Genomic DNA, 72,089 nt, shown 5'->3' with positions numbered 1-72,089 from the left:
AGTATCAGAAAATTATTAGAGCTAATCAGTGAGTTTAGCAAAGTTGCAGGATACAAAATCAATACACAAATCACTTGCATTTTTTGCATAACAAAAAATCAGAAAGAGAAATTAAGGAATCGATCCCATTCACCATTGCAACAAAAAGAATAAAAGATCTAGGAATAAACTTACCTAAGGAGACAAAAGAACTGTATACAGAAAATTATAAGACACTAATGAAAGAAATCAAAGATGACATAAACAGATGGAGAGATATTCCATGTTCCTGGGTAGGAAGAATCAATATTGCAAAAATGACTATACAACCAAACACAATCTACTGATTCAATGAGATCCCTATCAAATTACCAATGGCATTTTTCACAGAACTAGAACAAAAACTTTCACAACTCTTATGGAAACACAAAAGATGCCGAATAGCCAAAGCAGTTTTGAGAAAGAAGAATGGAACTGGAGGAATCAACCTTCCTGACTTCAGATTATACTACAAAGCTACAGTCATCAAGACAGCATGGTATGGCACAAAAACAGAAATATAGACCAAAGGAAAAAGACAGAAAGCCAAGAAATAAACTGATGTACCTATGTGTACCTTATTTTTGACAAAGGAGGCAAGAATATACAATGGGGCAAAGACAGCCTCTTCAATAAATGGTGCTGGGAAACCTGGACAGCTTCATGTAAAAGAATGAAATTAGAACACTTCCTAACACCATACACAAAGACAAACTCAAAATGTATTAAAGACTTAAATGTGAGACCAGAAACTATAAAACTCTTAGAGGAAAACACAGGCAGAACACTCGATGACATAAATCAAAGCAAGATCCTCTATGACCCACCTCCTAGAGTAACAGAAATAAAAACAAAAGTAAACAAGTGGGACCTTATTAAACATAAAAGCTTTTGCACAGCAAAGGAAACTATAAGCAAGGTGAAGACAACCCTCAGAATGGGAGATAATAATAGCAAATGAAGCAACTGACAAAGGATTAATTTCCAAAATATACAAGCAGCTCATACAACTCTATACCAGAAAAACAAACAACCCAATCAAAAAGTTGGAAAATGACCTAAACAGACATTTCTCCAAAGAAGACATACAGATGGCTAACAAACACATGAAAAGATGCTCAACATCACTCATTATTAGAGAAATGGAAATCAAAACTACAATGAGATATCACCTCACACCAGTCAGAATGGCCATCATCAAAAAGTCTACAAGCAATAAATGCTGGAGAGGGTGTGGAGAAAAGGGAACGCTCTTGCATTGTTGGTGGGAATGTAAACTGATACAACTACTATGGAAGATGGTATGGAGATTCCTTAAAAAACGAGGAATAAAACCACCATATGACCCAGTAATCCCACTCCTAGGTATATACCCTGAGGAAGTCAGGGTTGAAAAAAATACATGTATCCCATTGTTCATTGCAGCACTATTTACAACAGCTAGAACATGGAAGCAACCTAGATGTCCTTTGACAGATGAATGGATAAAGAAGTTGTGGTCCATATACACAATGGACTATTACTCAGCCATAAAAAGGAATGCATTTGAGTCAGTTCTAATGAGGTGGATGAACCTAGAATCTATTATACAGAGTCAAGTAAGTCAGAAAGAGAAAGATAAATATCATATTCTAACATATATATATGGAATCTAGAAAAATGGTACTGAAGCATTTGTTTACAGGGCAACAATGGAGAAACAGACATAGAGAATAGACTTGTGGACATGGGGAGAGGGGAAGAGAGGGTGAGATGTATGGCAAGAGTAAAACATGGAAATTTACATTACTGTATGTAAAATAGACAGCCAACGGGAATTTGTTGTATGGCTCAGGAAACTCAAACAGGGGCTCTGTATTAACCTGGAGGGGTGGGATGGGGCGAGAGATGGGAGGGAGGTTCAAAAGGGAGGGAATATATGTATATCTATGGCTGATTCATGTTGAGGCTTGACAGAAAACAACAAAATTCTGTAAAGTAATTATCCTTCAGGAAAAATAAATAATTTTTTTTTAAAAACATAGGTCAACTTTTACTAAAAATAAAATTTACCCTGCTTTAAAAAAGTTTTTTTGAAACAGTTTTGATCTAGAAAAAAATAGAGTAACATAACATGTATCTATGTACTGTCTATCCTGGCATTTTTACCTTTCCAAACTACATATTGAATAAGAAATAAACATATTTGCAGGGTTTATAGTATGGAGAGTTATAAGGCAAGAAGAACATCTTATTACAACCCTAAGGAAAATCTAGTGAAATGTCTAGACACTTGAATGTGGTTGAGAAGCACTCTCTCAGTAGAGTCACTTCTGGTTCAGGAATGAGTTATTAGCTCTTGACCTCAATTCAAGCTTAAGTCTCTATCTTTGGAGTGATAGTGGTAAAAGAGTTAACTGTTATTTACAAAATTGTCTGGTAACTGTGTTTGGCAGTAGCTACAGTGAGTTCTGGCTCAGAGTCAAACAAGAAGCTGAGTAACTATTTTACATAGAAAATACCAATACTTTTTATTTTCCTTCATAATTCCTAAAAACTGCAACCTGGGAAATAACATTTCTTTTTCATGCAAGACCTGTGACCAGGCAATGTTGATCCTTCCTTTAAATAACATTGCGTGCTAAGTCATTTCAGTCATGTCTGACTTTTTGCAACTCTATGGACTGTAACCCACCAGGCTCCTCTGTCCATAGGATTCTCCAGGCAAGAATACTGGAGTGGGTTGCTATGCCCTCCTCCAGGGCATCTTTCCAACCCAGGGATTGAACCCTGGTCTATTGCATTGCAGGAGGTCTCCTGCATTGCAGGAGGATTCTTCACGGACTGAGCCCCCAGGGAAGCCCTTAAATAAGTAGTATGTGCATGCCAAGTCGCTTCAGTTATGTCTGACTCTTTGCGGCCCCATGGACTACAGTCCATGGGATTCTCCAGGCAAAGATACTGAAGTGGGTTGCCATTTCCTCTTCTGGGGCTCTTCCCAACCCAGGAATGGAACCCACGTCTCATGTCTCCTGCATTGGCAGGTGGGTTCTTTACAACTACTGCCACCTGGAGACATTAAATAAATAAAATGGAGATTAAATGACATTTTATTGTTGTTGTTCAGTCACTTAGTCATGTTCAACTCTGCTGCATGGACTACAGCATGCCAGGCTCCCCTTGCTTCATCGTCTCCCTGAACTTTGTCAAACTCATGTCTATTGAGTCGGTGATGCCATCCAACCATTTCATCCTCTGTCGTCCCTTTCGCCTGCCTTCAATCTTTCCCAGCATCAGAGTCTTTTCTAATGAGTTGGCTCTTTGCATCAGGTGGCCAGAGTATTGGAGCTTCAGCTTCAGCATCAGTCCTTCCAATGTATATACAGGATTGATTTCGTTTAGGATTGATTGGTTTGATCTCCTTGCAGTAATTTTGCAAGGAATTCTCAAGAGCTTTCTCCAGCACCACAGTTCAAAAGCATCCTCAGCCTTCTTTATGGTCCAACTCTCACTTCCATACATGACTGTTGGAAAAAGCATAGCTTTGTCTCCATGAACATTTTCAGCAAAGTGATGTCTCTGCATTTTAATATGCTGTCTACGTTGGCCATAGCGTTTCTTCCAAGGAGCAAGCGTCTTTTAATTTCATGGCTACAGTCGCCATCTGAGGTGATTTTGGAGCACATGAAAATAAAGTCTGTTGAAGGAGGAGCAAAGATGGTGGAGGAATAGGACAGGGAGACCACTTTCTCCCCTACAAATTCATTGGAAGAACAATTGAACACAGAGCAAACTTCAGAAAACAACTTCTGATTGCTAGCTGAGGACATCAGGAGCCCAGAAAAGCAGCCCATTGTCTTCAAAAGGAGGTAGGACAAAATATAAAAGATAAAAAGAGAGACAAAAGAGCTAGGGATGGAGATCCGTCCTGGGAAGGGAGTCTTAATAGAGGAAGTTTCCAAACACCAGGAAACCCTCTCACTGGCGGGTCTGGGGGAAGTTTTCAAATCTCGGAGGGCAACCTAACTGGGAGGAAAAATAAATAAAACCCACAGATTACGTGCCTAAAAGCAACTCCCAGCAGAAAAGTACCCCAGACACCCGCATCCGCCCCTACCAACGGATAGGAGCGGGCAGCATTGCTTAGGGTAAGGACCGGGCCTGAGTGCCCTGAGGGCAATCAGAGGGAGCTTTTGTGAGATTCCAACTTAAACTGTGGGATAGCAAGAGAGAGAGAGAAAATTAACCGGCCCGAATACACTGCCGGCCGTTCGCAGAACAAATGGTCTGAGCAAGCCCAGAGAAGAGCTAGCCTGTGGCAGACCGGCCCAGCCCCGCCGGAGGCAGGAGGCAGGGGGTAGGGGAAAGGGGCAAACTTGGCCCCAAAGACGGCATCCCCTACCACACTGCAAACAGGCCTCCAGTTTCTAACCAAAGACTTCCTGAGATTCTGGATGGTTGACATCCGCCAGGAGGGTCGCGGCTAAACTCAAGGCGCAGGCACCCAACCGGCGCTGGCGGGGACTGGGGCTGGGGCCGCAGAGGGGAGAAGGCGCGCCGCACCCGGGGAGAGCGCACCCGTCAAGCTCCTGGCTGCCTGAGCTGCTCAGGCCAGGGAAGGCACAAAATGCAGGCCCAACCGAGTCCGCGCGTTTGTGGAATACCCGAAAACTGGAACCGCACGCAACGCAGGGCATGCTCCATATAGAGCAGCCGGGAGCCTTAGCAGCGTAGACGGGGAAAGCAGTGCCCCTCCCTCCCCGCAGCGCAACGGAACTAGCGAACCTGAACAAGAGACCAGCTCCGCCCGCCTGTGTCAGGGCGGAAATTAGGCACTGAAGAGACCGGCAAACAGAAGCCAAATAAACAAAGGGAACCGCTTCAGAAAGGACCGGTGCAACAGATTAAAATCCCTGTAGATAACATCGACTACACCGGAAGAGGCCTGTAGATATCGGGAAGTGTAAGCTGGAACGAGGAGCTATCTGAAACTGAACCAAACCCACACTGACCGCAACAGCTCCAGAGAAATTCCTAGATATATTTTTACCTTTTTTTCCTTTTCTTTTCTTTTTTATTTTTTCTCTTTTATTTTCTTTTAAAATTCCCTATTACTCCCCCACTACTCCTTAACTATCATTTTCATATATTTTTACAATTTTTTTAATTAGGAAAAAAACTTTTTTTCTTGTTTTTTTTCCTTTTCTTTTCTTCTTTTTCTCTTATTTTCTTTTAAAGTCTATTACTCCTCTACCACTCCTTAATTTTCATTTTCGTTTCACTATAACCTTGCAAAAGAAAAAAGAGAGAAGCCCTATTTTTAAACCAAACTTCATATATATTTCTAAAATTTTTTGTGTTTTTGTTTTTAATATTGTATTTTTAAGAGTCTAACCTCTACTCTAGATTTTTAATCTTTGTTTTTCAGTATGTGATATAAATTTTGGACATTTAAGAATCCAATATTCAGTTCCCATTTTTATTCAGGAGTGTGTTGATTACTCTCTCACACTTTTGACTCTCCGTTTTCTACCTCAGAACACCTCTATTTCCTCCTTTCCCCTTCTCTTCCCAATCCAATTCTGTGAATCTTTTTGGGTGTCTGGGCTACAGAGAACACTCTGGGAACAGAGAACTGCATAGATCTGTCTCTCTCCTCCTGAGTCCCCCCTTTTCTCCTCCTGCTCATCTCTCTCTCCCTCCTCCCTCTCCTCTTTTTCATGTAACTCTGTGAACCTCTCTGGGTGTCCCTCACGGTGGAGAATCTTTTCACCATTAACTTAAAAGTTTTATTATCAGTGCTGTATAGTTGGAGATGTCTTGAGACTACTGGAAAAATAAAACTGAAATCCAGAGGCAGGAGACTTAAGCCCAAAACCTGAGAACACCAGAAAACTCCTGACTACATGGGACATTAAGTAATAAGAGACCATCCAAAAGCTTCCATACCTACACTGAAACCAACCACCACCCAAGAGCCAATAAGTTTTAGAGCAAGACATACCACGCAAATTCTCCAGCAACTCAGGCACATAGCCCTGAGCGTCAACATACACGCTGCCCAAAGTCACACCTAACACAAAGACCCATCTTAAAACTCATTGCTGGGTACTCCATTGCACTCCAAAGAGAAGAAATCCAGTTCCATGCACCAGAACACCGACGCAAGCTTCCCTAACCAGGAAACCTTGACAAGCCAATCATCCAACCCCACCCACTGGGTGAAACCTCCACAATAAAAAGGAACCACAGACCTCCAGAATACAGAAAGCCCACTCCAGACACAGCAATCTAAACAAGATGAAAAGGCAGAGAAATACCCAACAGGTAAAGGAACATGAAAAATGCCCACCAAGTCAAACAAAAGAGGAGGAGATGGGGAATCTACCTGAAAAAGAATTTAGAATAATGATAATAAAAATGATCCAAAATCTTGAAAACAAAATGGAGTTACAGATAAATAGCCTGGAGACAAAGATTGAGAAGATGCAAGAAATGTTTAATAAAGACCTAGAAGAAATAAAAGAGCCAATTAAAAATGAATAATGCAATAAATGAGATAAAAAACACTCTGGAGGGAACCAAAGAGTAGAATAACGGAGACAGAAGACAGGATAAGTGAGGTAGAAGATAAAATGGTGGAAATAAATGAAGCAGAGAGGAAAAAAGAAAAAAGAATCAAAAGAAATGAGGACAACCTCAGGGACCTCTGGAACAATGTGAAACACCCCAACATTCGAATCATAGGAGTCCCAGAAGAAGAAGACAAAAAGAAAGGCCATGAGAAAATACTCGAGGAGATAATAGTTGAAAACTTCCCTAAAATGGGGAAGGAAATAGCCACCCAAGCCCAAGAAACCCAGAGAGTCCCAAACAGGATAAACCCAAGGTGAAACACCCCAAGACACATATTAATCAAATTAACAAAGATCAAACACAAAGAACAAATATTAAAAGCAGTAAGGGAGAAACAACAAATAACACACAAAGGGATTCCCATAAAGATAACAGCTGATCTATCAATAGAAACCCTCCAGGCCAGAAAGGAATGGCAGGACGTACTGAAAGTAATGAAAGAGAATAACCTACAACCTAGATTACTGTACCCAGCAAGGATCTCATTCAGATGTGAAGGAGAATTCAAAAGCTTTACAGACAAGCAAAAGCTGAGAGAATTCAGCACCAAACCAGCTCTTCAACAAATGCTAAAGGATCTTCTCTAGACAGGAAACACAGAAAGGTTGTATAAATGTGAACCCAAAACAACAAAGTAAATGGCAATGGGACCATACCTATCAATAATTACCCTAAATGTAAATGGGTTGAATGCCCCAACCAAAAGACAAAGACTGGCTGAATGGATAAAAAAATAAGACCCCTACATATGCTGTATACAAGAGACCCACCTCAAAACAAGAGACACATACAGACTAAAAGTGAAGGGCTGGAAAAAAATATTTCATGCAAATGGAGAACAAAAGAAAGCAGGAGTTGCAATACTCATATCAGATAAAATAGACTTTCAAATAAAGGCTGTGAAAAGAGACAAAGAAGGACACTACATAATGATCAAAGGATCAATCCAAGAAGAAGATATAACTATTATAAATATATATGCACCCAACATAGGAGCACCGCAATATGTACAGCAAACGCTAAGGAGTATGAAAGAGGAAATTAATAGTAACACAATAATAGTGGGAGACTTTAATACCCCACTCACAACTATGGATAGATCAACTAAACAGAAAATTAACAAGGAAACACAAACCTTAAATGACACAATGGACCAGCTAGACCTAATTGATATCTATAGGACATTTCACCCCAAAACAATCAACTTCACCTTTTTCTCAAGTGCACACGGAACCTTCTCTAGAATAGATCACATCCTGGGCCATAAATCTAGTCTTGGTAAATTAAAAAAAATTGAAACCATTCCAGTCATCTTTTCTGACCACAGTGCAGTAGGATTAGATCTTAATTACAGGAAAAAAAATTGTTAAAAATTCAAACATATGGAGGCTAAATAACACGCTTCTGCATAACCAACAAATCATAGAAGAAATCAAAAAAGAAATCAAAATATGCATAGAAATGAATGAAAATGAAAACACAACAACCCAAAGCCTATGGGACACTGTAAAAGCAGTGCTAAGGGGACGGTTCATAGCATTACAGGCTTACCTCAAGAAACAAGAAAAAAGTCAAATAAATAACCTAACTCTACACCTAAAGCAACTAGAGAAGGAAGAAATGAAGAACCCCAGGGTTAGTAGAAGGAAAGAAATCTTAAAATTAGGGCAGAAATAAATGCAAAAGAAACTAAAGAGACCATAGCAAAAATCAACAAAGCTAAAAGCTGGTTTTTTGAAAAAGTAAACAAAATTGACAAACCATTAGCAAGACTCATTAAGAAACAAAGGGAGAAGAGCCAAATTAACAAAATTAGAAATGAAAATGGAGAGATCACAACAGACAACACTGAAATACAAAGGATCATAAGAGACTACTACCAGCAGCTCTATGCCAATAAAATGGAAAACTTGGAAGAAATGGACAAATTCTTAGGAAAGTATAACTTTCCAAAACTGAACCAGGAAGAAATAGAAGATCTTAACAGACCCATCATAAGCAAGGAAATCGAAACTGTAATCAGAAATCTTCCAGCAAACAAAAGCCCAGGACCAGATGGCTTCACAGCTGAATTCTACCAAAAATTTAGAGAAGAGCTAACACCTATCTTACTCAAACTCTTCCAGAAAATTGCAGAAGAAGGTAAACTTCCAAACTCATTCTATGAGGCCACCATCACCCTAATTCCAAAACCAGACAAAGATGCCACAAAAAAAGAAAACTACAGGCCAATATCACTGATGAACATAGATGCAAAAATCCTTAACAAAATTCTAGCAAACAGAATCCAAAAACATATTAAAAAAATCATACACCATGACCAAGTGGGCTTTATCCCAGGAATGCAAGGATTCTTTAATATCCACAAATCAATCAATGTAATACACCACATTAACAAATTGAAAGATAAAAACCATATGATTATCTCAATAGATGCAGAGAAAGCCTTTGACAAAATTCAACACCCATTTATGATTAAAACTCTCCAGAAAGCAGGAATAGAAGGAACATACCTCAACATAATAAAGGCTATATATGACAAACCCATACAAGCATTACCCTCAATGGTGAAAAATTGAAAGCATTTCCCCTAAAATCAGGAACAAGACAAGGGTGCCCACTCTCACCACTACTATTCAACATAGTTTTGGAAGTTTTGGCCACAGCAATCAGAGCAGAAAAAGAAGTAAAAGGAATCCAGATAGGAAAAGAAGAAGTGAAACTCGCTGTTTGCAGATGACATGATCCTCTACATAGAAAACCCTAAAGACTCTACCAGAAAATTACTAGAGCTAATCAATGAATATAGTAAAGTTGCAGGATATAAAATTAACACACAGAAATCCCTTGCATTCCTATACACTAACAATGAGAAAACAGAAAGAGAAATTAAGGAAACAATACCATTCACCATTGCAACAAAAAGAATAAAATACTTAGGAGTATATCTACCTAAAGAAACAAAAGACCTATACATAGAAAACTATAAAACACTGATGAAAGAAATCAATGAGGACACAAACAGATGGAGAAACATACCGTGTTCATGGATTGGAAGAATCAATATTGTCAAAATGGCTATACTACCCAAAGCAATCTATAGATTCAATGCAATGCCTATCAAGCTACCAACGGTATTTTTCACCGAACTAGAACAAATGATTTCACAATTTGTATGGAAATACAAAAAACCTCGAATAGCCAAAGTAATCTTGAGAAAAAAGAATGGAACTGGAGGAATCAACCTGCCTGACTTCAGACTCTACTACAAAGCCACAGTCATCAAGACAGTATGGTACTGGCACAAAGACAGAAATATAGATCAATAGAACAGAATAGAAAGCCCAGAGATAAATCCATGAACCTATGGACACCTTATCTTCAACAAAGGAGGCAAGGATATACAGTGGAAAAAAGACAACCTCTTTAACAAGTGGTGCTGGGAAAACTGGTCAACCACTTGTAAAAGAACAAAACTAGAACACTTTCTAACACCATACACAAAAATAAACTCAAAATGGATTAAAGATCTAAATGTAAGACCAGAAACTATAAAACTCCTAGAGGAGAACATAGGCAAAACACTGTCCAACATGAATCACAGCAGGATCCTCTATGACCCACCTCCCAGAATATTGGAAATAAAAGCAAAACTAAACAAATGGGACCTAATGAAACTTAAAAGCTTTTGCACAACAAAGGAAACTATAAGCAAGGTGAAAAGACAGCCCTCAGATTGGGAGAAAATAATAGCAAACGAAGCAACAGACAAAGGATTAATCTCAAAAATATACAAGCAACTCCTGAAGCTCAATTCCAGAAAAATAAATGACCCAATCAAAAAATGGGCCAAAGAACTAAACAGATATTTCTCCAAAGAAGACATACAGGTGGCTAACAAACATGTGAAAAGATGCTCAACATCACTCAATATCAGAGAAATGCAAATCAAAACCACAATGAGGTACCATTACACGCCAGTCAGGATGGCTGCTATCCAAAAGTCTACAAGCAATAAATGTGGAGAGGGTGTGGAGAAAAGGGAACCCTCTTACACTGTTGGTGGGAATGAAAACTAGTACAGCCGCTATGGAGAACAGTGTGGAGATTTCTTAAAAAACTGGAAATAGAACTGCCATATGACCCAGCAATCCCACTTCTGGGCATACACACTGAGGAAACCAGATCTGAAAGAGACACGTGCACCCCAGTGTTCATCACAGCACTGTTTATAATAGCCAGGACATGGAAGCAACCTAGATGCCCATCAGCAGATGAATGGATAAGGAAGCTGTGGTACATATACACCATGGAATATTACTCAGCCATTAAAAAGAATTCATTTGAATCAGTTCTAATGAGATGGATGAAACTGGAGCCCATTCTACAGAGTGAAGTAAGCCAGAAAGATAAAGACTATTACAGCATACTAACACATATATATGGGATTTAGAAAGATGGTAATGATAACCCTATATGCAAAACAGAAAAAGAGACACAGATGTACAGAACAGACTTTTGGACTCTGTGGGAGAAGACGAGGGTGGGATGTTTTGAGAGAACAGCATCGAAACATGTATATTATCAAGTGTGAAACAGATCACCAGCCCAGGTTGGATGCATGAGACAAGTGCTCAGGCCTGGTGCACTGGGAAGACCCAGAGGGAGCGGGTAGAGAGGGAGGTGGGAGTGGGGATCAGGATGGGGAATACATGTAAATCCATGGCTGATTCATGTCAATGTATGACAGAACCCACTACAATATTGTGGAGTAATTAGCCTCCAACTGATGAAAATAAATGAAAAAAAAAAAAACAAACAAATTAAAAAATCAAAAAACCAAAAAAAAAAAAAAAAAGAAAAGAAAAGAAAGTCTCTCATGGTTTCCATTGTTTCCCCACCTATTTGCCTTGAAGTGATGGACTGGATGCTATGATCTTGGTTTTTTGAATATTGAGTTTCAAGCCAGTTTTTTCACTCTCCTCTTTCACTTTCATCAAGAGGCTCTTTAGTTCCTCTTCGCTTTCTGCCATAAAGGTGGTGTCATCTGCATATCTGAGGTTATTGATATTTCTCCCTGCAATCTTGATTCTAGCTTGTGCTTCATCCAGCCTAGCATTTCGCATGATGTGCTCTGCATATAAGTTAAATAAGCAGGGTGACAATATATAGCCTTGATGTACTCCTTTCCCAATTTGGAACCAGTGTGTTGTTCCAGGTCTGGTTCTAACTGTTGCTTCTTGACCTGCATACAGGTTTCACAGCAGGCAAGTAAAGTGGTCTGGTATTCCCATCTCTTTAAGAATTTCCAGTTTGTTGTGTTCCACGCAGTCAAAAGCTTTAGCATAGTCAATGAAGCAGAAGTAGATGTTTTTTTCTGGAATTCTCTTGCTTTCTCTCTAATCCAATGGATGTTGGCAATTTGATAACATTAGTATCTGCTACTTACTCTATTTCCAAGGGCACATTCCCTTTCCCAGTCCTGATCACTGACCAGATATAATCTCATTATAGCTTTCTTGAATCCCCTTACTTGGATTTTTCCCAAATTAAATGGCATCTTATATTGATTTGCAATTGTGAAAAAACAGTGGTTTTGCCTACATGTAAAGAGGAGTGATCTACAGTGTTCTAACCAACTGGATATATCGTTTTTCTTTTTTTTTTTCTATTTTTTATTTAAATATTGAAAAAAAAATTTTACACTGTTGTGTTGGTTTCTGCCATGTAACAATGCAAATCAGCCATAATTATGCATGCACTCCCTTCCTCTGTAGCCTCCCTCCCCTGCCCCCAGCCCATCCCGCTGGGGATCCCATCATCACAGAGCACCAGACTGGACTTTCTGTGCAACTTCTCACCAGCTATCCATCTTATGTCTGATAGTGTATATATGTTGATGCTACTTCCTTCATTCATCCCACTCTCTCCCTCCCCTACTGTGTCCACAAGTCCATTCTCCACATCTATGTCTCCATCCTCTCCCTGCAAATAGATTCATCAATATCACTTCTCTAAATTCTGTACATATGTGTTACTATACTGTAATTGTTTTCCTCTTTCTGACATACTTCACTGTTTAACAGGAGCTAGGTCCATCCACTTCACTAGAGCTGACTCAAATTCATTCTTTTTTATGGCTAACATTCCACTGTCTGTATGTACCACATCTTCTTTATCCACTCATCTGTTGATGGACATTTAGGTTGCTTCCATGTCCTGGCTATTGTAAGCAATGCTGCTATGATCATTGAGGTACATGTGTCGTTCTATTATGGTTTTCTCAGAGTATATGCCCTCAATGGGACATATTATATATTTGTCTTTTTTACTGACTCCCTCAATCCTCTCAACCATTTCTTGACCCTTCTTTTTCTTTCTTTCTCTCCTCTATGTTCTTTGTTTTCTAGTACTTCTTTCTCATCCTACATGCAATAAAGACAAGAAAGAGAGAGAGGGAGGGATGGAAGGAGGGAGGAAGGAGGGAAGGAAGGGAAAAAGGAAGGTAGGAAGGAAAGAAGAAAAAAATTAACTTGGCATAATCAAGACTGAAGGATGAAGGAATTAGACTTGAAGAAAGACGTAGACATAATTGATTGAAATCTATAGGACGGTAGCAAATCTAATAGCTCATATTTTAAAAATAAGCCTGGGAAGTTTTCCCAAACTTTCTAATTTTATTCATAGCAAAGTTTTGGTTTAAATAGTCATTGTTATCCGGTAAGGTATCCTTATAACACTGAATTTGTCTATTTAAATTTTTTTCTTTATTGAGATAAAATCCACCATTTTAACCATTTTGAAGTATATGATTCAGTGTTTTGTATTGTTTTGTTTTTTAGCATATTCACAATGGTGTGCAACCAACTCTACTAATTCCAGAATGTTTTCATTACCCCCAAAAGAAACCCCATATATATTAAGCAGTTACTTCCCAATACCCCACCTCCAGTCACTCACAATCACTAATCTACTTTCTGTCTTTATGGAATTGTTTATTCTGAGTCCATATAGATGGACTCATACAATATGTGGCCTTTATATTTGACTTCATTCATTCACCATTAGATTTTCAATTTTCACCCATATTGTAGCATATATCAGTTCTTCTTTATTTTTATTGCTAAGTATGATTCCTTTTAATGAATATATCACATTTTATTAATCTACTCAATAGTGATAGACACTGGGTGGTATCTGCTTTGACTATTATGCATAATTATGTTACAAACATTTGTATTTATGTTTGGGTGTTTTCTGTTTTCTGTTCTTTTGGGTAACTATATAAGAATGGAATTACTGGGTATTTCCATTGGGTAACTATATAAGAATGGAATTACAGTAGCTCAATGATATGACATGACATGAGTTTGAGCAAACTCTGGGTGGTAAAGACAGGAAAACCGGGTGTGCTGCAGTCCACGGGGTCACAAAGAGTTGGGTGTGACTTAGCAACTGAACAACCACCACAAAGAGTAGCTTCATGTTTAAATATTAGAGGAACTGCCAAACTGTTTCCTACAGTGGCTACATTTTACATGCTCACCAGCAATGTATGAGACTTCCAGTTTCTCTATATCTTATTTTCCTTTTCCTTTAAAAAATTATAACCATCCTAATAGGAGTAAAGTGCTATCTCCTTGTGGTTTTGATTTGCATTTCCCTAAGAATAATGATATTGAACATTCTTTCATGTGCTTATTGGACATTTGTTTACCTTCTTTGGAGAAATATCTATTCAAATCTTTGGTCCGTCTGTAAATTGGGCTACTATCTTTTCATTGTTGAATTATAACAATTATTTAGATATTTTGGGTACTAGATCTTTATCAAGTAGTGATTTTTAAATGTTCTGTCATTCTATGTGTTTTCACTTTCTTGATAGTGTGTTCCTTGATGTACACATTTTAGCACAGTTCAATCCATCTTTTTTTGTTTGTTGCTGTGTTTTTGGTATTATATTTAAGAAATATCTGCTTAATCTAAGGTCATGAAGATTTACACTAAGATTTCCTTTTTAAGAATTGTACAGTTTTAGCTCTTATATTTAGGTCTCTGATCCATTTTGAGTTAATTTTTGTATATATTAAAAGTGTGAAGAAGAGCATCAAATTCAAAGCCCAGAAAGAGTCTGGGCAAGGAGCAAAATGTTTCTCAGAATCATTCAGCAATGAAAGAGAAAATTTCTTTTTCTTTTTTCCTATGAATGCTAAAAAAGACCTAAAGTTTCAGAATAAAAATATTAGATACCTTTTATTGAGTGCTTACTGTTCTAGTTACTGTCATAAAAAAGAACACACTTAGGTTCTTTTTCACGATATTTAATTCTTACATCTGTGCTATAGTGTGGTATCTTATGTCAGCAGAACACGAGTCAAGTAGTTATCTACAAATGTGATTTTTAAGAAACCATTTTGAGGAGAAACAAGGGATGGGGCAGGAGGACAGAGAAGCGGAAGAAGCCAAATAAGAACGTGTTTCCACAACCGAGATGTCCATCAACAGATGAATGGATAAGGAAGTTGTGGTACATATACACAATGGAATGTTACTCAACTATAAAAAGGAATGCATTTGAGTCAGTTCTAATGAGGTGGAGGAACATAGAGCCTATTATACAAAGTGAAGTTAAGTCAGAAAAAGACAAATATCATGTATTAGCACATGTATATGGAATCCAGATAGTACTGGCGATCCTACTTGTAGGGCAGGAAAGAAGACATGGACATTTTGGACACAGTGGGGGAAGGAGAGGGTGAGATGATATGAGAGAATAATATTGAAACATATACATTACCATATGCAAAAGAGAAGACAGTGGGAGTTCGATGGATGACGCAGGGAACCCAAAGCCAGTGCTCTATGACAACTTAGAGGGGTGGGATGGGGAGGAAGGTGGGAGGGGTTTCAAGAGGGAGGGGACATATGGATACCTAATGAGGATTCATGTTGAAGTTTGGCAAAAACCATCATCATAATATTGTAAACTGATTATCCTCTAATTTAAAAAGCTAATAAAATTAAAAAAGGACAAAAAGAAAAAAACAGGCTTCCAGAAATACTCCAGCAGATGATGCTTCAGCCTGATCCCACAGAGGAACTCTGGACTGTAAACTGCAACTCATATTTATCCACCAGGAGGTCAATGAGCTAGGCTTTTATTTTCCTTAATCGTCAGTCGTTGGCTAAGGGCTATCCGGGGGATGTATAAACACTGAGGTGCTGGGGCTCACTCTGCCTGTGGGCATAGGTGGTCTGGTAGCCAAGGGCAGCTCCTCCAAAGAAGAGTCAGGTGCTTTCAGGTGGTGAGTGGTAGAGCTGATTACTGGAAACAAAAGGAAGTTGAAGCTGGAGAAAGGGTGTTTCAAAAATATAAGGGGGACCCAAGAGGATCTGAGAAAGCACCCATGAGTCTGCTACAGATAGTTATATTTTTTCTAGTTTAGACAGAAAGAAACAGAAAGGTTAAGTGCCCAGAGTCACTAGGAGAACGAGTGCCAGTGTATCTGACTCCAAACTCCTTTCCCCTTTAATGTGGTACCTCCAGTCATGAAGATACTCTCATTTGGGAACTTCCAAGAATCTCCTTTCTCTTATATCGTTGGGCTGTTTTATTCAAACAGTAAACTTTTTCAGATATTCTTTGAGATCTGTAATGCATACAGAATTTTGTATGCGTGTGTATGTGAGTGTGTGCATGTGCTTTTTTCTTCTGGGAAGAGAATCTATGGCTTATGCAAATTTCTTAATGGGAATATTAAAAAAAATGTTTAGAAGCATTATTTTAAAAGATCATTTTCTATATTTACCTATTTCCTTGCCTAGATTTCTTTTTTTTTAATTGCTTACCACTCTTTTGTCTCTAAATCATTGTTCTTAGGAGCTCAAATTATGATCATCACAAATGGCAATTTAGGATGATAAAAGCTTTTTATTCCCTTCTCAGAGCACCACTCCTACTGCATCTGAGAGGGATTGGTATGAACTCTTTTTTAAACATTTGGTATAATTCAGCATTCAAGTCCTCTTGTCCTAGGCTTTTATTGTTGGAAATGTTTTTATTACTGATTCAATTTCTTTTCTAATAATAAGTCTTTCAGATTTTTATTTCTGACCAGTAGTACAAAGAACTTACATATTATTTTGTTAGGGGGAAAGAGTTTACTTAAAAATAAAGCAAAAAGTTCACTTGGGGCCTTAAATGGTTTGTGTTTTCGCTGATCAGTTCAACTGGATAATTGCCAGATATTCACTTAGTGTCTGTATGACATACACGCACACATACAACCTGGCCATCAAGTGATATTTTTAAAAAGCTATTTTTAAATCCTAGTAATTTTCTTGAATGTTTTTCTTATGATTATGCGATACAAGTGGACAGAGTCTTTCTGTGTACAGTTAACCACTAGGACTTCCTTTATAGAGTGAGTCTGAGGGTGTCTCTGTAAAGAAGGGACATTCTAAACTTTAGCACTGTAGGGCTGAGCCCCATGGACTGAGAAAACTCTGAGGCTTTGCAGAGATGGGGTACTGGGTAGAGGAGACTGATACTCAAGGTTGTAGGGAGTGGTGTTGGTATAGACTTAGAGCTTTGGGTGCCTGGATAGATGGATGGCCCCAACCTAGATCCAGGCTCTGGAGGTACCAGGGGAAAATCTCTGACAGAAGTGGTGACTTTCCCATAAGTTATGCTGAAAAATGGGTAAGGGTCAAATACACTCATAATCTTAGCCACTTTGGCAAAGTAATGCTCTTAGATTGTTTTACTCCCACCTATAATCCACCCTTCAGCCATCCACCACCTTGGGTCCCATTTTGCTTTTTCCATGTTATATTTGGATATAATATAGTTTAATATTGTTAAATTTCAGGAGTGATCTATCTTACTAATGCTCCAAATGAGGATGGCAGGCTGCAGGTTGTGGTGAAGAAGTGTGAATGAAAGCAAGATATCTGCTCTCTCTGGAGAGCGCCAAACAGAGAGAGAGTAAGCACAGGGCAATATCTGTCAAAAGAATAGAAGATGGAAGGAAGGAACGATTCTGTGTCAATGGGGCAACACAGAGCCCAAGTTTACTGATATCTTCTTAAAGAGAGAACAAGATATTTTCTCCCATACACGACTATCTCGGCATTTTAGATTGGAAATGAAATGTGGCAACTTCATTTTTTCATTTCCGCAAACGTCCACTGCACTACTACCAGGTATGAGGGGTGAGGAGTCGTCAGGGACGCGTTTACATTACAAAATATGTAGAGAGTGGATGCATCCTTTCCTCTAAGCTCAAAGCCAGAGTCCCAGAGGGCAGAGAGGCAGGCATTCTGCGCTGTGGAGCAAGGCGGCCTTCCCACTTGTGGGACGAGATGGCGTCTGTCCGGGTCACTGGGAAGACCCCTCACCACCCCCCACCCCCAACCGCCCAGGATTACTCTGGGAATAAATCTACCCAGACCATGTTATGCAAAGACTGAGCGGTGCTCTGGGGTCCCCCTCTTCTGGCCCGGGCGTGCAGATTCGGGGCTGTCCCCGGAAGCATCCTTGATGTCACCTGAGCGTTAAGGTGGAGAGAGTTGCTTCTCCCCTCCCTCGCCCACCCAACCCCACCCCGAGCTGACAGTGTCGCTTTCTTGGTTCTTTGGAGAGCTTTGGGTGTGGAAAAGTGTCCTCGGTCCCAGCTCAAGATGGGAGAAGAGGAAGCAGAGGGAAGGAGATGTGGGGAAAGGGACTTCCCTGCTCAGGCTTGACTCGCGCAGGTGAGGAAGTGAGTTCTGAGCAGAGCATCTGTCAGGATGGCAGACAGGTGGAGACGGGCAGTCCCGCCTCGGCCCACCCGGTTCCCTGGGCGGTCTGAGCTGTACCTGGGCCTGGCCTTTCTTCTCCGCGATGCCCGGGGGATCCCGAGCCGCGGCCTCCGCCTCCGCCCCAGCGGCCCCGGCTCCCCAGCCCCGCCCCGCCCCGCCCCGCCCCGGCCTCCCGGCTCCGCGGGGCGCCGGTCGAGCGGCGGGTGCCCAAGCCTCGGCGGCCAGGAGGATGGCCAAGGTCCCGGAGCTGGAAGACGCCTTCCTGCAGGCGCAGGCTTCTCCCCCGGTTTCCCCCGAAGTCCAGGAGGAGTGCTGTGTGCAGCTCCTGGGCAAGGGTTTGCTCGTTTACCCCGAAGAAAGGGTGTACCTGGCGGCCGGAGCGCAGCCGGGGCGCGCGCTGGGCAGCGGGGAGAAAGCGGACGACCCGGAGCTGCCCGGGGGAGTTAAAGCCGGTGAGTGCTCTGCCCTCCCGGGACGTGACTGGGACTCGGATATGGTTCTAAAAGGGCCTCCAATAGTAAAGATAAACACATCGCAAACGTACATGTGTTTCCCCTAGGAAAATGCTGGTCAAATAGAAATTAAGTCTAAGGGATTTTGTGTAACTCTCCTCCGAACACCCCCATAGACCACCCCGTTTGACGCCAAGATACATTTAGGGGCTAATTAATTGATGTTATATTCTGGTTTTCTTTATCATCTTTTCAACTGGCAATCAGAAATGCATTTAAGCAATGGTAACTTTTCCTCCGAAGAAGAGGATGCGGATAATCCAGACAGCAAAACCAAAGCAGCCGATCCACATCTCTCACAGAAGAAAACCATCACACAGATTATGAAGGATAAAAAGAAGCAGACCCAGCTCACTCTGCAGTGGTAAGGCTCGCTCAAGGGTGCCTGTAACACCTGTTGAATTTTTAAAGTCAATATATTCAGATTCTTTGCTTTTCTCCATTTGGTTCTCTCTCAAACTTTCTTGGAGGAGTTTAAAAGATCAATTAGAAATTCATCCAAAAATTGTTTTCACTGGATGTTTGGTATAGAGACATATTCTGGTACGGGTTAAAAAATGATCTGCAATGTAAATAAAAACCATCACTTTATTCATTATTGGCTAATTTCTTTGTAATTTTGTAATTTCTTTGTTGTAGTTTCATTATTGTAATTTCTTTGAAAGTAAGCAATAATGAATTTTTTATGACTTACTTGTTTAACATGCAGTCAACTCAGCCTTATATATTTGTTATTTGGTAATTTTATGTTTATAAAACATGATTCTTAAAAATAACTTAAAAAGAGGAAGGATCTTAACATTACCTTTTACCATAGAGTGCAAATTCAAAATTGTGTATCAATTGTGTATCAATTCAGCCATAAGATGAAATATGTTTGAACTAGAAGACAGATCAATCAGTTAAAATGGTGCTATTAACTTAAATATTCAACTATTTTTATAGTAGCTTTTATATATGATTTATTACAGTGAAATATCACTAATTAGATTTTGTGGAAAATCTTTTAAAATCAAGAGTTTATCAGTAGGCTCTCTAAATAAAGGTCCTACAGAAACTTTTATAATATTGTTTCAAAAGGAAGAGGAACCTAAAGTAAAAACATAATATTAAACTTCCCTATGTAGGGTAAAGAACTTTCCTCCCAAATTCCAAATAGGATGCAAATAAGTAAAAATGTCTATTTGTTGATAAGTTAACACAATCTGTTTATATGTAAAATGTGACCTAAATCTTAGAAAAATACAATAGAAAAAACATTATCTTTATAAAAACTAGCACATTTTATTTCATTTAAACAATAAATTACAATTTGCATATACTAAATGTTTGTGATTGTGTCCTTAATTCTTCCAAACATTTGAAATATAGCCTTAATATCCTTCTAAATTTATGGCTTATCTATTGAAGTTGATATCTCATTTATTAGTTAAGAATATACTAGAGCAGTAAATAATTGAGCTAATAATCTTAAATATTTAGGAAGCAGCTATTTTCTTTAGGATAATTGGAGCAAAAAGGTTTTGACTTCAGATATATTATGAAGGCTTTTTGAATGATCACTTCCATTCAATTTGAGTGAATGGAAACAAACTTGGGTTTTTATTTTATAAATATAAATACATTACAATTAAAGAAAAAAGTCATATCCAAAATAAAGATTGTATTTATGTCTAGGATTAGTCAGTATTTTGAAGACAAAAACAATGCCAACAATATCAATATAGCCAGGTGAAAAAGTGGACATTATATGTGTCATTTAAATATAGTTTAAATAGTTGAGTATTTCTCAGTAATTTTCATATTTTTTGAGACTGTAAAATATCCTCATTTTTGTTTGAACTTTCCACACTCTCACCCCCTCCCAAAGAGATGCATAGTTTTAAAAAAACCTATGTGAGTTATTTACCTTTTGATAATTTTCCCTTACAATTACAGATTATAGTGGGGATGTTAAAAATTAGAATTAAAAATCAAAGTGAAAAAATCTGCCTGAGTAGCTTCAATTATCACTGTCAACTAGGTGTTTGGTTTTATGTATGCAAATTTTACTGGGATTTCCATCTTTCTATGACAAAGGAAAAAAAGAACCAAATCCCAGGAAACACATCCTGTGGCTTTTATCTCACACACCTTGGGAACATGTTAAATCAGAGATCTTGAAAAGTTTCACTCAATTTTAACCTGAATGTATATTCTATATTGTGTTGCTCTTGTATAGTAGTAATTATGATTTTACTGTACATAAAAAGAATGTAAGTAAAATTTAGCCATTATCATGGTAGGGTAGAAGAATTGAAAGTAGAATCCACAAGTTCTGATTTCTTGATTGCTGTTCAGGTATTTGTAACACTTAAATATATGTTATTACATTTATATAAATTGTGTGTAATTGCAATTGCTGGTATCCAAATTAAATGGAATTATTTCTAAATTTTCAAAGATTATATGATTATGTTTATAATATAGAACCGAATTTAGTGTCATATTTGGAGGCATCTACAGAGAATAACATTATGTCTCATGAGTACAGGACCTTTTAGGTAATTATAAGTACTGATTACAGCAGAAAAGGGTAGAGATAGAAATAAATCGGTACTACTTCAAACTTAAAGTTAATTTATGCTTATGTATTTTGCAAATAAATATGTCACCATACTTCCCTAACTATTCAATGTTCAGAACTACGTTGTGAGTGAAAGTAAGAGATTGTAGGCATTCACCAACCTGAAGCCTCTCGAGAATGTTATTTTAAAAAACCATCACCTTCAATTTCACTATTCATATTTGGTTATCACACAGCAAAGCATGATGAACAGTGAAGATTTACTCAGAAGTAAGGCATATTCAGGCACGTGGACCAGGCAGAAGTGATTTTGTCCTAGCCATGGTGTTTTAACTGCACTAATAGGTGTTTATTGAGGTTCTTGCTCTTCTAACTTTAATCCTTGTGATCGTGTTTTTAATATTATCCAGAATAAAAGAAGTCTACTTATGTCTGGTCATGAACTCATTTATATAGAGTCTGTGTTCAAAAGGAACACTAAAACAATGTGAGGGGGGAAGGAAAGAAGAAATAAAGAAAAGGTTTGAACTAATTCTTTGCCCTTTTTCTTAGGCTTGAAGAGAATTACATTGTATGTGAAGGAGTTTGCTTACCACGGTGCATCCTTTATGCACACTATCTAGATTTCTGCAGGAAAGAGCAGCTGGAGCCAGCCTGCGCAGCCACCTTTGGAAAGGTAAATACCACATTTTGGCTATACTACCTTACAACTAAAGTCATGTGAGGCAGGCAGTATGGAGACAAACTTAACTGTTCAAGTTTTCATACAGAATATTAAGAAATCTGTTTTGTAAATGAAATCTCTTAAGGACTGCATTTGGAACTACTATATGTTTAATGTAGATTTTACCTACTGTTTGTTTTACCTTGAACTGTAATTCTATACGTTTTAAATATTAGAACCCTGGCTATCAGAAGATTTAATGTGACCTTAAAAGAAGCTCCAATTGAAGCTCCATTCCCTTCAAAGAGGGATACATTAAAAAGAATGGTATGGCCTGTACTGAGAAGCAAAACTAAGTGGAAATGACAAGTATCTTGTTAATATAATTGGTGATTGCATTTATTCTATTTCATAAACAGTTCTCTTAATTCTCCATTTGCTCTTAAGTATATTTACACCCCAAACTCCCAAAGTGTTGTGATGGGATTGGTTAAATTTCTCTCCTTTAAAAATATTCCTTTTTACTGAACCTGTGTGGTTAGGATGGGAATCTCTATAACTGAATGCTTCTGTATTTACATACATGGGTCTCATTTTAAGAATTGGGAAACAGTTTCTGTCTCTTGAGAAAGTCTTGTTTTTTGAGATTCTTGTCCTGCTCTATTGTCTCAGATATCCCAGAAAAATTGGAAGTTTAGATCTCAGCTATTACATCTCTTAGCAACTGAAATCCAAATTCTAGCCTGTAGAGGGACTCATTGTATTAGAAAATAATGATGACAATGGTCTGCTTCTCATTTTTTTCTTAAATAAAATAATTTATGAATTTATTTTGAAAACTTATCTGTTTACAGCACACAATGTGATGAGGGCATGGTAATCCAGTGATTTTGGTTCCAGCCTAGACTCTAATTTGTTGGGAGACCTGAAAAGCACTTAACGTCCTCAAAACTCAGTTCACTCATTCTATAAAATGAGGAGGTGGCATAAGACGACTTCTAATATCCATTTTAGCTATAATATTTTACTAGGCCTCCTTATGATAGTAATTCTTAACTGTTTGGGGAGCCATGAAACACTGAGGATATGATAAAAACTATAGAACCAGTTCTCAAGAAATTGACGCATATTAATGCATAAAGTTTGCCGTGGAGTCTTTAGAAGATCATGTCTGGATCTCCTAAGATTCAGGTTAAAACCACTGTTGTTATGTAGGAGAGGTTTTTGCTCATTACTCAAGCACTAATTTTTAGCCAGTTTAGAGAAAAAGAATTTAAAACACTAAAATTTGAAAGCACCGAAAAGAAAAATTTTAAAACACTGCTGTGGAGATCTGGTAAGACAAAGAAAATTTCCATGTCCTTTCAGAGCTGGAGATAGATATTTAATTTGGGGAAATCTCTGCAAAGAATTACTATAAAGAAACCCAAATCTTCCCACAAAGTATATAAATAAAGTAATAATTGATCTAGTAGTCACACCAAGCAAGAGCACATATTGGTATAATCTGCTTTGGAAATCGAGAACAGGGCAAGGGTTAGGGTTAGGGTTAGAGTTAGGGTTAGGGTTAGGGTTAGGGTTAGGGTTAGGGTTAGGGTTAGGGTTAGGTGGAACAATATCATCAAAAAAATACCCCTCTCCCTGTGCACATGTGTCATTATGTATCAATACGTGTATGACATTATTTTTTCCAGACTAAATATTTACTCAAAGCTCAACATTTGTTTTCTAGAATTAATTGATCATGAGAGGCTTGCCATAGAACCACACACCTCCTAAAAACTAAAGTAATTGACTTTCTTTTCAGACAATTCGTCAAAAATTTCCCCTCTTGACAACTCGGCGGCTTGGAACAAGAGGCCATTCAAAGTAAGGCACATGAATGAGCATATTTCAGATCTGTACATGCGGTACCTTATCCATGAGGACTAACACAGTGTGAAACAAGGATTGTCTTTATTGGTGAATAGAACGAGGTATTCTCTTCTTGATAAAGCAGAGAACTGCTTTACTAACTATTAAGACCTAAAAAGAAAAAAAAAATGGATTTTAGAATAATGTTTAAAAAGCTAAATTTACACAGAAAAATCATTTTTTTTCTGGTGAAATAATCTTTTTACTTTATTTTACATTATTTATTTGTTTTTGGCGGTACAGGATCTTGTTGCTGCTTGGGCTTTTCTCTAGTTTCAGCGAGTGGGAGCTGCTCTAGTTGTGATGCACAGGCTTCTCATGGCGGTGGGCTCACTTGTTCTGAGCACAGACTGTAGTGTGGACAGGCTTCAGTAGTTGTGGTTCCCGGGCTCTAAAGCACAGACTCAGTAGTTATAGTGCACAGGCCGTTGCTCCATGTCATGTGGGATCTTCCCAGACCAGGAATCGAACTTGTGTCTCCTGCATTGGCAGGCGGACTCTATACCACTGAGCCACCAGGGAAGTCCTCTGGTGGAATAATCTAAATGAACCATTTTTATAACCTTAAAGCCATGGCTGAAGGTACCAGCATCATGAAAAGGAAATGCAAATGGATACCTAAGTGACTGGGTGGAATCCACACACTTCCAAAGAGCAGGAAGGGCAGGGAGGGTTTGAACACGGTCCAGGTTCTTCCTCTGGTTTTCTTTCCCAGATAATAATTTCTTTATATCACCCTCTTTTCCATTCAAGACAAATGACAGGCACAAATGACTCAATGGAAATATAAATATAAAATTAAACAGTCACGTTTTCTCTCTGTTGATAACGTTAGCTTTTACTTATCTCTTGGGACAATCTCTGCGGAATCTTCAGTTACAGGTTCCTGTTCATCCGTTACTTCTTTTGTCCACCATTTTTTTAGTTTTTCCTTTCCTAATGTCTACAGACATATTCAGATCTCTTCTGTGTTGATAAAAATAAAATTATCTCAAACCTGCTATACTCTTCAATATTGCTGTTATTTTTCTTCTCTGCTATTTCTTGAGAGTAGCTATCTGTTCACTTACCTTACCACTGATCACATAACTCTGTCTCGCCCATTTCTTTACCTGGGCAAAAACTCAATGGCCTATTTTTACTGTTACTGATCTTCCTAGGCACCTGTCTAGAGTTTGAATCCACTGATAATGTACTCTTAAAATAAATAAATGCATAAAGCTTCCCCTATGGCTTTTCTTTCAGACCACTATCAAGTCTTTTTCCCTCTTCTGCCTCTTGTTTTCCAGTTTATCCAGTGTCTTTTTCTGCTCTAACATCCAGTCCAGCATTGTCCAAAAAAATATAATGCGACCACATATTTAATTCAAAATTTTCTAGAAGCCACGTTAAAAAAGTAAGATGAGACAGATGAGATTGACTTTAATAGGTTTTACTTAAGTCAACATATCCAAAATGTGATAATTTGACCATATAAAAAATAAAATTATTGATGACATATTTTACATTCTTTCTTTCCTACCAGTGTTTGAGATCCCATGTGTATTTTATAGCTACACTACATAGCAATTCAGACTAGTCACATTTCAGATGGCTCAGTATACACATGTGATTTGTGGCTATTCTATTGGCTAGCTCAGCCTTGGTCATTTGCCAAAAAAATAGATCCTATTTCATTATGAATTCTCTTGAATCTATGTCTCTCTCCATTCATACTTTCAAAACCTTACCTTGACGCTGTCTTTCTAGTCTGTTCAATATAGTTCTCATCTTGACCTTGTGAAGTTCAGATTCAATCTTTTCTCTGTCATCCTCAGACACTTCCACCTGCTCATGACAAACTTTCTAACCTTGACATTAAAGATCCATTACGATTTAGCGCCAGACCATTTTCTTATTATCTGCGCCTCGCTTTTCAGCATGCACCTGTGCTCTCACCGGTTTATTGATCAGTTAGCTCCCTTGGCTTCCCTCTCAACTGCCACTGTTTTGTTCATGCTGTCTTCCTCCATGGAAGATCTCCTTTTCCCTAGAAGGCAGTTGAAACCCTATCCATTTAAAAGAATGTCTCCTGAACTTCCTCTTCTTTTGAATCTTTTCTTTGCCTCTTGATGTTTTGTACGCTTTTTCTTTGCACCCTCATAGCAGTTTTTGATACCTATCCTAGTGGGAAATTAACTTATCTCTTCCTCTCAAAAGATAGTGCTTTGAGGATAGAGACTTTGTCTCACCCATTCTTGATTTCTTTCTGTGGTCTGCTATGTAATAGATTGGACTCCCCTGATGAAAGGTAAAGTTGCTCAGTCATGTCCAACTCTTTGCAACCCCGTGGACTATACGGCCCATGGAATTCTCCAGGTCAGAATATTGGAATTGGTAGCATTCTCTTTCTCCAGGGGATCTTCCCAAGCCAGGGATTGAACCCAGATCTTCCACATTCTGGGTGGATTCCTTACCAGCTGAGCCACAAAGGAAGCCCAGGACTTCCCTGGTGGATCAGTGGTAAAGAATCCTCTGGCCAATGCAGGAGATGTGGGTTTGATTCCCTGGGTTGGGACGACCCCTCGGAGAAGGAAATGGTGACCCACTTGAGTATTCTTTCCTGGGAAATCCCATGGACAGAGGAGTCCGGTGGGCTACAGTTCAAGGGGTAGCAGAAGAGTGGGACACAACAAAACAAAACAAAAGCAATATAATAGGTTATCAATTAATATTTATTTCATTGATTCCTATGAATGTTAATAGTATTGTGACCTGAGAAATGAAATGCCAGATTTAAAAAGACAAAATTGGCTCGTTCCTTCTAACCAAATCAGCTTTTTTTCAAAGTTGAATCAGTTTAACTAGCTAATTTGTACTGAATTTGATTCCTGCTGGACTGTGTAGGGAGATAAAAGATTAAATAGTGTTTGAGGTAATAGGCAGTGGAAAAAGAGGCTAAGCAATGCAGAGAAATCCTCTTCACAGGGTCTACAAGAGGACAAACAGGCAGGCTGCAGAGAAAGTCAATTAATCCTAGAAGGAGCCTTTAGGATTAGGGATGAATCATTAACCTTGTCCATTGTGACAGTGAGGCTCCAGTGTGTAGGTTTATGTTGTTACAATATGTAGTGACTTCAGGGAGTTTGTTTGGTATCTAACAGTTGATGCCCAAGAGCATAGCGTTAACAATTTGAATTTGTTCCTACTTTGCTGATATGCCATTTGCTTTTTATAACTTGCATATTATACTTTTGGTATTTTGATATCATAGGCAAATTTTTTTCTGTGTATCAGCTAAGTATGTTGAATGATATGGCAAGCTGTAGAGTTCGTGTATTTTGTCGTTGTTCATATTTTGATGATGTAATTATTCTTAGTGAGATGATTTTCCCGACTTTCTTCATTTCCAAGAAATACTCTTAGACTTTTTTTTAAATCTTAGAAGATAATATATCAAAAGGTAGAGTCACCTAGTGGTTAGGAGTATGAGGTTTAAAGTTGAACAAATCTGAGCTTTAATCCCATATACCCATATATAACTTGGTGAGTTGTTCAGCTTTTCATCAAGAAATTGGCTATGCCATTAGCTATTAGATTTGGTGTGAGAATTAAATGAAAAAAGTATAGAAATGAATGGAGACATGAATATGCTTTCAACCTCGCTATCCTTAATAGTAAAGAAATTATTATTAATAGTAATATGAAATTAATAATATATTATTCACAGTGCATCCAAAAATCATCAATGCAATTAAAAGTTATTACTTATCGAGCACTACACACACATGTACACATACACACTCACTCTCTAATCTTTACGATGACAATACAAGGTTGGAATTACTGTGTCTTACAAAGGAGGAAACTGCAGTTCAAAGATCACTGACTTGCTCAAGGCCATACAGATATTATAAAATAACAATGCTGGCATTTAAATCAAGGTTTATTTGGCTCTGAAGTTTGTGCTTTAACAACTGATAAAATTTCTTCTTTCCAATATGTCATATCAAAAAGTTGTTTAATTGAACTTTTGAGTTTTTGAGGTATACATTTTATTTTTTCTGATATAGCAGTTGTAGATGTATGCTATTAGACTCTTCTTCAAAGAGCTAACATTTCTCAGGCATCAATCATAAGGCATTTAAAATTATTTTATATTTATTTAGAGATATTTTTGTATAAAAGCAAATTTGTAGCATAAACAGTTTTATGTTCTACTTTGAATTTTTGTCCAAAATTTCTCTATGTTGGCATATTATCTTCACAATCATCATTTCTACTGGCTGTTTAATATTTCAAAAATTTGCATTTTATGAAAAATATTTTTATGTGTTTGGAAATGTGAAAAATTGATGAAACAAATATAAATGAAGAAGTGAGCATGTTTTGGAGAAACAAGATTTATAATTTCTCCCAATTTTACCAGTAATTTTGGAACACTTTTGTTGTCATTTTTATAATAGTGCTCAGAATGTACTATCACTAAATACCTATTAAATTATTTCTAATATATGAATAAATTTAGTATTAATTTATTTATAAGTAAATAAATAATAAACACAGTCCTCCATCCTTCCATTCACTCTCACCATCCCCTCCCTGCCAAGGAAACCAACAATCTCAATGGTAGTTTCTGCATGTTCTCAATACCAGTATAAAAACTGACTTTGCTTTTGAGGTTTTTTTCTCTCTTCTCTTTGATTCACCATCAATGTCAATAATATACTTTGATTTTTTTTCCTATGCAAAATTTTTAAATTTAGATTTTAAATAAATAGAAATGGATCAAAATTCTATAGGTACAAAGAATGTTTAATGAAAAATAATTCCTTCCTATATCATGAATGTATTATTTTGAATATAATATATTATGGATTATTATTGATGTACAAAGCATGGTGCTAAAGAGTTTTAGACAGTAGTAAGATAGGGTACATACTGTCAAAAAACTTTCACTATTAATATTCATGTATTCAGTAAACATTTTACTGTGTGTCCTGGTACTGACTAAGCCTTATAGATACAATGATTAGCAAAAGAGTCTGTGACCCACCCTTGCTCAAAACCACTCAGCGGGATAAGGGAAAAAACAGAGGAGCCCACTAGTAGATTTCATGAGACTTCATGCACACAGTAAACTGTTTGATTTGAAGTTACATTTTAATTTCTTGTAGACTTTGATCAGTCAAATCTCGGTTTTCAGACATGACAGATAAAAGCTATTATCTTATTTATTAGTAGTGATTTAGTGGGTTAATAAAACTGATATGGCAGCTGCTCTTATCATAGTAAGTTATTGCAAGGCCCTGAACAGCTTAATCCCATCATTTCCTTATCAGTTATCATTTGTCTAATGTAAACTAACATCAGGGCTACTAGCTCAGTGGGAACATATGTTTCAGGAATTCTATATAATGACAAAATGGAAAAGAAGACATATAGGTGTAGGTATAAACTGATCATCAAATGAAGGAAAGTATTAGACACAAAGTAAATATTTTAGTACTAAAAAGAGAAGCAATAATTTCATTTGTCCTATTAAAATATAACACACTCACTTTAAAATGTGGACATAAAAATTAATGAATATTTTTTTTTCATTCCTAAAATGTAAATGATGTCTGTCACCTGATACAAGGCAAAGGACAGTTGATGCTAATGAATGAACACAATTTTGTTAATCACAAGGACTACTTGTATTATGCAAACATTTTATTAACTAAATTAGGTAATCATACCCAGGATTCTTAAGTAGTTATCATATATCTTTTAGGATAAAAATAGATAAAAATCATATAGGGAGAAAGAACTATGAAATGTTTGGAAATAGAGTAACCTACAGGATAGGCATTGTCTATTGGTATATAAATTAAAAAAACTATTTATCCCATAGTGAGGCAAACCTCACTTTTTTATTCAACATTTACCTGTATATATTCTTATTATGCTAGAATATTTCTGGCAAATATTTCCTAGCAAGATTTATTTTAGGGTAATACTTTAACAACAAATAATGATATAAAAGGTTGCAAGTGAGATGAAAAAAATTCATATATACTTTGTTTGAAATTACTCTCCCCTGTTTTATGAGTTTTATCTTCAGCTGTTAGGAAGACAAAGAGCTGCTCAATTATCTCTCTCAAAGACACTAAATCATCACTCAGATGATAACATGTTCCTAGTTAGACTAAGAGGAAGATTAAAGGGGAAAGATTATTTTGCTGGCAGTAGAAGAAACTGGATATGAAGTGTGCTAAAGCATTACAATGGTCATTGCAAAATATTGAGATTTATATTTCTAGCAGTTTCTAGTCTTTTCACCTAAGTACACTGACTGCCATGTCCTTTATATACATTGTTCAGGTATACAACTTTTGTTCAACTCTTTTACCAGTAACCTGAAAAGGCAGTCTTATAAAGCAATTATGGAAAACTATTGGCTTTCTAAGAGAGTGTGTGTTTTATCAGTTTCTAGATTTCTAGCAGAACACATTGACTGGTCCAATAAATGAGGATTTTTCTTTACATAAATTTTTAAGGGGGAATACAATGAAGGGAAAGATACAATTCCCTTCCTCTAAATCTTATTGGTTAGTAGGGGAGATAAGCTGTATATGCACATACCAATGGTATGAGATACAAAGCTACATGGGATAACTGACCAAGAGTTCGAAGGACAGAGAAATTAATTTTACCTAAGATACCATGCAAAACCTCATGTGTTGAAGCTATGCCTTGAATCATGGATAACAACCGAGGACATGTAGGAAGAAGGACATTCCCAGAGAAGAGCTCAACAAGATAAAGGCACTAATGAAGGAAAGCAAACATTATTTATGGAAAGCAAGTAACCCAGAAAGAGATAAATTCTCTGTATTATTATTCAGTATAAATAGTTACCACTTACTAAGCAACTATTACTTGTAAAGAACTTTACGTATACTTCACCTCGAATTTCCCCAGCAGCCTGCAAGTAAAGTAATATTTATTTTACTTTACTTTATATGTAAACTATATATCCAATAAATGTAATAGTTTATTATTATTATTATTCACAAAAGTGGAAGTGAAATTGAAGTTGCTCAGTTGTGTCTGACTCTTTGTGACCCCATGGACTGTAGCCTACCAGGCTCCTCCATCCATGGGATTTTCCAGGCAAGAATACTGGAGTGAATTGCCATTTCCTTTTCCAGGAGATCTTCCCGACCTAGGAATTGAACCTGGTTCTCCCTAAATTATTCAGTACTTGTGGTAGAGTTAAAGGAATTAGTCAATTTCCTCACATCACATTAGACAAGAGATTTAATCTCTATCAAATTTTAAATTGTGCTATATTTAAGTCTATGATAACTATATGCATGCCCTTTATTAACAAATTCTTGTTTATAACATTTTCTTTATGACACATTGTTATTTTTAACTTTTTTCATGTGATGAATGTATTTATTGAATATTTATTGATTTCCCTTTATAGGGAGCTTATATTCTAGAGGGTGTATTTGTTTACATATAGAATTTCAAATATGAAACATTCAGACCAATGGTATTGTTCTTAATGATTCAAGTTAGCTATTAATTCTTAATGATTAATGTGAAGTTAGAGAGTGTGTCTTCTGAGTGCAAGCATATTTGAATTATATTTCTCCTAAGAATTTCTAATAATAAACTAAATTAAGATGCAGTGTAATTTTGTATCTTGGGTATGGAGGTAACATGGTCTCACAGAGAGTGCTCTGTGGAGCTTCTGGTTTGAATTTTGTTTTCAAACTCATAACCTTTCACACAACTTGTTCAAAAAATCACATAACTTTTTTGAACTTTGCTTTGAAATGGAGATATTACTTTACTCGCAGGCTGCTGTGGAATTTTGAGGTGAAGTATAGGTAAAATTCTTTACATGTAATAGTTGCTCAATATTAAATAAATAGTGGTAACTATTTACATTAGTATTGACTATCACCTGCTTCAGTTTTAATACATGTTAATTTGGTATTGCAATTCTTTCTCTGCATGCTTCCCCCCCACCTCCGCCCCAAGACTACCCACTCCCCCAGGGCAGAAACCCTCATCAGTCTCTTTTTGTATCCTTAACTCCTAGCACACAGTAAGCCTTGGATACATGTTTGAAATAAAGAGTGTTCACTCTTTCACTAGTTCCTTGTTGGCCAGCATATTTATAAGGTTGCGCTCATGTAACATGCTCAAGTACCTCAGCATGTCTCAATTATGAGACATTGCTAATGAGAAAGGGGCTGGCTGCTTCTCCCATGTAGAGTGGAAAGTTGCTGACCAAGTTAACTTCTTCAGGTGTCAGTGTGTATCTGGTTGATGGTATCATTTATATGTGACTATGAATAAAATACATTACTTAAAAGAATTTTTTTTCAGATGTAACATCTTGATTCTCATTGTAGGTGGAGGTATTAAATACATCTATTGTTAAAGATGTGTGTGTGCTTAATTGCTCAGTCATGTCTGACTCTTTGCAACCCCATGGACTGTAGCGCACCAGGCTCCTCTGTCCATGGGATTCTCCGGGCAAGAATTACTGGAGTGAGTTGCCATGCCCTCCTCCAGGGGATCTTCCTGACCCAGGGATCGAACCCAGGTCTCCTGCACTGCAGGTGGATTCTTTACCATCTGAGCCACCAGGGAAACCCATTTTTAAAGATATTCTGCCTTAATGATGAGAAGGGAGGAAACAAAATAAGAGCTGTTTTATAAAAATAAGGAACAAATGAATTGTGTAATAAAAATATTCTTTCCTTAAAAATCTGAAGTAAAAAAAGAATTACAAATCCATGTTACTCGGTATTTTGGGGGGTCCTAAAGGATGTTGCAATGGCACCCCACTCCAGTACTCTTGCCTGGAGAATCCCAGGGATGGAGGAGCCTGGTAGGCTACAGTCCATGGGGTCTCGAAGAGTCGGACATGACTGAGCGACTTCACTTTCACTTTTCACTTTCATGCATTGGAGAAGGAAATGGCAACCCACTCCAGTATTCTTGCCTGGAGAATCCCAGGGACGGGGGAGCCTGGTGGACTGCCGTCTATGGGGTCGCACAGAGTCGGACACGACTGAAGCGACTTAGCAGCAGCAGCAGCAAAGGATGTTGCAATTTTTACAAAAAGTGATCATCAAGTGATATTTTTAAATAAAAATAAAGTTTGCCTAAGGGTTGTTCAGTGTGGTCGCTGTTCTGTGACTGGCAGGCAGCCTGGCTCAAGAAGCCATGAAGCAGTGTGAAATTCAGAAACAAATAGGTTCCTGGTGGATTATCCACGTCTGGTTTTTCATCACTGTATTGACAGCTCACAAGGGGGTCAGGATACAGTGCGCCATCTAATGTTTGCTGAATTCTTGGTTATCCCTTTGATTTGTCTTACAAATTTTGTCTACCACATGTGAAGGCAATGTGGTTTCTTCTCAGTTTACATGGCAGATCATTTCATCATGGTGTAATATTACTTACCTGTTGAAAAAGGATTATAGATGAGAAACAAGAAGGTCAAATTATATAAAAGAATGAGTGCTGAGTGCTAAGTTGCTTCCGTCTTGTCTGACTCTTTGTGACCCTATGGACTGTAGCATGCCAGGTTCCCCGTCCGTCCATGGGATTCTCTAAGCACGAATACTAACTAGAGTGGGTTGCTATGCCCTTCTCCAGGGTATCTTCCTAACCCAGGGACTGAACCCGTGTCTCTTAGTCTCCTGCATTGACAGGGGGATTTTTTTACCACTAGCATCACCTGGAAGATCAATCAACTTTTAAAGCAATGCTTACCATGTATTGCTTCAGACAGCGGCTACAATGATGTTTTTATTAATTCATTTTAAATTGGAGTATAATTGATTTACGATGTTGTGTTAGTGAAGTCTTTTTAACTGTGGCATCTATAGAGCAAAGAGCAAGCTTTGCTAAAGATCATGAAATTGCAGTTTATTTTCATTGTAATAGTTTCTCTTGTTCTCAGGCATCTCTTGCTTTATTCAACCCAATACAAAGTCATTTTCTTTTGGTATCTTAGTTCTAAAATCTAATAAAAGAAAAATAGTGAAAGAAAAAAAAAGAAAAATAGTTATAATTATTTCAGACTTATGTTCACTGACTAATCCTAATATGCTTGGCCGAATGTCATCTAAATATGTCCATTTGTTATGGGTTTTAGGTATTTACCTTATAATTTTCTATTACCATAGCTGCTTTTAGTAATTTCTTTATGTATGATTTAAATAGTTTTCTTCTTTTAGCTTCTAATTAGAGACAAATAAACTCAAAATTTTGGAGTTTGCTGAAGTTTCGTATTTCCTTCATTTCTCTCTTTGTCCCAATATACCATAGAAGTTCTTTTCCCTTATCTACCAGAGGGCTATTTTCTTACTGTAAAAATGGAGCTTATTCTCTTTAGGTTAATAGAGTGCTTTCGTTTTTCTGCCAAAACTGAAGGCTTGAAAACTTATTCCAAGTCTGCTATACTCATAAAATATCTTCACTACCTTGATCAAATAGAACAGCTCTTTCTGAAGCATTTCTTATTATAATTACGTAATTTTTTTCATATTTAGAAATGCTTTCTTTTCCATCTCAAATGGCCCAGTGTCATTAGAGGCATCTTCTCTACCACTATACTGCCCTTAAAACCTAGTGGGTGAGAAGCCATCTCTGGGACTCACACTTACAGAGGGCTCTGTTTCTGCCCTCTTTCAGCTGGTCTCCTCAGGAGACAAGGAATTCACAGCCCGTATGGATGTGCCCACCTGGAGACCACACGCCCCTTCCAGCCCACATTTTAAGGCCATGGGGCCCAAGAACTCCAAACAGCCTGAGGCCGGCCTCCTGGGCCTATGTAAGCCTCTTCCCTCATCCATCCTCAGGAGACATGGACCTGCTCGGTGGCTCAGGGGCAGCTGTCCAGGTGTGTGTGAGGGTGGATCTTGGATGTGGAGGCTGGAGTGGTCTCAAGCAGCCCCTCACAGTGAACAGAGGAGCAGAGGCTGGGGAGAGAGGTGAGGTGGGGATGGTTCTTCTCACGCCACCATGTTTCCTCATGGAACTTCAGGAGTCTAGGCGTTCTAAGTTCAGACCTACCCACCAGATCTTTATGGCGGTATACTGTCAAGGGAGGAGGACAGGGACATTTTGTTTCACAATGTGTTCCCTCGATTTATATATTTTAAGTAATTAGGTATAAGGCCTGTGGGCCTCCATTTGTACTCTTGTCCTGAGACTTGAAAACATTTAGGGTTAGAGTTGCTCTGCCAAGTCCCTTCTTTATTACTGAGGTCAGCAAAGGGGCCTTGAAGCATAGATCCTCCATTGTCTTCACTTTCAACTCAGATGGCAATGCTAAGAAATGAATTTTTAAATATGATTACACTGAAGTCTACTGGAAGCCCCCTTATCCTTTTATTTCATTCCTTCCCTGATTTTCAGTTCAGTTCAGTTCAGTCGCTCAGTCGTGTCCAACTCTTTGCAACCCCATCAATCACAGCATGCCAGGCCTCCCTGTCCATAACAAACTCCCAGAGTTTACTCAAACTCATGCCCATCAGGTCGGTGATGCCATCCAGCCATCTCATCCTCTGTCATCCCCTTCTCCCCCTGCCCCCAATCCATCCAAGCATCAGGGTCTTTTCCAATAAGTCAGCTCTTCGCAGGAGGTGACCAAAGTATTGGAGTTTCATCTTCAGCATCATTCCTTCCAATGAACACCCAGGACTGATCTCCTTTAGGATGGATTGGTTGGATCTCCTTGCAGTCCAAGGGACTCTCAAGAGTCTTCTCCAACACCACAGTTCAAAAGCATCAATTTTTCAGCACTCAGCTTTCTTCACAGTCCAACTCTCACATCCATACATGACCACAGGAAAAACCATAGCCTTGACCAGACGGACCTTTGTTGGCAAAGTAATGTCTCTGCTTTTTAATATGCTATCTAGGTTGGTCATAACTTTGCTTCCAAGGAGTAAGTGTTTTTTAATTTCATGGCTGCAGTCACCATCTGCAGTGATTTTGGAGCCCCCAAAAATAAAGTCTGACACTGTTTCCACTGTCTCCCCATCTATTTCCCATGAGGTGATGGGACCAGATGCCATGATCTTAGTTTTCTGAATGTTGAGCTTTAAGACAACTTTTTCACTCTCCTCCTTCAATTTCCTCAAGAGGCTTTTTAGTTCCTCTTCACTTTCTGCCATAAGGGTGGTGTCATCTGCCTATCTGAGGTTATTGATATTTCTCCCGGCAATCTTGATTCTAGCTTGTGCTTCCTGCAGCCCAGTGTTTCTCATGATGTACTCTGCATATAAGTTAAATAAGCAGGGTGACAATATACAGCCTCGACGTACTCCTTTTCCTATTTGGAACCAGTCTGTTGTTCCATGTCCAGTTCTAACTGTTGCTTCCTGACCTGCATACAGGTTTCTCAAGAGGCAGGTCAGGTGGTCTGGTATTCGCTGATTTTAGATGAATGCAAATTGAAATGGTTGATAACCAAATAATTAATGGTGCTGCATGGTAGGCAGAGAAGGAAAGGGAAAGTGAAGGCAGAAATTAGCAGACTTTGGCCACCCTCACTAAATACCCACTGTCCGACTGGTGTTTGTGTCCCATGTGTAGCATTTGTACTTGAGTGTGAAGTAAGTCAGGATTCTGCAGTTGAGGAGAATGAGATTCCATTCTTGAGATTCCATGGGATGCTACATTTGCCTGTGTTTCAGGTTCCATAGGGCTTCCCTGGTGGCTCAGAGGTTAAAGCGTCTGCCTGCAATGCGGGAGACCCGGGTTCGATCCCTGGGTCAGGAAGATCCCCTGGAGAAGGAAATGGCAACCCACTCCAGTATTTGTGCCTGGGAATTCCCATGGATGGAGGAGCCTGGTGGCCTACAGTCCACGGGGTCACAAAGAGTCGGACACGACTGAGAGGTTTCACTTCACTTCAGGTTCCATAGAGAAACTGATAACAAATTGTTTGTCACACTGTTACATTCCATGTTTCATATTTCCACTGATTCATCACATAGTTGTTTTGTCCCCACTGTTGCACAAAAGCTTGAAGTGAAAATGATGGTGAATTGGGCTTTTCACTCCTCCTGAGGGAAATAACTTTTAAAGGGTCATATGCTTTGTACATATTCCTATACACGACATCATTGTCTTCCCCACACATAATGTCACATTCTTCTCCATTCAATAGATGTACTACGAAGAAGACCCACCATTTTCTGTTTCAATTGACCACATTCAAATTGAACCAAGCAATTTGTAGATAGATACACTGGATATACTTAGAGCCAGTGTCTACATTTACAAATTTAAGTGCCTACATTTAAATGCCTGCAATTACATTTTTTTTTCTTTTTCTGGCTTTTGAAACTTAATTTTTTAGAGGTTTGAGAGGGATTGGCAATAGGTGATTTTCCTTCTTTTTCAAGCTTAGAGCCAGAAATATAAGCATAAGTAGGGTTAGTTACTGTTAAAGAAGGATTAAACACATTAAGATGTTACTTGAAAAAAGTCAGGAAAGGAAGATGATGATCAAGGGACTGCAGTTCTTACCTGTGATTCACTTCAATTCTACTTTAGTTTTCCACTTCAAAAAACTATATTAACACAGAATTTGTTCTTGTTCTAGGTATCATTATTATGGGATTGGCATCAAAGAGAGTAGTGCATATTACCACTCCGTTTATTCTGGAAAAGGCCTGACAAGGTAGAGTCCTGCTATCTTCAAGACAAGTTCTCTGAATGTCTTAAATAATATATATCGAATAAAATGACTTGCTAATGTTTTCCTTTAAGCATCAGACCTTAATTTTAACTTTGTATGGACACTAACAATGACTGGGCAGTTTATATAATTTGCATCCATTAATGAGAAATTAGTGGTGATCCAGGTGTCTCAGAGAGATGTAAAAGAGAAACCAGGGAAGCAGAATTGCTTTTAAGTTAATATTTGCTTATAAGGCTAAATTGGTTTTCATGCTAGATTCAATAAACTAAAGGCAGAAAATGTATTTTTTTCTATGAGATAACCTGCTTTAAAGATGCTTTGGCCAGTATCTTATCAAAATGAAAAGCTTATTCATCTCTAGTCACATATGCTCTGATATACCAGCTTACTTTAGTATGATAAAGCTACTGACCCCAGCTACCAAGTCTCTGTGAAGGAAAAAATACAAATGAATATAAAGAACATGTTGCTCTAATCTGCCATCAACTTTCAGGACTATGTTATTGCCAAGTAAGGTGGCATCCAATGCAATTATTATTTTTTAAAATATTAGAACTGCAAATGATTAAATCTGCATCCGAAATTTCTTTATGGTATGATTTACCAAGAACTGCTCTTAACTCTCAAAAGAATGATTTGTTTTTAAAAGTAAGGTGTCTTGTGGAAAAGCAAATAACTTTATTCACCTGAGTCATACTAAGATGAACTCAGGTACTACAGAGAACATAATGGCAGCTTATTAACCACTGCTTGCTGTGAAGTGAAAATACAGGCTAGAACACACAAATATTTAATATTGTGTGCCTTCATTGTCTCAATTCTTACCTGACTCTGCTCAATATCCTTTATTCTACTTTCCCTTAGAAGCTTGGGTCCCTTTGAAAATCAAACACATTTCTCTAGATTTATTTCACTAGTCGTGGTATAAAGTCACTACTTTTGTAGGTCCTCTGCATTTCCTTCATGGCTATAACTGTATATATATTTTTAATTACTGAAAAATGTTCTGATTTTTAAGGTTTTCTGGAAGCAAGCTGAAGAATGAGGTAAGAATTATTTTCATTTATATTGTATATCAGTTATAACATGTATTACAAGCTTAACCATAGGGTTATTCATCTTTATTGGCAAATATAGAAATAAATGTTATTTATTAAGAGTCCCTTGAATGGCTGAGCACTTCAGAGTTAAATTAGATTTGGGGCAACTAACGATTCTTTACATGGACCTCCTGAACCTCCAATTAACCTAGCAGAGGGGAATTTTTCAATTATTCTCACCTAATATTAGATACTTGAAAGAGTATTTTTTAAAAGACCACCATTGATCCAAGAAATTTTTATTTAAATTAAAAAAAGCCTCAAGCTGAGGATATGGAAAAAACTGGTGTTTGGAGTATATATAGCTATTTAGACAAAACCTTTAATAGTTGTCAAGAATCCAAATGTTATGCTGTGATGTTTTACTGTGTGGGGGCGGGGTGTGATTTTGCTGCTGTCTTCTGCACTGGGGGTGACGGTGGGGTGTGGCAGAGGTGGGAGCTAAGGAGAAAGGGCCCATCACACACACAGCACACTTTCTCACCCAGCACACACTTTCTCACCCAGCACACACTTTCTCTGTAGACGCCCCTCCCCCTTCTCACTCCCAACCAAAGAACAGATCAACAAACTGACTTTATCTAAATGAGTTAAACTACCATTAGAGACTGCATGGCTAATTAGGCACATGATCAGGTCTTCATTATCCTCGAGTTAACTAGTCATTAAAGGAGTTGCCACAGAATCCTGGGCCCATGACAATGTGCTGTGTGGTCCATCTGGACCTGAGGTAAATTGTAACTCCATTAGTTTGGTGAAATGATACAAACATATTAAGAAATAATATAAAAACCCCCAATCTTCTGAAATGACCAATTTCTTCCCACGAGTGCTTTTAATATAGTTAATGGCTAATTACATAATAAAATCCTCCAGATTGCTTTTTTTATCAATGAAATAATAGCTCTTTATTAGATAAACAGTTGTGAAAGTGCAAAAATATTGACTTAGAAATACACTTCAGTTGACTGAAGTTTATGTCAACAGGGAGTTTAAATCATTTCTCTCAGGTGTCCCTTCTACTGTTTTGAAGAGCTGCTGGTACCATCAGTCCATTAGCTGGCACAGCATGCAGGTGGCAAGCCTTGCTTTATCGAGTAAAAGAAAAATTTTTCTCCTGTCTACTTCTTCCTCCTTAGAAGAGCACAATAAAAACTCGGGTATAGATTTTGTTAATAAAGTAAAAATAAGTTTTTGATTAGGCTCTACAGCCTCTTTTTCTAAAGCTACCTGAAGCAATAATAGAATATAATTATTGTGATTATTATATAAATGAACACAGTTAAGGGCTTTCTAAAGGCTCAAAAATACTCTTCTTGTTGTTCAGTCACTAAGTCATGTCTGACTTTTTGTGACCCCATGGACTGCAGCATGCCAAACTTCCATGTCCCTTACTATCACCTGGAGCTTGCTCAAACTCATGTTTATTGAGTCAGTGAAGCCATCCAACCATCTCATCCCCTGTTGCCCCCTTCTCCTCTTGCCCTCAATCTTTCCCAGCATCAGGGTCTTTTCCAGTGAGCCTAAGTAATTTTTTAAAATTATAAGATACTTGTTTAACAAAGTTGAAATTTTAAAAAATTGTTTTGTTTTTGGAGTGACCAACCATCAGTTTGCTCAGGATATGAGACTTTCAGTGCAAATCTTCATATCCTTTGGGTCATTTAAGCATTAAGAATGGTGAGGTAGGGAAAATAGGTAATAATATTGCCAATTTACAGCTAAGGAAACTGAGATGTATTTGTTTTCTTACAAATTCAAAATAAAATTCTATTTTTTAAACCCATGGTTAAAATGTTAATTGATAGATATGTGGTATTACAGGTATGAGGGAACAAAATTGTGAATGGATAAGTTTGATCCTATATAGTGTAGCAGAAAAACATACCTTGAGCAAGTAATCATAACTAATTATAAAGAGTATCTTGAGGATTAACCTAGTATAAGTGATTAAGGACATTTCCCACAGTAAGTAACATTTAAAGATAGAACTGAGATAAGTAGGATTTTGGAGGAGGAGGAGGAGAAGAGTGGTCCAAACAGATGGAACATAGATTAGGATTTCTCAGCCTTTGTACCACTGACATTTTAGGCCAGATAATTCTGTGTAGTGGGAGATGTCATGTGCATTTGTAGGATATTTCAACATCACAGAGTCTCTGGTTTCTATCCTTCAGATCCAATAGCTCTCCCTCCACCTCACTGTGAAAACCAAAAATGTCTCTGATGTTGCCAAATATTAAAAACCAGCAAACAGGAAGGCAAACAAAAGGAGCATCATGCTATAGATACATGGATAATCTGGATAAGAAAATATCCAAATAAGGATAAAAGCCCAAAGGATGGAGAGAAATGACTGGTTTTAGCCAGGAAGTACTGGAAGAGAAGCAGGTAGAAAGACTTGAAAGACGAAGGGCTCAGTTTGGAATTTGCTATATTTGATGTTGTGTCCAACTCTTTGTGACCCCATGGATTGTAGCTTGCCAGGCTCCTCTGTCCATAGAATTCTCCAGGCAAAAATACTGAAGTGGGTAGCCATTCCCTTCTCCAGGGGATCTTCCTGACCCAGGGAATGAACCCAAGTCTCCTGCATTGCAAGCAGATTCTTTACCGTCTGAGCCACCAGGGAAGCCACCAAGGAAAAGACCCTGATCCTGAGAAAGATTGAGGGTGAGAGGAGGAGAGGGTGACAGAGGATGAGATGGTATATTGCATCACCAACTCAACAAACTTGAGTTTGAGCCAACTCTGAGAGATAGTGAAGAACAGGGAAGTCTGATTTGCTGCAGTCTGTGGGGTTTCAAAGAGCCAGACACGACTTAGTGGCTGAACAACAACAAATATTTGATATGTTTATAAAATATCCAGTGTATACTTGAAGTGAGCAGTTGGATATATATGACTGGATGAGAGGATTTAGGTATTTAGTTTGATGATGATAGAAGTCATGGTAAAGGGTAAACACATTTAGGGATAAAATAAATGAGAAGAAAAAAACATTATGAGAAAAGAGTTGTGAAAAGTGGGAAAGAAGAACAAGAGGAGAAGCCAGAGAGGGAGGAAAAAGGAGAACATAGAGGCATAGAAGCCAGAAGAAAAGAGTGATTCCAAGGGAAGGGACTGGTTGCTGCTATCAAATGGTGCTAAAGGGTCATTAAGATGCAGACTGGAAAAGGTCTATGGAATAAGTTAAGTACAGATAATAACTGCAGGGAGAGCTTTTTCAGTGCTAGGGTTTGAGTGATTTGTGAGAGAGCTAGGGTTTGATTGATTTGTGAAATGAGTGGGCAGTGGAATTGAATGTAGAAAACTTAGTCAGGATAGGGGTGGGCTTGACAATTAGTTCAAGAGGAAGATTGAACCATGGTTCTAATGTTGATAAAACATAGTCAGTAAAGAGTAGAGACTGAAGACGTGAAAGACAGTCAAGGGTACAGGGTCACGAAGAGATGGGCAAGGGAGAGCTTTGGAGTGGAGGAAGTGGCCCTAGAGAGAAGGACATTTATTTCATTAAAACTGGAAAGAGGAATGGGTTAGTTCAGATGAAGTGGGTTTGTGGATTTTGTGGCAGGAAATTGAGATAGTTTGGTGGTTTTGGTTTTCTCTCTGAGGTATCAGCAGTCAGGTCATTTTCTGTGAGTGAAATCATGGTAGGGGGTAGTAGAAGTCTGAAGAACTTTGAAGTCGCAGCTCTTCTCAGTCAGGATTTCCAGAGAGAATGTAGTCTTAATGCCCCCAAGGCATCCATTGTATGTAGGGAATAAGCTCTTTTAGGCATCTGGAATTGTGCTAGCCAAGTGCTTTCCTTGGGCGAACTGAGAAAATGGTCATTCAAATTGTTTTCTACGGAACTTTTCTCACAGATTCCCTGTTGAGAGAGGTGGGAACAGGCTCTGCGGAAGACAGGAAAGGTAGAACATTGTAAAATGTAAATTTCAGGAAACAGCAGAAATGCAAAATATTTGGGAGTAATCAAAAGAAAAGGCATCCCTGGTGGCTCAGATGGTGAAGAATCTGCCTGCAAAGCAGGAGACCCAGGTTCAATCCCTGGGTCAGGAAGATCCTCTGAAAAAGGGAATGGCTACCCTGTCTCAATTCTTCCTTAAATTTAGACATTTAATACTCTATTTAAAAATTTGAATGAGCAGTTACTTTTGGAAATTAACTTGATCTAAAAGGATATATGGGGCTTCCCAGGTTGCTCAGTGGTAAACAGTCCACTTGCCAATGCAGGAGACGCAAAAGACACGCGTTCAATCCCTGGATGGGGAAGATTCCCGGCAGTAGGAAATGGCAACTCACTGCAGTGTTCTTGCCTGGAAAATTCCATGGACAAAGGAGCCTGGCAGGCTACAGTCCATGCAGTCACATGAGTATGACACGACTCAGTGACTGAGCATGCATGCACGCACAAAGATATGCAGGAAGTAATAGTTAAGAGAAGTATAAAGAATAATCAAAGGAGACTTGTCTGGCAGATATCAAAATTATGACACTATTATACTAACTCAAATGTAGGTAGAACAAATCTACAGCAGAGATTAGATACCTGAAAAAAGGCCCAAGTGTACGAAATAATTTAGTGTGTGATCAAGGACACATTATACCCAATGAAGGGAAAAGTATTTTTCAATGAATTTTCATAATTCCTTTATGGAAGAAGAGAGAGTGCCAAATAAATAAATAAAATTCTTCAGGGCGTGATGTTAGAAAAATGGTCTATTTTGGAAAAAAAAAATTTCTAAAGCTCATATCTTTATGAAGTTCATATAAGTTATTAAATACAAAAATAATAATTAGAAGGAAATATATCTACCTCATTTCTGAAGGGGGAATAACTTTCTAAGCATGAAAACAATTTAAGAAATTTCAAAGGGAAAAAAATGAAAACATGAAATTGAAAAAAATTCTTTAAATCAAAGTATCATACACAAAATCTGAAGTCAAAAAAAAGACAATGGGAAGATATTATTCCATTGTCACATGCAAATATGACAATAGGATAATATCTCTACTACATGAAGAAATACTACCAATTTATTTAAAAAGTAGGAGGACCTCAATAACAATTTTTAAAAAAAACATGAATAGAGAAAATACACGAGGAAGAAAAGGCCAATAAATGCATGAAAATGAACTACCAAATAAATTTAAATTAATATTTTAAATAATGAAATTATCAAATATAAAAATTATTATTAAGCTGGTAAAAGTATGGTGAGATAAGCTCTTTCATATCCTGCTGGTGAAGACAGAACAAATTTTCTGAAAGATCATTGCAAGATCCATGTTCAAATCTTAGAAGTGTTCATACTCTTTCTCCAACTAATTTCACCTTTGTATGAATCTCACATAAAGAAATAATAGAAAATGCAAACAAAATATTATGTACAAAATTGTTATTGACTATGGTGTAAAACATATCAATCTAAATGACTAATAATAAGGAATGGTTGAATAATTTGTAAGACTTTTATAGGACTGAATATGATATCATTTATTAAGACTTTTAATGACATGGAGAAGTGTTAGGAAGCAAAACAGGATGCAAAAACAAATATATGTTTATATGGCTTCAAATACATAAAATGTATAACATAAAACTGGATATATATCATATATAAGTGATAGAGGATTAATATCTACAAGTACTATGCAGTATGGTAGCCACTAGCCACAAATGACTATTAATTACATAAAATAAAATATTCAGTTTCTTTGTCACATTATTTACATTTCAAGTGCTGACTAGTGAATATTGTATTTGAACAATGCAGATAATAGAACATTTTCATCATCCCAGAAAGTTCTATCAGATGGCACTGTTTTAGAGTGTGTTCAACTCAATAATAAAAATTGTCTGAGCCACCAGAGAAGCCCAATAACAAGACAACCCAATAGAAATGTAGTAAAGTATGTGAACCGGAGAAGGCAATGGCACCCCACTCCAGCACTCTTGCCTGGACAATCCCATGGATGGAGGAGCCTGGTAGGCTGCGGTCCATGGGGTCGCTAAGAGTCGGACACGACTGAAGTGACTTAGTAGCAGCAAAGTATGTGAACAGGCAAGTCACCCAAGATGAAAAAGAATGACATATGTAGTGTTGGTGCTCATGGTGCCTGTTCTGATTGACCGGGTTCTGTAACATGTGTGTGCGTGCGTGCTAAGTCGCTTCAGTCGTGTCTGACTCTGTGTGACCCCGTGGACTGTAGCCCGCCAGGCTCCTCTGTCCATGGGATTCTCCAGGCAAGAATACTGGAGTGGGTTGCCATGACCTTCCTCAGGGGATCTTCCTGACCCAGGGATCGAACCTGTGTCCCCTGCAGCTCCTGCATTGTAAGCAGATTCTTTACCACTGAGCCACTGGGGAAGCCCTCTATAATGTGTAGTCAATATTTTGAATACCACCCTGCCAATAAATATATCTATTTTTAAATCAGGAAAATGAACATTAAAATCTTAATGAGTAATCATTTTACTATTACTGAACTAGCAGCAATTAAAACTATTAAAACATAGTCATGTTAAGAATGGGAGCTAAGAAGCTTTTCTAAATGGTAGAAGGGGCAATACCTAATAAAACAGAAAGTTCGCACACATTATGACTGCCTTCCTAGAGAAACCTTCACACTGTGCACAAGAAGGTATGCATGTGGATGTTCATTACAGTATTGTTTATAATTTCAGAATACCAAAAAATAAAATTCTATTATGATATAGTAGGAAAATAAAATTTTATACATATAAGAAAATACTACACTGCTTTGGAAATGAGTGAACTATAGTCCTAAGAATCAAATTAGGTTCATCTCGAATACTTAAAGTTGTGTGAAAAAAGCTCGTTGAATGTAGAAAAATACATACTATATGGTACCAGTTTTAAAGCAAATAGTGTATGTTATTTAAAAGCATTTACATATGAGGTAAATTTTTAAAGGTTTGTATAGTAATGATATAAACCAAATCCAGAACATTAATTATTCCTGGTGAGGGGGATGGGAATGAAATTAGAGAGGGCAACAGAGGCCACTTTAATATTTCAAATGTCTGATGTCTCAAGATGGTAAGTATGAGTATTTATTACTTTTTATATATACCTTCTTTTAAGTTTTAAATGACTCATAATATAAAAGTGAACAAAATCAATGGCAATAAAAGCAAAACAAAACATGGAGAGGAAATTAAGACTCATTATCAGCCAGCAGTATGAATTTTGATTGCTTAAAATGTTTTATTCATAAATATAGTGGTTCACATTTCAAAAATATCTTAGAGAAAGTCTCAGAACCCTTTAATTGCCAGGAATAAACAAACAAATGAAACCTAGTTTTAATACTTTATTCTGGTCGAAGAAAACTTTTCCTGTGAATCTTCCAGTGTGGGTCCAATTTTATTTTCAGTGGCTCTAGTAATGAAGTTGCCATTATTTCCTAGGGAATAGTCCCTTGATTTCATACATTTCAACCAGGAAGTTTCCCTGATAGCCTTCTCCTTAATATCAACCATTCATGACCAGTTTAACAACTTTGTACCAAGATAAATAGCAAATCCTCCCTCCTTGGTATATGCTTTTCAAATATTTGTAGACTGTTATCATGCTCTCTTTTAGTCATCACTTAACCAAACTGTGCAGCTTAAATCCTTTAATCTTTCCTCATAAATCAGACCCTCTTGCTTCTAATCATATTGTTTCTTTTCTGTAGGTTCCTTCTTGTTTTCTTTTGGAAATAAGATTCCTAATCGTTCAACCAAGAGTAGTGAAGTCATCAGTTGAGAGAAAAAAAAAAGAAAAAGAAACAGACCTCCATAGCTGGTCTAAGATTTGGCACCTCATTTAGTGCAATTAAAATAGAAAACCTATTAGTGGAATTAAAATGAACATCTTCTAATTTTTCCCAGTTTATCAATCTCTCCTTTCTTTTTGTGTTATAGGTTCTAGACAGAATATTATCATTTAATTTATACCAGCTTTGTACACATTTGTTAACATATCCAGGCAAATTTAATTTTTGAATTTTTTTCTTCAGGCACTCTTCCCCCTGTTGATGTTCCATATGTGTTGCTAGCTTCTATCACAAAACTATTATTTATCAGCATGAGAGTTTTAAATAATAGTTAAAAGACGTATACTCTGATCCTTAATATGTGTTTCCATAGCACTCTAACATTTTTATTGGGAAATGTATTATTGTAACACATGCACACACATGGAGTTTTAAAAATAAGCATAAGATAAAAACTCATGACCTACCTCATTGTTTAAAAGAGAAGTCCTCTTTGTGCCCTCACCACAATCACTTCCTGTCCCTACCAAACACTACTGCTCACAGAATTTGGTGTTAATTACTCCTTTGTCCTTCATTAAAGTTTATCACTTATGAATATATACCATCAATATTAAATAATGCAGTGAGGCTGTACTTAGTACCACTGAACTGTGTATTTAAAAATGCTTAAAATAGTAAATATTATATATTGCTTATCATTGTCCAATTTGTTATCACCAATGCATTATTTATTATTGGCCCTACATAAAAATGGATTCACTTTTTCTATGACTTTCTGGTTTCATTCAACATTAGGTTTTGTAATTCATCAATGTTAATATATGTAGGCGTTCTCCACAAACAAAACCAACAATCAGTTGTGACCTATGAGTGTGTGTGTGCATGTTCAGTCAGCTGACCCTTTGCAACCCAATGGACCGTAGCCCACCCTGCTCTTCTGTCCATGGGATTTCCTAGGCAAGAATATTGAAGTGGGTTGCCATTTCCTCCACCAGGGCATCTTCCCAACCCAGGGATCCAACTTGCATCTCCTACATCTCCTAACAGTGCTAAAGGAAGATTCTTTAACACTGAGCCATCTGGGAAGCCTTTGCTAAGGCTCTGGTTCCGTCATGACTACGTATTCTTACTCTCTTCTTTATGTGTGGGTTTCTTGTAGGTACATTAGAATTGCAGTATTATATGTTACTTATTTGTCACTTTTTCTGATTTTCGGAAAACTACCAGAGGGTTACTTAGTGGCTCAGTCGTGTCTGACTCTTTGCAACCCTTTGGACTATAGCCCACCAGTCTCCTCTGTTCATGGGATTTTCCAGGCAAGAATACCAGAGTAGGTTGCTATTTCCTTCTCCAACCTTTGAAGGGTGTGTTCCAAAAGATTCAAAAGAGAACAAGTACCTGAATTTGACAGAGGGAGGGAGGTTGAGAAGGGAAAATCATGAGTACTAGTTTGGAAATCTGAAGAATTAGTCTTTAATCACAATTTTACCACTAATTATCTTTGAGGCATAATAAATTAAACTTCTTACCATCTCATTTATTTAATCCATAAATGATTTGGTAATTCATAAGTGAATTTGGCAATTTCTGACCCTTTCATATTAATTTCAGTAGTCTAAAAGTAGCTGTTTTAAAACATGTCATTAACAAATGTAAACTTGTAAACTAAAATTTCTAAAAGTTGTGAAAACTGAAAGTATTTAAAACTAAAGTCTGAAGTAAAAGAAAAATGCCCAGACTGTGAAACTATGTATGATTTGGCAACAGTAATTCTGCTGAAATATTTAGTTTATCCAGGTGTTTGATCTAATAAACAGTTTACCCAAATCTCCTGACTTGTTATGGTTTGAAAGATAAAGAATGAAATTTTGTAGGTTTCTATATTGTTAGAATTGTATGTTGTAGAATTGTATGTCATTATCAAATAGTTGATAATGATTTATTTCTTTTCATTTTTTAAATTATAGGGTGGCTTCACTCGTAAATATTCACTTAGCTCAAAAACTGGAACACTTCTTCCAGAATTCCCCAGTGCTCAACACCTTGTGTACCAAGGATGCCTTTCTAAGGACAAGGTATCAATTAAAGATACTTCTCTATTGATTTTCCGATATGTTGGTTTCATATCTCAATTTGCTGGGAATCTCATGGCACTCGTGGGAAACAGAAATCTGCATAATCAAACATAATTGACTGATTTATAGGAGGGACAAATGTTTACTAACATCGATTCAGGACTTTCCAATTAATTATTTACCATCTCCCTGATAGTATATTATCAGAAGGTGGTAAAATAAACCTCAAAAGACTAAAGTTTATTTTTTATTTAAAACTCAGTATCAAGGAAGAAAATCCTAGAATGTGCCTATCATATGCAATTTCTTTCATTTTAAGTGTTATATTTTTCTATTAGCGCCATTTCATTTCAGTAATTAGTCATCAACCACTTCTCTAGGACAGAATTTGTTCCTATCACTGAGGGAGAGATACCTAGATGAATGGAAGGACCTTGCTTGAAGATTCCAAAGATTCTTCTCAATTATAAAACTTTGTGCTCTGTTGCAAAATTTTTTGAAAGTTAAAGAAGAAGCAGTTTCCTGAACTTCAGTTTATAAAATAAATTTCAATGCTTGTGTAGTAAAGTCTAAAGCTAAAAGCTCCTCTATTTCTAGACTTCTAGAGGCATTTGCTGGGTATCTGCTGGCTGACTAATGGCAGGATCCATTATTATATCAAAGCATAAAGATTTCTGCATTCTTTTCAACTAAAGTTTATTTTCTATTAGCATTTGAGAAAATATTTTTCACAGTATTTTAAATCAGTTCATATTTTTAAGGTGCAAAGACAGATGAATATGATTAACAAAGTCCAGCTGTATTTAGTAATGGGCATTTGTAGAAACTGGAAATAAAAATGACACGCTGTTAAAAAGGTTTATTCATAGATAAGTAGAGATGCACAGTAACTTCATTCTAATTTATAATAATGACAGACTTATTCTCCCAGTTAGGAACAGGCGAAATATTAAAGGTAGTTCTCAGATCCAGGCAAGCCTCCTGAAGTATGTCCACTTCCTACTATGCTCCTCTCCCATCATATTTCTCAAGGTCATCACATCATCTTTTAACCTTATGGAAATAATATGACATTATGACTTCAGATTGGAGATACCTCCAGTAAATGTTAACATGTGACAATTTGTGGGGGAACTTGTGGAAATCTGAGGGACCTTGGGGAACACAGTTCTTTGGGGGAGGGTATTGTTGGCTCACCTTTGTGGAGAGGATGGCTCACATGCAAACATATCAAGAAGATGTTTACTGTGTAAATATACCAGGTGAGGAGGGTGACGGAGAGAGTAACAAAGAAAAAAAGAAGTGAGGAACATGTTCCAGTAGTTTATTTCAGCCTTCTCTGCTAACCTCCAAGGAATTCCTTATCTGTCAACTTGAAAAACTGGTCTGTAAATCATTTTTCACTCGGTATTCAAGATGCTTAAATAACCTCTGGTTTCTAAATTCATTCCCAGTGGCCCCCATCATGAGCCCCATACTTCCCTTTGTCCTCTGAGGACAGCTGGACCCTGCCTTTTACCTTCCTAGCCAGTAGCCAAGTTCCCCAGGTAACATGTCAGTTTGTAGAAAGAGGGGTGTGGCTGAAGCTGAACATTTTCAAGCACCTACTTTCTTGAGGCAGATATGATGGAGGCTGCCTAGTGAGAAGCTGACCCCAGTGAGCGGTGTTTGCTGAAGCTGAGGGACCTGTTTTTGCCCCCAGCAGAGCGTCACTCAAGACAGTTGCTACCCCCTCACTTGCTCACTGACTTTACTAGAGCGAAGACTTGCTTTTGATTCTACCCTCTGTAATGTTTATGTTTATATGTAATGTTATGTTTATAAAGACTGCAAAATATGCTACAATGCAAAGTTCTTACCCTAGACTGTGTAACTATTAAATAAACAAAGTACCAATGATAAGATTTAAAATTTCTGATGCTGTCTGTATAGAAGAAAAAAATTTTGACACAAATAAATGGAAACACTTGTGAAGATAAAAGTTCACTTGTTCTTTAGTGGCTTTCAGGGGCCAAAGGGTTAATTTTTGACAACTGTTATTAATTCCTTTCTATCATTCATGCTGTTCTTATCCTCATTTAAAACTATGTCTTGTGGTCCATCTGAAAATATAAAATTGTTGCTTAAGGTAAAGAGCATATTTTATTTGCATCAGTGGTGACGTATCCTGGCAGAGGAGTGTAGTCAGCATACCTCCTTAGAGGTAGATTGGTAATTTGCATGCCATCATTATACAGCTTTACACTAAACCACAAAGATGTCTGATGTCGCTGGGCTGCAGGGATAAAGGTTGGAGAGCAAAGAATTGGAGTAGGACACCCCTATCACCATCACCACCTTAGATACTATAAAGATAAAAATAGTTAACCATAGCATTGTATTATGGATTACTCCGGCCACTTTCATGTGTTAATTTATTTAGTCCTCATAACAACCCGATTAGATATTTACTGTTTTTATGATCTCCATTTTATAGATGAGGAAATTAAGACACATAAATGTTAAGTACTTTGCCCAACATCACATAGCTACTAAGTGGCAGATGAGAGCTAGCATTCAAATCCAGGTATCCTGCAGGCAGAGTTCACACCTCTAACATCTAAGCCTGTTCCCCTGTTCACATAGAACACTCACCCTGTAACAGGTAGGAATATTTCTAGCTTATAAAAATAAAAATGTTTTGAACATGGGTGTTCCTAGTTTGCCAGAATATTAACAAGTTCTAACCCTCTGCAAATTGTAAGATGTTTTAAGATTTTCTATCTGTGGATACAAGTACTGGTGTATACATGTACACCATGTATACATACAAAAATAGAGAATTTTTGTAACAGACATTTAATGTTGAAATCTTTTTTGGCCAACGAGTCATTTGATGTTATTAGTAATTTGAGGTAATACAGTAAGATTTTATACTTTGCATGAGGAAACTTGTTCCATGTGCATCACGTCTTATTTTATCTTCTCCAACACCTTATAAGTAATATGTTATTACTACTTGAAGATACAAAGCTTGGGGTCAGAGACAAAGCAACTTGTGCAAAACAGTGAGGTGGAGCCAACGTTCAGTGTTAGCTGACTCCACAACCGAAACTGGAAACCACTGCACCACCCTGCCCACACACCTGCTTAATAAAACTGTGTGAAGAGTTACTGTATGTTACCATTTTATGTTTATTTCTCCAATCAAAGGAGATTTTCTTATTAAGCAGAAAACTACAATGTCACTTTTATCAGGGACTGATAGTTCCCTGAACAATCACTTTTTTCGTTTCTCTTATCACACTGTCCTGCAGCTATCCATTTGCTCATCCTTCTCCCTTCATAAGGCAGTATGCTCCTTAAAATAAGAATTACGCCTTTACCTTTGTTTCCTTGGCATTGAGCACAGCGCTTGGTCCATAACAGGAATTTTAAAGATGTGTTTGAATATATGAACAAATGTATGCATGAACAAAATGAAGGCAGCATTGAAAGGGTGCTTTTGATAAGATTTTTCTTCCTTGATATAGGTTGATACCCTAATAATGATGTACAAAACTCACTGCCAGTGCATCTTGGACAACGCAATAAATGGAAACTTTGAGGAGGTAAGAGGAATAAAGAACACTTTGCTGACTGTATTATGTAAACATTCTTTTCTTGTTTTTCATACAAGTTCACGTTAAGGAAAAATGTTAATGTACGTACTCTTTGCTCTCAACTAGATTCAGCATTTCTTATTACACTTTTGGCAAGGAATGCCTGATCATCTTCTTCCCCTGCTTGAAAACCCAGTTATAATTGACATTTTCTGTGTTTGTGACTCAATTCTTTATAAGGTAAGCTCTTTAGGATGACTTAAACATATTTCTCATTCCATCTAAACTTCTCAATATGTTTTCAATAAACTTGTTATTTCTAGCTGGAGATACACTATTAATTTTTTCTGATTAGAAAGCAATCAGCTTAATAGTATGTATGTAATAGTGAATGTATTTTAATATAAATTTATATTAAGTAATACAAAAATCAGTTTCTGTTTACAGCTAAGAATGATTCTAAATGTGACACACTTCCATAAAAACTTACATAATTTTATTAACTGTCTAAGATGTTTTCAGAATAAATAGTATCAGAGTTTGGGGAAAGCAGAATTACACACTCTTACAAAACTAATAACTTGAAAAATCTGGAAATCTCTAATGTTAATGCATTACTGATGAATTTTGTTATTAAGCCAAATAAGAGTCCCTAAGTGTCTACAGAAGGATCAGGAAGGATATTGAAAGCAAAGAGGAAATGGTTGGCCACAAAACCAGCCATTCAGCTGGAAAGAGGGTTGAGCTAATTCCCCCAGGAATCTGTTCCCAAGTGAGAGTACATAGAGGTCCAAGCTGAGGGAGAAAACTGTATTACAATTTGGGTATTTTGAATTGAGTCTATCTGCATTAACCTGTTCAATTGTCGTAAGGAAAAACAAAAGCTTTCCTTTTAAAACATATTAAGGATTTGGGTAAGCAAGAAAACCCAAGCTGGAGCTCTCTTACGTATTTCAGAGGAATAATCCATCGAAGTTAGTTGCTGCTATTACCTTCTCAACTTTGCAGAGAAGTAAAGCAGACACTAAACAGTCCAGAAGCATCTTTGCACATCGAGAACTGGGCTTGACCTAGGATGAGGGCGTCCATATTTTCATCCTCTATTCCATTCTTCCTTACTGCAGGATAAGAGAATAGAGTAAGTGCTGTATATTCTCTACCTTTAGTTAAAGTTGAAGGAAAGCAAAGGAGGGCAAGGATTGTCTCATTTCTCTGGGTCAAATAAGAATATCATCATGTAGAGAGAAATGGTTCAGTTTGCACTAAGTGATTATCTGCAATGTTTAAGACATGAGGAAGTAATCGGAAAGGTGAAAGCAGGTGGTTCCAAGAGTGGGTAAAGACCTGGGCTCACACACACACATTTACCAAAGGTAAAGCTGTTCCGACTGTCTTTCAGACCTCCAAAAAATATCCGTAAAGCATGGCTTTCCCCATTGCCAAATGGTCTATTTCTTTGCCTTCAGCACAAAAGTCCAGAATCTAAGTACCTTTCCATACACAAAGTTTTTCCCACAGTGAGCACTGTAAATAGAGTAGTGTATTGTAACATGAGCTTTGGCAAGACCTTCATCCCACCTCTAGAGATTGCTCAGCTTTTAGTCCTTAAAACTGTACGTAATCACCAAGGCCAGTTCACTGGTGACGAGCATACTGGGCATCTACAATACTGTCTGGTTTTTGTGTTTCATATACATGGACCACATGTGCGTTTTGCTAGTAGGCTACACAGGCCTTTGTAGATGAGTGTTTACTCTCATTTTGAAATATCTTCTGTAGCCCTCTTGGTCCTTGTCCCCAGACTGGCCCACTCAGTTTATGAGCCAGCCCAAGGGATCCATATTGTTCATATCCTATCTGATTCCCCATCTCCTTTATTTATCAGTTTCTCCTGAGTTGGTATCAGTCAGCACTAATTTTTTCTTTCCACTTATTCTCATCAAGGTCCTACTCACCATCTCACCCATGTTTAAGGTTCAGTCAGTCTAGCCCTTTCTTTTCAGTGTCCTTTATGTTCTGAAAACTAACACTCTGTACTCAGTATATTCAGGTCACCTGCTTAACTGGCATTGCAGTATTTCTATATACCCCTCCCCTTGCCTTTTACACACACACAAACACACATACACAGTTCACATATACATTCATTTTCGAGATAAAAGTATAACTTTCAGAAATGAGTTAACATATTATTCTCTAGAAAGTTCAGAATAAAAAGTAGCTGACAAAGAGTAAGTGTGTCTCTATAGAAATATTGAGTAAGGTTTTATGTTAACTCTCTTTTGCTGTGATTAAGGTTCTTACAGATGTACTTATTCCTGCCACAATGCAAGAAATGCCTGAAAGGTAGGTTCCGTCAATAAAATATGATACTTGCTTGTAAAGAGTTTAACCTTATACATTATAATAAAGCAAAACATTAAGTAGAAATTCATTCATTTGCCAGTATTATTTTCCTGCTCCTGTCCATTTGTATTAGCTGAAGAGATGTGCCTCAATCTTTATATTCAAACCTCAATGAACAAAATTGATGGGACAATCCTGAAATCCCTTTGAGAGCTGCCCAAGTGAAAAATAAATATTTAAGTATAGTTGACTTTAAGATACTGAGGAAGTTCTTCAATGGAAACTGGCTAGAGAGAGATAAATGGGATAATTCGTGGAAAATAACCACAATAATAAAAGCATAAAGAAAATTGTTTTATATTTATTATACTTTAGTCTTAATTGTGAAAATCAGAAAGTAACATAATGGAATTATTACCTTCTTTTTAACAAAGGAGTAAGATCTCAAATGGAAATGATGCCTGAAGATTTTTCACAAAGTCTTTTCTGATGTAAGAACAAAAGAAACTTGAAACAAAGCCAATTTGAAAAACAATAAATTCTAATAAAGTAATGAAATTTATTTTAGTATTTGGGGATACAAATATACATAGGCGGAGATAATAGGTTCTCAATAAATACATGATGATTGATAAAACAATCTTTATTTTTTATTTACCTTTTCCTCTAGACTAGTTCGTTTGTTTAAATAGTAGTTGGTCTGTCAATAGTTTCTTGTAGTTATTGATATATAATCTTAAAGCATCTAATCTGAGCTCTGAATTAGGTAGACAACACTTCTGTGTCACAGCAGAATGGCTCTGCTTTACACAGTGACAGGCATTCAGTCACGTGCCGTGTATGCCGCGCTTTGTCACTGAGTCGTGTCTGACTCTTTGCGACCACATGGACTGTAGCCCACCAGGCTCCTCTGTCCGTGGGATTTTCCCAGCAAGAATACTGGAACGGGTTGCCATTTCCTTTTCCAGGGGATCTTCCTGATCCAGGGATCGAACCCAAGCCTCCTGCATCTACTGCATTGGCAGGCAGATTCTTTACCACTGAGCCACCTGGGAAGCCATTCAGCCATGTAACTAACAAGTAGTAACAGCTGAATTTTATTAAACATAGTGTGGGAGTTTAATCTTACCTAAATTATTTCACTTAGTTCCTACAACCAACCTGAAAAGTCTATTTATATATTTATCTCTTAAGTATGCAAGTAGTTTATATTCATTTAGAAAATGAAAAACATGCATAAGTACATTTAAAAAATCAACTAATAATCTTAGATTTTTTAATGTCAGGTTATTATCTCACAAACTTTTTTCTAGGAATGTTAAAAAATGGAATTATAGTACACATACTATTGCAGTATACTGTGAAAATCTTTCCATATCAACAAATACAGATGAACATTTTTTAAATGATTGGATAGACATCCAGCATCTGAGAAATACTATATTTAATCAATTCCTTTTCATTGAACAATTGGATTTTTTTTTTGGAAAACAACTTGTCACACTATTCCAAACTGTTATGATCCCAGATTCACAAAGAGGAACCTAGGAGTACAAAGAAGTTTATTTGCCCAAATTAGTAGGAAGCAGAACCTAGATTTTAATTGTCTGTTTAATTCCAAACTCTGCCTATTTTTATTGCTTTACCATGCCACTGCTCCCCAACATATGCCCCATCCTAAATATTTTTAGATCAGTTTCGTTACGATGTCATATGTCGGTTGTTGACTGATTTATAAATTTTTGTATATTCTCATATATACACAACCAACATTTGCAATTTTCTAAATGAGGTCCTATAATTTGTGGTAATTTATTCTAGTTATATTTGAATTATAGAATTATTAGGAATTTGAAATATAGGAATCATGAAGAATTATAGGAATATGTTACTAGAAACAAATATTAAATACCTGAAATGGCATTATGATCCCTATGCATGTCTCTCAAGAAGCCATGATATGTATAATCAAATGTACACTTACCTTTTCCCAGAACTATTTTACAGAAGATGATTGAATTATCAATATTGATAATAAAGTATATCTTTATTGATCACTTTCTGTCTGCCAAGTTTTAACCCAAACACTTTCCATGAATTATTTCATGTAGTCCTCATGAATTTCATGTAGTCCTGTGACATGAATACTATTCTTATTCCCATTTAACACATGAGGAAATTAGAGTTTCAGGAGATTGAGTATTTTGATCAAGATGATAAATGGCAGACCTAGGCTGACTTCAGTCATGTTCTTAGAATCACAGAATAATACTACACCTCTATCAAACTGCTTTTATTTAATGCATTGTGAACTATTTAGTATTTAATATAGAGTTTTTTGTTCTTTGGGAATTTTTATAGCTTATTAGCAGACATAAGAAATTTTGCTAAGAATTGGGAACAATGGGTTGTTTCATCCCTGGAAAATTTGCCAGAAGCTCTAACTGACAAGAAAATACCTATTGTGAGAAGATTTGTATCATCTCTGAAACGACAAACATCTTTCTTACATCTTGCACAGGTAACGTCGGTCAGCCAAGGGTATCTGAGTCACCAAATCAAAATTGAATCATTTGTTAGCAAAGACTGAGGAACTTTAAGAGACTAGGGACAAAGTAGACAACAGTTAAATCCAATGTGAGATCCTAGAGTGAATGCTAGAACAGAGAAAGGACATTAGTGGGAAAACTGATGAAATTTGAATTATGCCTGTAGTTTAGTTACTAGTATTGTACTCATGTTGGTTTCCTGATTTGGGTAATATACAATGGTTATGTAAAATGATGACGTGAGGAGAAGCTGGGTAGAGAGTATATGGAAATATTCTACACTATTTTTTGCAACTTTTTTGTAAATTTAAAATTATTTCACAATAGAAAGTAAAAAGAGAAAAAAACCTTTTGAATGTAATGTAAAATGTAAAACTATTTGCCACATGAACTCTATTAATAAATAAATCCAATTAATAAAATTAATAGATTGTGGGGAATGAGCCCATCTGATATTTTGAAACCCACAACACATTTTAAGTGAAAGAAAGTGAAGTCACTCAGTCGTGTCCGACTCTTTGCGACCCCATGGACTGTAGCCTACCAGGCTTCTCTATCCATGGGATTTTTCAGGCAAGAGTACTGGAGTGGGTTGCCATTTTCTTCTCCAGGGGATCTTCGAGACCCAGGGACCAAACCCAGATCTTGCGCATTGTAAGCAGATGCTTTACCATCTGAGCCACCAGGGAAGTCATTTTAAACTACTTCTAATTTAGTTCTCTTAAATAGGAGGAAAAAAGTAATTCTTAAATTAGAGTTATGTGTTTGTATAGTGTTAAAATATACTTCCCCTCTCCTCAAATGATCCTTTGCTTTATGAAGGTCATCAGCCTCTGAAATTTTGAAAGATTTGCTTAGGATAGTTTCAGATAAGAAATATAACATTGTGAAATTCTTATTTTATGACCATGGATAAAAAAATAGATTTTCTTATTCCAAAAATGGTTTTCAAACCTTTAACAGAGATGACCATGAGTCTCAGCTCTTGCTTTTAGTTTTGAAATGAGAAATGAGTTATTTATGATACATTTCTCTCAGAGAATTATTTCTCTAGAAGCTAAATTTTTCTTTAGATGGAGGGTCAATGACATAATTTAGTATCCTTTTCACTTTCTTTATGCAGATTGCCAGACCAGCTCTCTTTGACCAGCATGTTGTGAATTCTATGGTGTCTGATATCGAAAAGGTTGACTTGAATAGCATCGGATCTCAGGCCCTTCTCACCATTTCGGGCAGCACGGACACAGAGTCTGATGTCTACACTGAATGTAAACCTTCTCTCTTGGTTTAGAGCAGGGAGTCTCAATCTCAGTGCTATCCATGTCTTGGACTGGATAACTGTTTGATGGGACAGGGCAGGGACTGTCTTGTGTATTGAAGGATGTTTGGCAGCATCCCTGGGCACTATCCCCGACATGCCAGTAGCAGCCACCCCAAGCTGTGACCACCAAGTATTATGTCTCCAGACATTCCCAAGTGTCCCCTTGGACTACAAAATCATATCTGTTTGAGAAACCTTGGTTTATAGAAATACTTTTAATTTGAAAAATTGCTCTCTATTTTAAAACAGTTGTACTTACTGATTGTGAAAAACCTGGAAAATATAGACAATGTTAAGAGGAAAGTAAAAGCCATCTATAATCTCATTGTCGAGCAATAACCCAAATAGAAAAAAACTTAGGAATAATCAAAATGGTTTTGAGTTTTCTTCCAGTTTTATATTACATGCATATGCATTTCCATGTGTTTTCCACTCTTGGCATCATATGGTGTACAATGCATATCAAAATGATATCTCAACGCAATCCTGTTTTTCAAAGCAGAAGTGCCCTGCTTAGGTTTGGACAGTCTGACATTTACCAAGCAAGTATATGTGACCATACAACCAGGCTCCATTTCCCAGGGATAACAACCAACTGTTTTTTCCTACCATTTCTCTCTGAAAAAACCAAAAAAATGCAACCTCCTATAGGCTATAACTCACTGCTCTCTCGGGACAGTCTAACCTTACTCCTGCTTTCTGTTTCCTAACAAAATTATATTACCCTTTGGGATTCAGTAAACCTCAAACTGTTTAATAAAATGACAGTCTTAAACTGCCCCTTTAACTTTTACATGATAAAAGATTATTTATTTAAGTGGCTCATTTCTGCAAGGCAGAATTTAATTTTTGCTAAAGATAAAGGGTATTTCAGAAAGCAGGAAATCAACAAGTCTAGCTTAGTTCATTCATTAACTTTCAACTAATCCATTGCATTTAATGAAAGCATTGCATTCCAAATGAATTATCATCTCTATTGACAACTTATTCCTCCCTAGTGTATAATATATAAACCTGCATTTCAGTATATACCAAGACATATACACTTGTGACTAAAATTTTGAAGAGTAAAGAACTAAGGACTTTTTGTTAGTTTGCAGGATATGAAATTAATTTCTTTAACACATTTAATTTAATCTACCTGTCTTTCCCTTTTATACTATTAAATTACCAGTTATTCTAGTTTTAGGTTTTATCTTGGGTTCAAAATAGAATACAATATTAGGCTTTCTTTTTTTTTTTTTTCTTTTTACATGGTAGATGATTCTATCACAGTGTTCCAAGAACTGAAAGATCTCCTTAAGAAGAATGCCACTGTGGAGGCTTTCATTGAATGGTTGGATACTGTGGTGGAGCAGAGAGTTATTAAGGTATTTTTCAATGATATATTCAGAAAATAAGATTTGTTAATAGCAAATGCTAAACTGGCTGTGATTTCTTGAGTGGTGGGGGGTGGTGATAGGATATGTGTAATAATGCTTTGAAAAGCTTTTGAAACCCTACCAATAAGGTAAGTTAAATATCAAGATTAGAAATACGGCAGATTTGAGAACATTGGACATGAATTGGATTTTATTTATTGTTTTCTGACAGACTACAAGCCACTGTGCCTTCGCTATCAGTCAATAAGTTTACAACTGAGTAACATCAGTAGTGAAAGATAAAACTGGAAAGATCTGGCCCTTTTCTTAAAAAGCATGTTTTCATAAAAGGTGACAGAAGATATAGTTTTAAGTAATTTGCATTTTTTAATTCCAGGAGCTCAGTATTTTGTGTTTTGTATGTGGTTTCTTTAACTCTTTCAGTTAACCTTCAAGTCATCCATCACACAAGGCCATAAGAACAAATATATCCATCACCAATTGGTGTTAGCCATTCCATATCAAGGAAACTACTTATAGTGTAGGAACTTTTTTTTCTCCTGGAAGGAAAACAGATTAACATTCAGGACCAGAGAAGTCAGTTAATCATTCACAGAAATATATAACCCTTTCTTCATACTTCGCTTCTGCTCTTTTTAAAGCTCTGTCAAAGGAAAATTGAGAGAAAATATTTTGTAAATTATTTCATTTTGTTGTCCAGTTCTGTTAGGTAATAAAACCATACAGAATAAAGATCTATGAACCTGAGAAATGACAGCAAAGACAGATGAAAATTAAAATCCCTGGACAGATCATTTTATTTGATGAAATAAAAGGCATGCTATGCCATCTGTCCATCTATCAGTTTATCTACCTCTTGATCTTATGTACGAAGCATGTAATGATGAGATGAGATTTTATAGTTTCGTTTTTGTTGCTTTACTTTTAGACCAGCAAGCAAAATGGGAGATCATTAAAGAAGAGGGCTCAAGACTTCCTGCTGAAGTGGAGCTTTTTTGGTGCTCGAGTAATGCATAATCTCACCTTGAACAATGCATCCAGTTTTGGTATCTTATGTGCTTTATGAAATTCTTCTTAGATGAATTACATCATTCATTCCTCAGTCACATTTCCTATCAGTTATTAAATGTGTGGCACTGGCACTTCTCCAATCTGACTATTAAACCAGTAGACAATGATTGTTATTAGCCTGGGTATTCGAGTGAGACCACTTGCAGAGTTAAATCCTTACACTGCTTTTCTTAGAGTCTGCTTCTACCCAAGCTAGTCTGCTCATTGTAGAAATGGGAGAATATTTCTTTCATTGGGTTACATAGGCAATTGAGTGAGGTGATATATATAAAAATACATTGCCAGCAACTGGTATACACAGTAAATAGTAGCTGTAACCATTACATTCCATCAGTGCTTGGATAAATTTCCTTTGTTAAACAAGCAAATAAATAATAATCCATACATTACTTTCCAAAGGCACTATTCATTGCAGTGTGGTAAATGTCTGCGTCTTTTCCAGGAACCCACATAGCTGTATTCCAAGAATCAAAGAGCTGATTAGAAGACATGCTATCATATGTTTCTGAACCATCTTTCCTGATCCATATGACTTATGAAAAGATTGAGTCACGTTACCTTATTTAAAAGTTGAATACCTTCTTTTTCCTAAAATTTCTCAGATTTTCTGTTGGTAATTATAATGCTATCTACTGGAAAGTACTTCTGCATTTGTAATTGCATTTTGCAAAATCTTCACATTATAAAATAAGTTACAATTAAGTAAATTGTTTTCATTTAATTTCCAACAAAATTAGATTAAATTGGTGAACTTGTATTTTTATCTATTATCTGAAATTTGTTGCTTATACTTAAGGTTTCTTAAATTATACAATACTTAATCCTGACTTTATTATTAAAAAGAGCTCATTGGGAAATCTATTGAATAAAAGAAGTTTAAGGTTTTCCAGGACATCTTCCACATGAAAATTACTCCTTTTCTTTTTTTTAAATGAAAGAACATTTTGTTCGGAGAAAAAGGCATCTTCTCACTTGATATTTTTTTCAGACCATGTTGGCTATTGTCTAATTATTTAGTCCAAAGTAAACAGAAATAGAGGAGAGTAGAGCTCATTCTCCCCAGGTTAAAGCTTATCACACTCCAATGTATGCCCTCTTAAAGCATAAAGCATGTCTCACTTTCATCCGTATTTTCCTTTGATGTAATTAGTGGCCAAAGAGCTGGCAGGGCAGTACACACAGGGAGCTGGGCAGGCGGTTCACAGAAAGATTAGACCCACGTCAAGCATGTTGGTCTTAGCAGGTCATTTAAAGTCCAGCAAGTATTTGTTTGTTTCAGTTGCTCCTTGTAAAGTGCTGCGAGATGGTCACAAAGATAACTTGACTTCTCTCTTTTTTCTTTCCTTCTCTTTCTTTCCCTTATTTCATCTCGAAATACCCTCTTCTCATTCCTCATCCATAAACAAGGTTCTTTCCATTTGATCCGAATGCTTCTTGATGAATACATTCTGCTGGCCATGGAGACCCAGTTTAATAATGACAAAGAGCAGGAGTTACAGAATTTATTGGACAAGTATATGAAGAATTCAGGTAATTTAAAATGTACATCTTATTTTGCATCTTTCTTTGTTGAAACCTAATTTCAGGAATTTGTAAGCACACCTGTTAAGTGGATTGATAGTAGACTCAGATTTTTCCCCACCAAATTGTCACTACTGACACAGAATACTAACACTAAGAGAGCCCTATTTCTTCTTTCCTCCATTGGTCCATAGAGTAGTCAAGTAGTCAACTGGAAACTCTGAAGAATAAAATTGATATTCTTAACTTCTGAGAACTTAGATAAAATTGAAGAAGTGACTATAACACAAATATAACTATAATTCAAGACAACAGGTCTTATAAATGGTGCAGAGATGAGTTCTATAGGAATTTAGACAGGGAAGGAAACTCATCGATTCGGCATGTGATGACTCGCATTTTGAAGGCTATTCACTACAGGATTACTTAGTGCCCCTAAGAAAACACCTGGATGGCTGGATGGCATCACCGATGCAACGGACATGAACTTGAGCAAACTGTGGGAGATGGTGAGGGACAGATAGGCCTGGCATGCTGCAGTTCATGGGGTCACAAAGAGTTGAACATGACTGGGCGACTGAACAAAAACAACAAGAAAATACCTATACCCACAAGTATATGGTTAACAAAGCCCAGCACCTCTGCCAAGACCAAAGGTCTGCCAGTCTTATTTCCCATGGAAAACAGTTCTCAAAAATTTCCAGGTTTATGACACAGCCCTGGAACATTTACAGTTTTTATTTTTATTTGTTTGTTTTGTTTTGCCCTTGGGCTTATCTACTAGGAATGTGGTAATGATGTTAGCTTTCCTACTTAAAAAAAAACTTTCCAGATGCAAGTAAAGCCGCCTTCACTGCTTCTCCGAGTTCATGCTTTCTGGCCAACCGTAATAAAGGGAGCACTGTTCCCAGCGATACTGTGAAGAATGAAAGCCACATGGAGACAGCCTATCTTCCTCTGTCATCTAGTCAAACTGGAGGCTTAACCTCTGCTCTGCACCCGTTCCCTGCTGGGAATACAGACAACATGCCGCTTCCAGGTAGGCTGTGAGACAACCAAGAACATCACTTAGGCTTCAATATGTCTCACAGGAACCTATTCCTTTGTTTTCTTAAAGCTAATAACCTCCAGGTGTTCCAAGAATAAAAAGGCTTGTCTCCGATGACTTCTAATAAAGCTTTATAATATTTTTGTGATTGTCAACATTTGTCATTCATATTTTTATCAACACCATTTTAAAGACAGACATCACACTTTAACATACTCTTCTAGTTATATCAGAAGTCCAAATACTTGGTTATTCTCACTTGGTTGAATAAAGAAATAGATTAGGTGTCCACAAAATCCTTAAGATGCTTTGAAAGTCAAAAAATATGAGCTACTTGCTTATTTATGGATTTTGAGGAGACTTTATTTGTCCTCCATTAAAAAATAAATTCAGGGGACCTGCAACTAAAACCTGATGCAGCCAAATGAATAAAAAAAATTTTTTTAAAAAGATTCAGCTATTTTAGGATAACCATCAACAAAAATTTTTCTCTTTGGTCTGTGGTTCCCTGTTGGTCTGAATGTTTATGGCTTAAACTAGCTACTAGATAATACTTTAAGTCCACTTATTGCCTTATGTCTTCCTTGAAATCCTTCTATATACCTTATTTGTTGGACACACAGAATTTTAACCCTGGAAAGGCTTTATAGTTCAGGGGCCTAATTCCAACAATGGAAAGCTGGAGGCCCAGGGATTTGGTAGCTTTCATAGCTCACTGCTCATCAGTGGGGTTTGCATGAAGTTTTGAATTGGCTGCTTTGAAGCCCAGCCATGGTCTTTTTGACATTATTGCGTTTTTCTTTCACACTATACATTGGCTTCCCAGGTGACACTAGTGGTAAGGAACCTGACTGCCAATGCAGGAGACATAAGAGTTGCAGGTTCGATCCCTGGGTTGAGAAGATACCCTGGAGGAGGGCACGGCAATCCACTGCAGTATTCTTGCCTGGAGAATATCATGGACAGAGGAGCCTGGTGGGCTATAGACCATAGGGTCACAAAGAGTTGGACATGACTGAAGTGATGGGATCTACAATATCCCTTCTATACATCAAACCATTTAGCATTCAGTGTGTTTTTTTTAATTACAGAGAAAGGTAAACAACAGACCCTTTGCCCTTCCCAAGCTTGAGATGATTAGAGAATCATCTTTATACAGATGGAAGGATGAAGCCTTCCCAGGCTGTTCTCCATGGTCAGTAACTCCAAAAGTTGCCACTGTTGTGAAATACATACATGTTGTGATGATATTTTTAAGCCTAGAGTTTTGTGTTTCCCCAGTCCTGTTATTTTTGGAGGTTAGAAATGATCTAAGTTGGAAAAAGACATATTAATAAATCTTTTGCATAATTTTAAATGTTGTGAGCCCATCTGTTTTTAATCTGCCACTAGTGAATGCTCTGATAACTTTTTTCCAGGTCAAATGGAGCTTTCCCAGAGTTCTGGTCATCTGATGACACCACCTATTTCTCCAGCTATGGCGAGCCGAGGAAGCGTCATTAATCAAGGGCCAATGGCAGGGAGACCCCCGAGTGTGGGCCCAGTACTGTCAGCCCCATCACACTGCTCAGCATACTCAGAGCCTATTTATCCGACTCTCCCTCAAGCCAATCATGACTTTTATGGGACCAACTCTAACTATCAGACTGTGTTTAGGACACAACCTCACACCCCATCAGGACTCTATCCTCATCGCCCGGAGCATGGTCGATGCGTGGTCTGGAGTGACCAGCAGCTTTCTAGAGACTTCTTCAGTGGCAGCTGTGCTGGGTCCCCATATAATTCTCGGCCACCTTCCAGCTATGGACCATCCCCACATGGCCAAGATCCACATAGTCTGCAGTTTTTAAATACAGGAGGCTTCAATTTCTTGAGCAATGCAGGGGCTGCCAGCTGCCAAGGAGCAACATTGCCTCCTAATTCACCTAATGGTATTGAAATTTTTAAAGAATTTTTCCTTTCCTGAGATGGCAGTTAGGCAAAACCAGACATTGAGTTCCATCTCTGGTGAACAGCACGTCATCCTGTGTAGAACTTTCTCAAGATCATGGAATCTTAGACATTTGGAGCTAATTTCAGCCATGTATAAGTGTATCCTTGGGCTTCCCGGGTAGCTCAGCTGGTAAAGAATCTACCTGCAATGCAGGAGACCCCAGTTTGATTCCTGAGTTAGGAAGTTCCCCTGGAGAAGGGATAGGCTACCCACTCCAGTATTCTTGAGCTTCCCTGGTAACTCAGATGGTAAAGAATCCACCTGCAATGCAGGAGATGTGGGTTTGATCCCTGGGTCGGGAATATCCCCTGGAGGAGAGCATGGCAACCCACTCCAGTATTCTTGCCTGGAGAATCCCCATGGACAGAGGAGCCTGGTGGGCTACAGTCCATGGGGGTCACAAAGAGTCAGACACGACTGAGTGAGTAAGCACAGTGCAACACAAGCATATCACTAATTCTTGTGGCTTGATTACAATTGCCCTTCTAAATGCCACACAGGGTGAAAACATTGTCAAACCATGTTAGCCCCGAAGAAGAATGTTCTGTCCTTTGAAGGTATTTTTAGTGAATAATGTTTCTTCCAGAGAACTAGCAGCAGATCTTAAAGATTAGGACCCAGACAGTGCTTCCTGTTGGGCTGGTAAAACAGGTAAAACCACTCAGTTGAAAAGCTGTGTGGACTTATTCAGCCACCAAAGTGGCTGTCCTGTTGCTCCTCTCCTCAGCATAGACCAGTCCTCCCCCCAGAAACATGAATCTGTCAGTAAAACTGGTACTTGATAAGTAGAGTAATCTTTGTGAAAGGCTAATAGTGCATTTCTCTTCATAGGCATCATAAGATCTAATTAATTTAGAGAAGGGAAATATGAGAGAGGTATAGTCTTATATCTCAAGATTAATAATATGATAACTCCTACTTATTTTAAAAGCAAAAAACATAGTGAACCATATCCATATATAAGCATATATCCAACTGTATTGTAAATGTTGATGTCAATGTAGTATTGACAGTAGGGTATCTCTAGGGATCTCTCCTATTACCTTGTTCTTTCATTTTTCTTCCTGAATATTATTTGCCATAAGTTAACTCTACTTTCTCAACACTTTCTGTCATAGGGTACTATGGGAGCAACGTCAACTACCCAGAGTCTCATAGACTTGGATCAATGGTGAATCAACATGTTTCTGTCATCAGCAGTGTTCGCTCCCTGCCTCCATATGGTGACATTCATGATCCGCTCAACATTTTAGATGATGGTAGTAGAAAGCAGACCAGCTCATTTTATGCAGACACACCACCTTCAGTTGCATGTCGAACTCCTGTAGTAGGTAAATTATATTAATAGTTTTTGAAAATATTTTTAAAATGTTGTTAACCTCAGGTATCCAGTATTAACTGGGCACTCATGTTCCCACCTTTGGTTTATCAGTTTAGATCTGAAGTTATGTTTTTGAATCTGTTAGGAACAGTCTTAATCATTTTTTCAATATATATGTCACCATGCAACCTACTGCTAGATCTGTTATTCTTTCCAAAAAGAATCTCTGGCATCTAATTTGTATGAAAATATTTCATATAACCTATCAAAAGTAGTCTAAAAAACTGTAAGGGCAATAATGATATATTTTTCTCAGTTTCTCTTATTCACCGTTGGAAGCAGGGCCAGTGACAAGAGCTGTCTTTGGACACTATAATCTCCATCAGTATCATAAAACCACTCCAGGTTTTTAAAAATGGTAACTTGAGAGGAAAGTTACTATCACTTTCTCATTTGTACATAAAATGTGATTAGACAACCTTAGAAAATGTTGTTTTCTTAGTCTATAACGTACATTTTAGGTAAAAATGAGCAAAACCATATGTCTGCCATGAATTCCCCTAGCATCTTATTTCAACAAGTTTGCTGTCCCTGAGAAAATACCACAACTTGTACTAGATGATTCGCCAGCCCCCAGCAAAGTGTCTGCCATGTAGTAGGATCTCCATATATCAGTGAGTTGAAAAAAGGGAACAGAAAAAAAGGCATAGATTTAGTCTCTAAACCCACTAATAATGTAACACAGGGCAAGTATATATCCATGTAAGTATCAGGGCAGGTGCAGTGTTCATGTTTATATGAGATGATTGAAATCTTCCAATGGAATTGATTTCAGATTAGCGTTAAGTAGAGGGTATCAACACCCAAACAGAGCATAAGGGAAAACTGAATAAAGCCCATTCTCCTCTCTCAGTGTGTTTTTCCAATAATTCAATAGGAAGCACTTCTTCCCTTCCTATGGCCATTACACAGGCTCCCTGAGCAGAGTCTGCCAGCTCATCTCATGCCATCTGCATATGGTCATTGCTTCTGGGTTGCTCTAATGAAGCAGAAAATTCCACTTCAGGAAGTTTCCTTGCTATGAGACTAAGATGTACCGTGTTACTGTTGTTACTATAGTTCTGTTTACTTGTAGAGAGAGTAGACACCTTGATGGAACATAGTTTGGGCATAGGAGAGACTCTTAAGTTTTAGTTGTCTGAGCTGGCTTGTAAGTGAATTGCAAAGAAGGCTTCAGGGTGAAAAGAGGGAACAGAGTGAGCAGACTGAGCACCACAAGGGGTGTGTGTGTGTGTGTGCTCAGTTGCTCAGTCGTGTCCGACTCTTTGTGACCCCATGGACTGTAGCCCACCAGGCTCCTCTGTCCATGGGATTTTCCAGGCAAGAGTACTGGAGAGGGTTGCCGTTTCCTTCTCCAGGGGATCTTCCCCACCGAGGGATGGAACCTGAGTCTCCTGCACTGGCAGGCAGTTTCTTTGCCGCTGAGCCACCTGGGAAGCACCACAAGAGGAGTTAGGACCTATAATTAAATGTCCTTAGTTATGAACCTGCTTTTTAGTGACAGAGATGATGGTACTTAGAAAAAGAAGAAAAACAGTACTGAGAAAGCAGCAACCAAAAATGCAGGAAATGTAGTGTTAGTGAGCGAGTTAGTGAACAATTTTGAGAACCTGCTGTGATGGGCCAATCCTCATTTTAGGTGTGCAGTTATGGCAGTGATCAGGTCAGAGTTCCTGCTTGTAAGAAGTCTACATTCTCGTAGGGGAAGATCAAGCAATGAAAATATTTTTTAAATGCATTAAAAAAGATAATTTCAGATACTCTCAGGTCAATTAAATATTAAGGTAAAACGACAGATAGTAATGGATGAGCTGCTTTAGCTAAAATAGGTGGGAAAGGAATCTTGAGGCAGAAACATTTGAGTTGAAAGCTGAATGATAAGAAGGAGGTAATGTGAAGATCTGATGGTGCAAGTTCTAGGCAGAAGGAATGGCAAGTTGCATAGCCTCTGAAATGAGAATTCTTTGGCTTCAAAGGGTAGAAAGAAGGCTCATGTGTTTTGAGCATGGTGAATGAAGAGAGGGGAGTGAAATAAATTAGAAGGCAGAGGCCAACTCACCTAGGGTATTATGAACCAGGGCAAGGAGCTTGGATTTTGTTCTAAGAGTAATGGAAAGTCATTGTAGCATTTGAGAAGAGGGACAATTTGATGTCCACTTCTGCAAGACTATCCTAGCCACTCTCTACAGGGTGAAAAGTGAAGCAAAGTCCTGAGACTAGTTAGGCCTCTGTGTTAGTCCAGGTAAAGAGAAGATGGTAGTTTGAACTCCAATTGTGGAGATGCAGATGGAAAGAGGAAGTGGACTAGGGGTATATTGTGGTGATAAAGTTGTCTGAATTTACGTTTGAAATTGAGTTTTCTTTGTGAAATATGTTGAAGAAGGAAAATGCAAGGGGGGAAATGAAAGAAAAGATGAGAATTGCTCTGAGATACCATACACACTCAAATTTAGTACAGATATATATGCTAAATGCACAAGTAAGTATGAAGGCTTAAAGTGAGTGCCACAGAAAAAAGAAAAAATCTGTTTTCAATTGCTAATTATATTTTCCCTTACAGCATCCAGCCTGCAAACCCCAATTCCTTCCTCTTCCTCCCAGTGTATGTATGGAACTTCCAGTCAATATCCAGCTCAAGAACCCCTGGACTCCCATGGAGCAAACGGTAGAGAAATGGTATCCTCTCTACCACCAATCAACACTGTGTTCATGGGAACAGCAGCTGGAGGCACTTAAAGCAAGAGTATTGGGTGGGGTTTGAAACTAAAAAATCTCTACCATTCAAATCCTATCTACTCAGACTGCCATCAGAGAAAGAAAATGGACTATCCAGTGGCAGGATATTGTTTTTCAGGTCACTGGTATAAAACTGTGGACAACTCCATAATGAATGGAAATACTTGCAGAATTTGCCTTGCAAACAATTTGTTTAGAATGTATGTGGTCCCATTATTAATTACAGCATCAAACATTATCAAATGAACCAATGGAGGTTTGAAGATGCAAACATTTCAACTATAAAGATTTAATATTTCTCTTCTTAATTTATTGAAAATCTGTGTGCTGTTTCATTTTTGGTTTTTTAAAAAGAGAAACATTTATTTAATGCTTTTAAAATACTTTTAATTTATTAGGATCACAGAATCATTGTTTACTATCCCTTATTTGACAATAAGTCAAATGTGTATGGCTACCTCCTATGGAAATGTTTACAGGATCAAGACTTCGTTCAATTCAGCCTCAACCAAAGATGCTTGACTTTCAATTCCTGTGCATTAGTATGATCATTTATGTTACATAGCAGTATTCTAATTCTATGTAACTGAATGGAGATTAAAAATGCTTTCCTTCTTCATTTAAAAAAGATAGGAAGAAATAAAGTATAGAAATATTTTTAAAGGCTTGGTTGCTCTCAGGGCTGGTACTGTTTCTAAAGAATTCTTGGGATTTGCAGGCAAAGTTCCTTGGTATATCAAATTAAAACCAATAATTCTATAATATTTGCATATCAGATCCATGCATATAAATACAAAGAAATTGTGACTTGTACACTGTTTGAACTTCTACAGATATGGAAACAGTGTTTAATTGAGTACTTTGCTTAGAAACTGAGAGTGAATGAGTATTTAAGGATCATCTAGATGCAAAAACAAACACAGAAATGAAGGATTCATTAAGTATAAACCAATGCAATTTGATACACCATTTATCAAGCTGAATCTTTTTCATACGTCTTAAGTGAAAGGTCTGTTGTTAAGACTCGTGGCCTATGGTAATGGGAAACTTCTATCAACTTTACAGGTTTTTTCTATAATCTTATGACAGGTGTTCTATTATTTTTATTAAGCATAGGGTTATACTGTAAGCCCTGGGTACATTATAAAAGGATCTGTAAACCCTAAACACGCATTTTACATCCTGATGTAATTTGGTAAAGACCAACTGTGGAATTGTTTTCAGCAAGCAATAAACAATTATCTGTGGACTTGTTGGAGTGTTGCTACCATTTGCTAGTATGTAGTTATGAGCTAGTTAATTAGCAGAAATATTTTGCAACAATAACAAATCATGAGAAATCTAAGTGTCCTATTCTTTGCTATGGTAATATCATGAGTACAAAGGAAATGAAATTAATAAGGGCTTGGACTGAAGGGGAGAAAACAAAACAGCTTTAAGAAGTATTTGGCCATGAATATTAAAACCTGAAAACCAAATTTCAACTGTATAGTAATTAAATACATATTCAGCATCTGTTTTGTGTCAGACACAATGAAGATACAAAGATGAAAAAGACAGTACCAATATCTTTAGTAAGGTCTGATGTAATGAGAAAGGGAAGATAAGTAAAATCTCAACTGAAGATTTTGATTAAAAAGCATGGTGGGGAAACGATGTTTAGGGAACATCTAGCCTTGGCTCAGACAGTAAAGCGTCTGGCTGCAATGCTGGAGACCCGGGTTCAATCCCTGGGTTGGGAAGATCCCCTGGAGAAGGAAATGGCAACCCACTCCAGTACTCTTGCCTGGAAAATCCCATGGACAGAGGAGCCTGGTAGGCTATACAGTCCATGGGGTCACAAAGAGTCAGACACGACTGAATGACTTTACTTACTTTACTTAGCCTAGCCTTAGTTGGAGGGAGGAAGTGGATTTAGGAAGGAATTAGCATAAGAATGGGCCACTTAGAAGGCTGTTTCTTTCATCCACACGCCCAGCAGGTAAGTGCAGAGGCAGTGGGGAAGAAGAATGATTGATGAGGGAGAGACAGAAGCATAAGCACCATTTCAAAGAAACATGAACATCATTTCAAAGATTGCATTGAAGGACTGGTGATTGGGTAGATAGAAGGAATAAAAAGGGATATGTCACTAGCAGCTCTAAAGTTTTCCTTAACACTGTTTGCAGATAATATCAGTGTAAATGAAACTGAAGTGAAAGTGAAAGTTGCTCAGTCCTGTCTGACTGTAGGCCACCAGGTTCCTCTGTCCATGGAATTATCCAGGCAAGAATACTGGAGTAGGTGGCCGTTCCCTTCTCCAGGGGAATCTTCCCAACCCAGGGATCGAACCCAGGTCTCCCACATTGCAGGCATATTCTTTACCATCTGAGCCACCAGGGCAGCCCTCCAG

The 72,089-nt window shown here is 37.5% G+C and overlaps 1 protein-coding gene across 1 annotated transcript; it reads left to right on the top strand.

The window, feature by feature from the left end:
• The first annotated feature begins 18,664 nt into the window (after positions 1–18,664).
• Positions 18,665–70,946, top strand: RFX6 (regulatory factor X6). Its single transcript, XM_043890286.1, has 19 exons — positions 18,665–18,887; positions 19,155–19,311; positions 22,066–22,189; positions 23,985–24,046; positions 37,707–37,784; positions 38,824–38,851; positions 48,661–48,768; positions 52,281–52,358; positions 52,476–52,589; positions 54,646–54,695; positions 57,057–57,216; positions 58,368–58,512; positions 59,826–59,935; positions 60,876–60,993; positions 62,426–62,548; positions 63,372–63,578; positions 65,006–65,518; positions 66,699–66,911; positions 69,522–70,946. The coding sequence occupies exons 1-19, from the start codon at positions 18,665–18,667 to the stop codon at positions 69,695–69,697; spliced, it is 2,787 nt and encodes a 928-aa protein (XP_043746221.1). The 3' UTR covers positions 69,698–70,946.
• Positions 70,947–72,089: the final 1,143 nt, after the last annotated feature.

This window comes from Cervus elaphus, chromosome 28 (genome assembly GCF_910594005.1).
Source record: "Cervus elaphus chromosome 28, mCerEla1.1, whole genome shotgun sequence".
NCBI lineage: Eukaryota > Metazoa > Chordata > Mammalia > Artiodactyla > Cervidae > Cervus > Cervus elaphus.
Note: the sequence above shows the minus strand (reverse complement) of the source record. Positions and strands in the feature narration are given on the sequence as shown.

What these genes read in the sequence shown, in the direction of transcription:
- RFX6 (XM_043890286.1), top strand. Translation starts at nt 18,665, where the DNA reads ATGGCCAAGGTCCCGGAGCTGGAAGACGCCTTCCTGCAGGCGCAGGCT. An exon ending in ATGCAAGAAATGCCTGAAAG is followed by an intron (nt 54,696 to 57,056) that starts GTAGGTTCCGTC and finishes GAATTTTTATAG; the next exon opens with CTTATTAGCAGACATAAGAA. An exon ending in GAACAATGCATCCAGTTTTG is followed by an intron (nt 60,994 to 62,425) that starts GTATCTTATGTG and finishes TCCATAAACAAG; the next exon opens with GTTCTTTCCATTTGATCCGA.